We start from the raw sequence: 72,089 nt of genomic DNA on the forward strand, positions 1-72,089 counted from the left end.
GTGGCTTGAGCTCGAAAAAGTGTTCAGTCATGTGCCCCAAGCCTGGCTGCTTGGAGAGTTTTACCTCCTGATGCTCCCAATGGATGTGCTTCAACTTTGTTGATACTAATGGTGTGCTTGTGCTTGCAGACCCATACAAAAAAGAGGCTGCTTTACATAATCCAGCCACGGTAGCATCACCCCTTCGTGTGACCTGTCTGAAACGTCACTTAGGCCCACCGTGCAGTGCTATAACTCAGAAGTTAACCAAACTCGAAGTCAGTATAAAATCAGTTTCAGACGAACTAGGGAGGCTGTGGCCTAAACACCTAGGTCTTGTTTGGAGACTAATGGAGAGCTTTTGGAGAGTTTAAGTGCCGCTCTTAAAAAATTGTTCTCAGCTACTTCCAGAGTGTTTTAGATTACCATAGCCCCACAGTTCTGTTCCGTAGGTTGCAGCTGTATGGCTAGGGCCTTCCAAAATCCAGGAAGAAGGGAGATTGAATGAAGGGAAGTTTTATTCACAAATTTTAAAATAGTGGCTGCCCTACGGTTAAGTATGAGGGTGGTTTTGTAACCTGGATAATCAAGGTATTGGCACTAGATAAACAAATGCCAAGATAACTAAATAAATAAGTCATCCATAGGTATGCCTTACTCCTTACAAGGTAGGGGGCATAATATGGAAGAGTGGAACATATGTGGCAGTCGAAATAGCATGCTCGCCTAATGATTAGCCCCAAAACGACACTGTTACTGGTCAGGCTTTAGCTGGCACTTAGGAAAAGCCAATGTTTAGATTCTACACTTTGAGCTACAACATTTTACCTGTACCAGCTACAATGTCCATTCAAAAACTTATTTTTATATGTAATAAAAACTCAATCTAATGGTCACGTTGGATTTTTATTAAAGATCTGGGAAATTACATTTTTAGAATGTTATCCTTATCATTATCTGCCTGAAGCAGCAGGAGGCTAATCTGGTTTCGTTTTCCAGGAACTGCCCTGCCTTGTGCTTCATCTGAATGAGGTGTGAAATTCTTTCAGGGAGCTACACAATGGTTTGAACCAGAGGGGCAGCGATGACACCATGACACCTCTGGGCTCAGTAGAATATGCAGGGGACTGTAGGGAATCCTACCCAGTGGGTCTGTTTGAGTCACATGTAACACTTTGGCGCACTTCAAAGGGAGAGAACAGGATGCCACAACAAATATTCTCTTAGTTTGTTGTGGGTACAGGGACTGCGTATAACTGGATGTTAGTACTTGATGTGGAAGTACACTGGAGACTACCCAAGTGAACTCCTCTACATCCCCACAACCCTCAGACACCAAGTTTAGTGTGGCCGAAGAGGACTTTCGCCTTCTTGAAAATGTTCTGGGTCATGGCATTTTGGTCTGTTTGCATGAAGTCAAACATGATCTGTTTACAAATTAGGTAGTGTTGGCCCATGGAAACGTTTACTCTATTGGTTAGGGAGTGCCCAGGAGTCGCACATCCACAGGCTAGTGAATTCTACAAAGCTGGACCCTCATTGAGTCTTCCTCAGGATACTTTCTGGACCTGCAAAAGAGCAGAAGAGGACTGGACTGACTTTTTTTAACCTGTAAGGTGCTCTGAAGGCCTGGATCTTCTATCCCTTGTATGAAGGACAAAGAAGCAGACTTCCAAGGTCAGTCACAGAACTCCTCTGTGGGTGGAGGGACACAAAAAACTGCAAGGAACCTTTTCTCTTCAATTCCCAGCTAACCAGAGGCAAGTGGAACGTTGACTGGAATTGGCTGGTGGGTTTTGCCTGGCATCCTGAAAGTTTCTAGGTGTGCCTACATCCCTGAGGTTCTGAGGGGCTTAGAATTGTGCTTCTTTGGTTGCTTGGGCATCAGGAAAATATTTGCAAATTTTGTAAAACTTTTGCTCCTGAGCTCCAGAGCCAAGGGGTCCTACCATCAAAAACAGGCAGTTTTACAACGTTGGATTGAATTTTGGGTTCGTCCCCATGAAAGGCTCATGCGTCTATTAAAAAAAAGACTGTCATTTTCTGTTATGGGGGCATAGAAGCTTTTTCAAGCAAAAACCTTTAAAGCTTCAGCGCCTTAAAGGGATCCACCTGCGGCAGGTATCTCACCGACAGTTCCAAGGCACCAGCTTCAATATCAGATTTGTCCTGAGGGGAGACAACTATTTCTTTTAAAAAATGGCAGTTTCCCTTTTTGGATTTGAAAGCTTTTTGATCTTTTTGACTTCCAGACTTTAACAGTTACCAGTCCATGTGGTGTATCTGACCTACGTTCCATTGGGGTTCAGCATCAAATCATACCTAGGTCCCGGTATATTGCTTCTATAGACTATCATTGGCACTTTATATGTGTTGCCGATGTTTTCGCTTAAGTATTTAAACATTCCAGTTCCACTTACTGGATTTTTGTCGTTTTGGTCCAATTTTACTGATAATATTTTTCTCTTTATTTTCAAATTGATTGTGGAATTTTATTGTGTTATGTGTGACTTTTTCTACTGTGTTTGCACTGCCTCTAAATTTTGCACATGACCTTTAATTTGAGCCTGTTTTGTGTATTTTTTGCCAGGGATAGAGCACAGGTTTATTTTATTTATTTTGAGTGACTTCTAGCAGGTGATGACTTTATCCTCTGAGGTGGACACTTGTTCAACCCAAATAGGGATTACTTTCCTTCAGTTGCCATTTCTCCATCTGAGTGAGAAGGCCAGTTTATGTCCTTATATTAGGGTCCATTGTACCTTTGTTACACAACTGAATTGAATCTGGCTGTAACAGATACCTTTTTACTAGCCTTGAGCTATAACCGGCCCGCACATCTAGCTCACCATGACATTGAGCAACTGACATCTGCACTAAGTTTCAGCTTCACACACTCAGTCTCCTGGTTCAACATATTGGAATCACTGTAAACTGTAAATTACTCAAGTCATACTGTTAATCCTGAGCTGCCTTTAGTCCACCATCCATACTGACCAAACTACCCCATGCTAGTCATCCTTACTTAAGTATCTTGTCTCCCTCCTATTACTCACAGATGCTGACTTTGAAATGTATTGAGGGTTTCAGACTTCTTCTCTAAGACTTTTGAATTAACATATTTGGATAAGATTGATGTACAGTGAATCTGACAATTAGGCTAACATAAGGCAAATGAGTTAGAGACAACATTTAAGTGGATAAGCTAATATTTCTTTGAAGGCCTGTGTTAATGGAGAAATAGTTCTGGTGTTTTAAGGTTGCTAAGCACAACAAGTCTCATGTCTAAAAATAATTCCTAGATCATGAATCTTACGGAAAGATGACACCAGATGCATAACATGGTTATAACTTTTTATCTAACTTTTAATTCACTGTTATTTGGACAAATAAACTTTTTGGGTGGTATTAACATGTCTGGCACATTGTCAGCACTACTTCTAGTATGCAAAGGATGTGTCCAACACTTCCTATCACCGGGGGCTGGGAATCAGTTAATATCCACTCAAAATCATCACTTTGGGCTGTAGGGGAAGAGATTCCCTTTCAGCCTGGGGATTTTGTTTGTTTCAATGTTGATCAGCATTCCTATCACAATGACATCATGAACTGAAATTGAAAGTAACCACAGCCTTTCAGCTGCTTTTCAGTCACTGATTACAATTGGGAGAGGTACCAGTCAAAAGGGGAGTCTCTCTACTTTCCAATAGGTACTCTCTGAAGTTGATTCTTGTTGAGGAATCACTGCAACAGGACGATGCCTGAGTAGAGATTCACCTACTACATCCCAGACCTCTTCATGAGCGGGAGTGGTATACGGCTAGGTAAATTACACCTGACTGCTGGAATCCCAAAAGCCTTTTCGCCCCCTGGGATAGGCAGATTGGGGGATGTAATCCTAATGTGCCCATCCAGTGGTACTGACCACACACCTCTAACCCAGAGGCCCACATAGTCTTTCTTCCCCAGAGAGAGAGAGAGATTGGATTGTTCACTCTCACCAGACAGGAGGGAAGAAGGGCACAAAACACCACGAGTCACCAGGGACTACTTTCTGTTCTAATATGTATGAGGTCGGGCATCCTGATTTGGTATCAGGTAACACCCCTCCACGACAATGGCCCACACAATCTTTTTACCCCCCTTGGGAAGCCTATTCTGGGAATTTATCCCAAATATGCCCATCCAATATGGGACAGTTAGCACCACTAAACACAAAGATTACTTTTGATGTGCGGATGCACCCCTTCGTCCTCAGGGCCCACAAAGTCTTTCGGCACCCCTGACATGCAGGTTGGGAAGATTAGCCCCAACTTGTCCGTAAAAGGGGGCAGAAAACACCAGCACACCTAAGGGATTTTCTTTTATTATGTAAAGCGTGTGGGGCTGGCCCATTTTGACATTAGGCTGCACACACCATTTCAGGAGCCCACATAGTTCTTTCTGCCCCCTGCCCACCTGAGAGGAAGTTTGAACTGCACTCATAGGGGGACAACAAGTACAATAGACACCCAGTACTATTGATTTTTATTTTGTATGAGTGGGGAATGGTCTATAATGGTATCAGGAGACACACCCCAGGGGTGTATATATAATATAAATATATATATATATACACACACACATATATACTATATATATATATATATATATATACATACACACACATACATGTATAAACACACCCATCTATATATACATTTATATACATATGTATGCATACGTATACACATATATACATACACACACACATGTATACCCTTCCGATGTAGTCTTGTATCTATATATTTATTACTTTACCTTGACTGTAGAAGAGAAAAAAGCTTTCTCTCCAATGCACTACTCTCTCTTACTATATACCTCTCTCAATGTATCTTATACCTCCAAACAACCCTTTCTGTATTGTTCTCTCACGTATCCCTCCTTCGAATCATCCCAAACCTCAGTTTACTACTACAATCACCATAATCCCTTTATAGAGACTCTTCCCTCCTCCATCTCTCCTTTTACTCATCCCAAACCTCATCTTATTGCTATTCCTTTCGGTTTCTGGAGTAGCATGCTACCTGCTGAAAAGCCCTTCAATATGTACCATGTATCAAATATTTGTATCTATCTTCCTACCACAGCCCATAGCATAAGGCAGCGGTCATTTTACTGGGGCATAAATTCAGTGCCACTCCAAAAAATGTTTTCCCAATAACATGGTAGAAGACGCTTGACTGAACCAGTGATTGCATGTACCTATATATATAATAGGTTGTATTTACAGGTGTTCCATAGTAATCAAGATATTTATTGAAAGTTGTGGTATTCGTTCATCAGCATATACCAACATTGGTATATTTACTTACCCTTTTGAAATCGAGTACAATTTATTAGGGTACCAAAAGTGTCTATGTACATTTTTATGTTGAAACCGCAACTCCTCAACTTTGTGAAAGACCTTTGAAGCTGTTGCATCTTACTTAAGAGAGATATTTAGTACCTCCATGAGTTACTGAAGCTTTGTGACATACTTGTTAAGCAGTTGCTTTTGACTTGGGATGCACATCTTATAATGTTTAGAAGAGCTGCATTATTGTTAAAGACTTCACACAATATTTTAATTTAAAAGGACATCTAGTAATTACTTGAGGCAACTGTAACTATGTGAAAGGCTAGACTGATTGACTCTGCCAATGCTTGTTAATGTATGGTGTAGGTGCCTTCTGCTACTGGTATCAGGCTGCACTCATTCTCCTCAAAGGCACCAACAGTCATTCTGATCCATTGATGAACAAATTAGTGGCTTTATCCTAATAGAGATATTCAGGTGGCAGAAAGACCATTAAAGGCCAGACAATATTTTTAGGGGCAGGGCTATCCTCCCTGCATGCACAATTTCTTCCGTGACTAAAAATCCTGTACTGATTTCAAGGCACATCCCACCACCCTTAGGTTACAGTCAGTTTTTGTGCCCCTTGTGTGTGGCAGATTGGGAGTCAAGTCTGACATATGGCTTCACATTTTCTAGCAAAGATGACATCAGTTTTTCGGGGGCAAAAAGATATACCGAGGCAATCCCTCGAGTATACTTATGTAAGTCCAAATCCACCATTTTTGCCATGGTTCCACTGTACGAATCACGTGTCTAATCACGATGCGAAATTCACTCAATATTAGTTTTACCCTCCTTTAGACAACACGCGATGATGTTCCTCGCACTGTTATGAGATACCTACCATGATCCAAGTAACCCTTATCTCATGGTAATTATAACACCACCTTTTCAACCATATTGTACGGACTCCATGATTAGATCTTCCATGACCCAAGTCTGTTTCATCCCTCCTTTAGGTAATGCGCCCCCACCACCGTCCTGATGAAGACCCCCTAGCAAGGCAGTACCAATTGCCTGCATTAACTCGTGGGTCGAATCGTCGACCGCCTTTCTTATTTCAGCTTCCGTCCATATATGCCATTAGCTGCATTTTTTTGTTTGAAGCATGATGTTCGTATAATACTTTCGAACTGTGGGTCCATGTTTTGTGAATTTAATTAGTATATTGTATAATAAGGTCGATTGACCGTTGTTTATGTCACTTTTCCAAACTACCTTACACTCTCTCCTACACCTTCACTCCCCCTCCCCCCTTCCTTTCTGGGGCACGCGATACGTTGTAATTTTACTTACCAAATGGTTGTGTGACTCAATGTACTTACACATTGTGATTAAACAACAATGTTGTCATCAGTCTAAGACTTATGCTCATAATTATTATATGTATATATCCTTTTTAATTGTGTTCTGGGACCCCCCTTTTCTCATATGATAGGCAAATGGGCAGATGTAAATGATAGAAATGGTGGGGGAGAGTGAGGAATCCTTGCAATACGTCATAATGAACAAATGATTCAGTGGATGAGAATGAAGAGAGCAAAATGGACTGATTCAATATTTAAAAAAGAGATAAACCACTTGAGCACTGTTTTACCCAGATTCCTCTAGTGCAGTTCTGCACAAAGATTCTGTCAGACTTAGCCCTCTTTCAGGGTCATCCCCAAACGTTTTGCCCTTACCCCTCCTTTTTTATTTGTTATTGTTGGCATTAGGACTTTGTGCACTTTACCACTGCTAACCAGTGCTAAAGTGCTTGTGCTCTCTCCCTAAATCATGGTACCCGATTGACATTTAATTTACGTATAGGTCTCTAGTATATCATACTACATGGTACTTTAAACATTTTCACAGGCCTGCCACAGCAGGGTTAGTACAGTTTTAAACTGCCATTTTAACCTGGCAAAATAAACCTTTTGCCAAGCCAACACCGTCCTTTTCAATATATAAATGTTACCCCTAATATAGACCCTAAAGGTCCACAGGTTGGGGTGTGTTGTATTTAAAAAGTAGGACATGAGAGATTACGTTGTTCATATTCTGGTAGTGAAAATAATTTTTGACGACTGTACGCCTATCCCTCCAATTGTATAACATTTATATTAAATACGTGGTAACTTGTGATTGGGAGCAGGTAGAAACGTCTTGTTTCGACTTAATTGAAAAATAATTTTTAATGCTAAAGTCATATTTTAGTCGCAATTCTGAAAGTGCCACTTTTAGAAAGTTGCCATTTGACTGTCTTAACCATTTGTGCCTCTGCCAGTGTTCAGCTCACATGACTGTGTATGGCTCAGCTGGTGGGCTTTGTGTATTTCCCCCATACAGTTGAGACAAAAGTGGGCTGGGTGTTGGCAGGATGGGCCATCCTGCCATGATGGGTAGGAGAAGATATGTTCCCTGCTCCACCGACATTTCAAAGGCCTTGCCTCCAGCACACACAAAGGAACCTGGCAATAGTCTTTTGCAACCTCAGATTTCTTGGAGCCTTGACAGGGGAAGGGAATAATTTTCCAGAACCAGAGGCGGGGTAGTTGAAGGAATCCCCTCACTTCAAAGGCTGGTACCAGGTGTAAATGTTAGACCTCCTGAACTACTCATCCTCTCACTCCTGGACCTGCGGAAGACTTCAGAACTACCTGGACCCCCAGAAGACTGCCCTGCTGCTACCAGAGGATTGTCCTGATTGAAGGTGGACTAGACCCTCTCCTTGATCCCAGAATCACGATACGTGACTACAGGGCTAGTGGGCTAGTCTCCTGTGTGAATTTCAGGGACATAACAAGCTCCAGAGATCTTGAAATCTGCACCTGGCCTCTGCTGGAGTGAGTCCCAACAGGCAAAGTGGCGCCCCAATGCCCTAAACCCCTGGGAGACATATTAGAAGTGCTGCTCCTGCCTAACCCTAAAACTTGATACGTCGAAATTCTTCCACCAAAAAGTGCCATGAGAACTAATAGAAGACTAGGACCTACCTGCCAGCAGTTCTGCCCAAGACACATTGCTGGTCGTCCTTACCTTGCGGAGCTCCCACTATGTTCTCTGCAGTAAAAAATCCTGTTCAGATTCATTCCTTGGCAAAAGAATCCGGCATCTCGGAGCACTTGTCAGCTACAGCCTGCAGCTTTGTCTCACTGGAGATTTTTGACATCCAAAAAAGTGACAAAGTAACAAGTTAAAATCTTCATAGTGACTATGTTCAGCGGCTTCCCAATTCTCCTTGGACACTGTCTGCTGCCTTGACCCGCTGAACTCTACCTTCTCAGGAACTTTTCTTCAAAATGTCTTTTAAGTCTGAGGGTAAGCCAAGACAGACCCCAATTCACTTTGTGTATCCAATCTGCTCTCCATTGCGGTTGGTCTTAACTTTTGACTTTGCCCCGGTCTCACATGACCAGATGCCAGAGGTTGGTGCTTACATCTTTTAGGCGCTATTTCGCACGTAAAATTAAAAATTCATATCTCCAGTTCTACTATTTGTATTTAATTTGTTTTTTCATTACATTTTACTTTATTTTTCTGAAGTGGTTTGGGATTTTTCTTGTGTTGTGTTGTACTTTATTAATGTTTGTGTGCTGCTGAAATGCTTTACACAGATCCTCTACGTTAAGCCTGACTGCTTGTGTTCCAAGCTAACAGAGTGTTAAGCATGGTTTAATAAAGTGACTTTAATGCTTCACCCTATCAAGGATTGAGTTTGTTGCTTGATTAGGGGTTTCACTCTCTTCAACTAAAATCCCAGTTTCCTACAGATTCCATGATCCACTGTGTTGAAAGAGGTGAATAAGTTAAGAAGAATGACACCTGCCATATCTCCTGTTTCCACAATGTTTCAACAGTGTTTCTGACTTCATCTACAGTCAAGAAAAGGGTGGACTCCTTACTCTTACCAGGACAAAATCCCAATTGACAGATATATAGTCCCTCTGACTGGTGCAAAAAAACAGAGTTGTTTAGCTGGCAGGTTATCAAAGATGTTACTGAAATCTGTTGGTAGTAGCATAATTGGTATATGACTGTTGACCTCTAGAGGATCAAGATTAGACTTTTTCAGAAGTGGCACTATATTCCCTATCTTCCATTCGTAAGGCACTGACCTTGGATAAATATTAGCATTAAAGATGTCACATAAGAATAAGCTAGTGCAAATGCTATACATTTTTAAGAAATTAGCAGGGCATGGATCTTCTTCCAAACCCAATTTGTATAAAATGCCTTTAAAGATAACTTCAAACAAGACCTGATTAAAAGTGCATGAAACCAGATTTAGAGAGAAAGATGGGGAGCATTCATTGGAACACGATGCAACATGAAAGATGGTAGAAATACTGTCATAAATAATTCTAATATTGGAGACAAAGTGATTGGCCAAGTGATTACAGAAGACTTGATTTGCCAAAATGCAGTTAGCAATGTAGAAAAAGTTGATAAAGGATGTAAAAGTTGCAAACAGCTGTATGGAAGTATTTCATATGTTCACGTCACCCCCATCCTGATGGTACTCCATTGATGTCCTTTGACGGCCCACACCTTCTGTAAAAACACTACATTATTTACAACTCCATCACAACCAGCACCCCTGCTTAAATGTATACAAGCTCACCATCTCTGGTGGATCTTGGCACACCCACAGCCAGGATACCATCGACTGCAGATTAAGAAGTGTAAAAAATGAAAACAACATGACATCAGGTCTTTTTCATTTAAGCACACCGGATCGGGAACAGCATCCCTGTATTCAATTCATTAGGACAGCTACATTGCTACTTCAGTTAAAGAAAGAGTGGAAGACTCATCACAATGCATTAACCACTCATAACCCAGCTTTTCCTCCTCTTACTCGTTAACTTTATACTTGCCTTTGCCCGTCTATGGGCTAGGTTGACGCTATAGAAATACCATATACATACATGAATACATTTCTAGCAGCTTGAGAGCTTTCAGAGAGGCAATGACATTTTGCACAGAAAAGCGCATTTTTACAGCCTATATTAAACTTTGAAGCTGCTCTAGCAGAGTCAGGTTCTAAGATCTCCTCCAAAATCGTTTAGCTTGTCTGGTGCCCAGCTTCTAAATTCTTACTGATTCTCTAAACCAAGCATTCCAAAGTTTACTGGGGTGCAGAGCAACGTTTACGTGAGGACGTTATTAAGAAGTGTAGTTTCCAAGATACCAGAGACAAACCCAAATGTTTGTTGGCATCCTTGGAGTGATTAATGGATTTCAAGCAAGATATTAAATCATTCCTTAAACAAGTAGATTTTTTTCCTCATCTAGGAGCGGGATGAACAAGAGCGGTTTAAAAAAAATCCCTTCACATCTCAACCCGTAATTGAATCAAATAAAGAGACAAGGCAAGAGTAGTACAACTATTTGACAATATTTGTTGTGCTTTGACCAGTTTGATTTAAGGTATGATGATCACTAAGGGAATCAAGGTGGTGTGGCTTCCCTAAATTGCTACACGTTTTCCTGCTCAGAATGCTACACAAAGGTCAACAACATGCCAAAAACACCAATTCCCTCTGTTTCCAAGAGGGCTGTTTGTAATGGTTGAGGCGCCAGTGGTCGGCTGGTGTGCAATGAAATTTACCAACCATTTATGAAAACCACAGAACCAGGGGGAATCCAAGGTGGTGTGACTTTCGGACATAACTCATCATTTTGTTATCCAGAATGTCTACAAATTTTCAAACTACACTTAATTGCCCCAACTTTGCTCTAAATTTCGAAGGGCAATGACTTCAATATTTGGGGCAGGGTCAGCTGCCTGCTAGAGAACCCTACCAACAAGGCATTTTAGAAAGCTACAGACTCAGGAAAATTCAGGGCGGTGCAGCTTTCACAGATCCGACAATAGACCAGTACCCAGAATACCCTGCAAATGTCATAATTCTTTATGTGACACAAAACTCCAATGACAGAGGTCCATCATCTGCATTCCCACACTTCATTTGATGACAATGGGGCCCCACGGGCGTGGGAGGGCCTATCCCATGTGACAGAATGGACCAAAACTAAGACCATGTGAACATCACATTGACACTACATTGACTTCACATGATCACACTTTTGGCTCATTCCTGCATGTACAATAGATTTATACACTTGTGGGTTATCATTTTCATCAGGAGCCAGGTATGAATGCCGGATGGTAGGATATTTTCAATTCGGTTGGCAATTCGGTTCTGTCACATCATAGGAGGAAATTGAGTTTTGTTATACACACTTTGATATTTGCAAGGAATTCTGGGTAGGATAGAATGGTGGAATCCATGCAAGCCACACCACGCTTGATTCTGTGGGATTTTACATTTAAAACATGTCTAGGATTTGTAGGATTCCCTAGTATAGCTCATATCCTGGTCCCAAATTCTGCAGCCTCCCATCTCTGAAATTATGGCATATGGTTGATGTTTGAAGGAAATTCATGGCATGAAAACATGAAAGTTTTCTTGCAAGCCACACCATCCTGAATTTCCATGTATATTTTATTTCACATAACTCCATGGTTGGTAGGCTTTCTCAAATTGTCAGCTGACCTATTGCCAAGATACTGCTGCCATCCCCAAATGAAAACTGAAAGGAAATGCAGGTTATAGGCATAGTATTGATTTTTCCTTTTTTTATTGAGAATTGATTGACACAATACAAGAATTAACTTCATGATTCAAGAAATAAATATCATCCAACATTAAAAAATAAAATCCTTAAAACAAATTGCAGCCTATAAATAAGAGAGACATCATATATACACAATCATATAGATGCGAATTATACAATGGATAAAAGGTGAGAAAAAAAACATGATATACATCATTATATAGTTCAGCTTTATATTGTAAGCTGTAGCAGCCTGGAGACCCTCCATTTATTCACGGGTGCCCAGATCTTTAGACCCATCTCCCGTGCTTTCCTACCCTTGAGCTCATATAGGGCCGCCTCTAGATTATGTCTTCCTAAAAATCTGGCTAGCCATATCTAGAAGGACGGTGTAACCATATCTTTCCAGGCTGCTGAGATAAGGATTCAGAGAACTGCTACGGAGATAAAAACCAAAGCCTCCCTCACTCCTTTCAGGCCCAGCTTGCTTTCACAGCCTACAATCATCAGTGCTGGGGATAGACTTATCTTAATGTCTAGCAGCCCCTCCCAGAACACCGTGATCTCTCTTTTGATCATTCTGAGTTTTTCACACTGGTAGAACATATGTATAAGATCAGCTGGGCCTTCTGAGCACCTGGGACATCTATCATCCTCCCTCTTCCCCCATTCGAATAGTTTGGAAGGTGTATAGTATACATTAAAAAGTGTTTTAAAATGATGCGCTTTTAAGTTAGATGAGCGCAAGAATCTTTTATCCAGCTGTAACACTCTATTCAAGTCTACATCACGATCTTCCAATTTTATGGCCCATGAAGCCTTGTTTTTATCCACATCATCCTGAATTTCCTCCATTAATATTTTATATATGCCTTTGATTCTGCGCCCTCCTCCCATCAGATAGTCAAGTATACTACACCTTTTCCCTAACGCAATAAGTGGCCTCTTAGATTTTATAGTTTGGGTAACTTGAGCATACTTAAAACCTTGATTACCTAGTAGGGGATACCTCTGTTGAAGATCTTCTAGGGGTCTAATCTCTTCCCTGACCATAATATCCCCCACTGTCAGAATGCCCTGTCGTACCCAGTGTCTCCACGTACCGTCACTACATAGTTTTGGGAACAACTCCGAATTCCACAGGGGTGTATGATGGTTATATCTAGGGATTCCCAGACATTTCTGCACTGCCGTCCAGACCCCCCAGATACTTTCTATTGTCTTGTGTCTCATTTTCTTATAGCAGCGCCGCTCCATCCTTCTCAATAATACACCAATTGCCTCCCTCCCTAGTATTAATTCATATATTGACAGGGAGTTGTCATTTCTATAAGAGGCATTTGGTTCATTCACGGCAGGGTCGAATAGGACTGCCATTTGAGTTAATAAACAAGTCAAATGATAAAACCTTATGTTGGGTAGCCCCCAGCCCCCTCTTTCTTGCGGCAATTACATACATTTCAGGGATCTTCTGACCTTACTGTAATGCCATAAAAAAATCTTAAATGTAGCTTCTATTAGTTTAATACGTTTTTCATCTATTAGGAAGGGGATAGCCCAAAACAAGTATAAAATCTTAGGAAACATTGTCATTTTGAGGACGTTAGCACGCCCTACAGTTTAGAGATGTAATGTATCTATTATTTTCAAATCTACCTCCATTGATTTTAATATTGGGGTAAAATTGTCCCTGATGATATAATCGGGTAAAGCATTAATCCTTACTCCTAGATACACAGCCGAGTCAACAAACCTTGGATCCGATTTAGTTATATTCTGGGAGCAGAGCACTTGAGTCTTCTCTACATTAAGACGATAGCCCGAATACCTCCCAAATGACTTGGTGATATCAACCAGGGCCCGCAGAGCTGCATCTGGTTCCACAGACATAACTGCCAGATCATCGGTGTATGCCAAAATTTTAGTTTCAAAGCCCTTTGTAGTTACAGGTTTTATTGTTAAGTTATCCATTATCCGTTGTATCAAGGGATCTATATAGAGCTCAAAAACAAAATGGGTGAGCAGGGGCACCCCTGCCGTGCCCCTCTTGTTATAAAGATCTTATCCGAACTTTCACCCATCATTTGAATCTTAGCGGCTGGGTCTAACTACATCGCTTGGATAGCTTTCCGAATTCTTGGTCCAAACCCTCTTTCCCTTAACACTCCCCACAGATAATCCCACCTAACACGGTGAAATGCTTTTTTCGCATCAAGGAGGATCATTGCCATCCCCCCTCCCCCGCAGCATGGATATCAAAAAGAGTAATTGCACGTCTAATATGGTCCGTAGTACCCCGGCTAGGGATGAAGCTATGCTGCCAGGGGGAGACCAGACTCCCAATGATCCTCCCCAATTGGACTGCCAGAATTTTTGCATAGATTTTATTGTCTGTGTTTATAAGGGAAATAGGTCTATAGGAGCCAGGATTTTCTTTTGGCTTCCCCTTCTCAAGAAACACTACTATATTCTTATTTTTCATGATTCCGGTATTTTACCCGTATTTATTATCCCATTAAATAAATCAAGGAGCAATGGGGCTATTTTTTCTGATACCTTTTTATATACTTCTATGGGTATGCAATCTGGGCCCGCTGCCTTACCTAGTGCTAGATCTTGTATAGCCCCTAGTAGTTCAACCATAGTGATATCCTTCTCCAAGATTTCCCTTTCCTCCTGACCAAGTTTAATTCCTGACTCCCCCAGCTCCCCAATTGGTATCTCTACAGTTAATTCCTCCTGGTATAGTGTTTGATAATACCTTTTAAAAACATTCAGAATTTCTGGAGGTTAAACATAGTCCTGGCCCTGCTCTACAATACGGGTTATAGCATTTTTAGAGGTAGCCTGTCTAATACGGAGTGCAAGTGCCCTTCCTGCCTGTTCACCTGTCTCGTAAAGCATACCTTTCTGCACTTGATATTCGGAGGCTGCTTTTTTTGCCATTTGTTTATGCAGTTCAGCTTTGATAGAGCTGACTCTTGCTTGACTTTTGGTCCCATCTCTACCCCACAATATATCTGTCCCATGTTGCTCCTCTGCTTCTACCAATTTGTTTACTAATTGTTCCCTCTCTAACCGAATCTTTTTCCACGATGGGGCTGCGTAACTAATGGTCTCCCCCCTTAATGCTGCTTTATAACTATCCCAAACAGTATTTTGTGATGCGCTAAACCTGTTTGCGTCGAAATACCCCTAAGACCAGATTTTAATATGCTCCACATAGGCAACATCTGCTATTAGGTTTCAGTCGAAGGTCCAGGGCCTATACTTCTTAACCAGCCTAGGTAAATCCAGAATCAAGGTTAATGGATTGTGATCCGAAATTATTTTTGGTAATTTCTGAATCTTTACCGTGCTGAGTTCTGTAGTGGAAACCATAAAATAGTCCACTTTAGTATACTTCTGGTATGGACATGAAAAATATGTGAACCCCGGGTTTCCCGGTTCCTTGTTCCCCCACACATCAATTAATCCATGTGACAGCAACATGGAGCTAACAGCCCGGAAGACCTTGGGTTTGCGACCAGCATATGGAATTTCTCCCCCAAAATCTGCTGCAATATTCAGGTCCCCACAGACCACAATAGGTGCAGGCCACCCGGCCAATTCCTTTTTAATGTGTTAGAAACCTCTGGGTCATCCTGGTTTGATCCATATATTCCACATATGGTGAGACCTATATTCATTTCACACAATGCCCATCTGCCCATGGCGTCTTCCCTAAAGCGCTTTGCCCCACCAAGACCAACCTTTCCTATGATAGACACCCCCCTTACTGTTGAGGTCTGGGAGGAACAGGATAGGATCTCATATCCCCTTATATTCAACAGATACTTTTTCCCCCATGGTAGATGCGTCTCTTGCAGACACAAGATGTCCATCTGTTCAGACTTTACAAATTCAGCCAGTCTTACCCTTTTTTCCCATCATTTAGGCCCCCAACCTTCAGAGAACAGATTCTAAGTTTGAACATATTTCTGTTTATATTCTACCTTCTTTTTAGACCACATAGATTGACTAATGAAAACGTATTTGTTACATAAGTCATATTTCACATGTCGGATTAAATTTACATTTGTGTCAAGAATTCTCTTTTTAGCATTTTTCCCCACCACCTCAACCCCCCAGCTCCCCCCACTCACCCCCCTACCCTTCCCTCCCCCCTTCCCCCTCCCCCCTCCACCCCCATCTCCCCCCTGAACCCTGCACCCTCCCTCGTGAAGTGCTCAGACCTATGTCTGTGCATGTGATGATTTGCAGTGGAAACAGTGATGACTAACTTAAGAACTACTTCAAAACGACTTAATACCCCTTATTAAATTTATTGCATTTAACTAACCATGCTCCTGCCATAATAGGGTGTACATATTAATTCACTAACTACCAAGAGAGTCCAGATATTCTTGCGCTTTTACTTCTAATGCGAAATATTGTGTCCGCCCTTCATTGATTATCTTCAGTTGCGCTGGATTTATAAGGTAAGCCTGCATTTTTTTCTTCTGGAAAGGCTTGATCATTTGTCTTAACCTCCAGTGCCTCTCAACTGTCAAATGGCAATAGTCTGGGTGGACAAAAATGAAACTCCTTTGCAGGACCTCTTTGCGTCCGGTCTTGCTTTTTCAGCAATGGCCTGCCTCAAAATAAAATTGCCCAGGAAGAGTAAGATCGCCCTTGGTTTGTCCCCTTCCTTTGCATTGCGGAAGATTTTGAAGGGAGTCCGGTGCGCCCTCTGGATTTCTCCAGACCAATTCAAACTAGATAGCTCCGGGAACGCCAACTCAAAGAGCTTGATGACATAGGCTCTAACATCCGTCCCTTCTGATCCCTCGGGTATTCCCAAGACCCTCAAATTATTTCTCCTAAGCTTGTTCTCCATGTCCTCTAGCTTCCATTGGATATCAGTAACTTGGGCGCTATGGAACTCAACCTTACTGGTAGCCACGGCAACCTCCGCCTCTGCTGAGACTACCCTTTCCTCGAGGTTTGATACTCTGTCCCCCACGTTGACACAAGCTTTAGATAATTTCCTGACCACGCCCTGCATCTTCCTCATTGCAGCTTGAGATTTGCGGCTGTCCTGCCGTGTTTCTTCCCTGTGCGCAAGGATTTCTTGATGAATAACTTCCAGTAGCGAAATTTGGGTCGTTTCCAGACTAGGGCTGCCCTGGAGTGGCATTGCGGAGGAATGATCCCAACTTAAATCCCTTTGGGGCTGGTCACGTGTTTTTGATAGGGTGGTAGGTTTAATCGCCGTTGCTGGGAATTCATGCTCAGGGTCACTCTCGGACTCCATGTTACTATCCCCCATATAAGAGCTTCGTTAGTCTTCCTCTTCTGACCATCCCGCCCCTTCTGATACTGAGTAGAAACACTCGCTAGGGACCTTCTCCTTATCTTTCTCTGAATCCATATTAGTCTTGCTACACTCTGCTTCCGAGGCGCCTGAGTTTACAGTCCCAACCCTTGTGTCGTCATTGATCCCTATGGGGGCTTTGAGAGCCTACTGAGCCTGCTGATCCTTGGTAGATATCACAGCCAGACCACTCTGATCTTGAGTACTAGCTCCGTCTCCCTCCTTGCGCATAGATACATTGTTAATAGATTGTACCCCACTGTCTGGCCCCGTCAGGGTATGCATTGTGGCGGTACTTGCCATTGCAGGGGTTTTAGCTAGGGCACATCCAGTATCTTCCCCCAGGGGGGCGCTTACGTATCACCAGTACCCCCTTTCTGCCCTCTGACTGAATCTCCAGCCTCCTGAGAGTCAGCATTGTCCCCCACATTCCTAGCCTCTGTTGTCTTTGACTCCTTCTCCTTACTGCCTCTGATGAGCAACTCAGCAATTGAAGCTGTAGCCTGCCGGGACCTGACCGATGGCTGTTTGCTTCTCTTGGTTGAGTCCACCCGGGGCGTCTGCACCTTCTGAGATACTTCTCCTTCTTCCAGTGCTGCTCCATCATTCCCAACCTTCTTTTTGGCCATTGTAGCCTTAGTGTTGCCGGTTATTTTTGGTGCCATGACCCCCCATGCCACTTCTCTCTCTGCAGGCACCGCCAACTCCACGGTCACCGCGAGCTCCGTGACCTCCGCTCTCCCCGGCTTGCTCCCAGCCAGCTTCGTTCCCTCCGACCACCTGTACTCACGCGGGTCTGGCGGCAGGAATAGAGGACAGCCCTAACACACACTGCCGCCTCACTGAAGCCGCTCGCCGACCCCCACCAGGACAGCCGACAGGTAAGGGCTGCAAGCATCAAGGTTTTCGCCGAATCACTAGCAGAATCAGGTAGTTATTGTATGGCTATGTAGTTGGGGTTAGAATGCTACACCGTGTCCTCACTGCATCGCTGCGACCAGCCACAACTATGCGGCCGCCATCTTGCCTCCTAGTTCTAGTATTGATGTTTCCATAGCATTCTGGTTAAGAACATATTTTAATATTTCTGCAGATTCTTTATAGTTTTTCCTTGTTCCAGCAAATGGCCCACCCACATGTGGTGCCCTGTTTCCTATAAATTCGGAAACGTTCTCTCACATGAATATGTGGAGAGTTTGTGTTTATAGTTTACCGGGTGTCCAATTGTCAGAAACATACTGGCTGTCAGGGTTTGCTTGCTACAGGCTGATTTTAGCCCAAAATACTGCAGCCACCCAAATCCCAAGAATCAATGTAATTTCAAAGCAACATTTGTGATGTTTCCATGGTTAGTTTCTGGTCCTTTCTTGCTCTGGGTGATCAACCTACCCAAACAACTGGGCTACAGTTTTTTTCTGGAATAGTGCAAGACCGGTGGGTTTAGGACATTTGTTGTTCCTTGCAGATTTTGGAACTTTCCCCACAGAGACATGGCACAATCCAGTGTTTTCACACAAAAATGATGACTGTCGGACATTCTGGGTAAGAAAATGTAGTATTCACACAACCCATGACACAGACTATAGTTTTGTTTTAAAACATTTCATGGGTTAGTAGGTTTTCCTTAGTGCTGGCTGACTGTGCTGAAATACTGCAGCAACTCACATTCCAAGACGCAATATATATACTCCAAGCCAATTTCTTGACATTTTCAGTATGAGTTTTGGGCCTTTCCTGTCCATGATGAAAGGCCCTCGACAAAATTGGATTACCATTTTATTTAGTAGTAGTGTGACAATGCTAAATTGTGGGACTTTTGTCATTATTCGTAGATTCCAAAACGTACCCTCACAGCAATGTGAGGAACACACTGGGACTTATTTACAAGACCCTGCGCCGCCAGTGCATTGCTTTTAATATGGGAACAAGAGATGTACCAGTGGCACAAGGGGCTTGTAAATAAGCCCCCTAAAGTTTGATGTTTGCAGGGCATTCTAGGTAAAATAAATTGGTGGGACCCACGCAAGCCAGCCCACTATCCACAGACCTGAGTCTCTATTTTTCGGAATTGTCTGGGGTTGGTAGCGTTACTCTGGTGCAGGTAGAACGTTGGCCCCAATATTGCAGGTACCCACAACCACAAATTCCTATACTATTCAAATATAATTTCCTTTATTCACATGGTCACATTTGTGAGCAGTGTCATAGGCCCTCTCACACATTGCGGATAACAACATCACGATAATATTGCCATATGGGTAACCCAAAATTTGGAGTAGGACAAATAACCTGTATCACTAAATTCATATAATTTGATACACTTCAAACATTCAATGTTTTTCTTCATATCCATTTTTTATTTCTAAAATATTTCTTGGGAAGTGATGCATGGTTGGTACACAATGAAAAATCATTGTAAGCTATAGCTCAATTGATAGCTCTGCCCATCAACAGTTTCTTGAAAACCAATTATAACTGCATTTCTGTTTCCAGGAGAGCCTAATGAATGTAACAGTATATTACTTTCTTAGATCGTCCTTCAGTGTAAAAACATACAGATGAAAACTGTGCTTCAAGGCACTCAATTTATTTTGCTTAGGGTGTGCGCACCAATTTATTTTGCTTAAGGTGTCCGCACTCAATTAGTTTGTCATGGCGTGCATGGCACACTCTAATCATTTCAGTTGCTTCCCATGCTGACTGACTTTTGAGGATGCAATCTATTTTTGATTCTGGATTATTTGTCGATGCTACAGTCAGTAGTAGATGGACTGAAAATGTTCTTGGCATACCCAAACTTTAACTCTTTCCCTTTGCCTAAGCTTTGCCCTAAATGGACATGCCCTCGATACATAAATCTTCTTTTCCCTTGACTAGAGTAGGTTAGTTCTGATAATTGGAGAATCATCCTACTATCTCATGAGTAGCAGGACTTTGTTACTCCGTAAGTGGACTTAGAACTATTCTTGCACAAATGCTATGAGTACCTTTATTAAAATTGCAATATTACTAACTGAAATGCTAAAGAGATTGCTTATCTTAATGAATTTTGAGTCACTAATGCAATAATTTACGAAATCCAAATTGATTGAGACTCTCATTGTGTCAAATGTTTCTCCGTTGAACTGTGCATCAGGAGGCACTTTGCCTACACTGAGCAGTTAATGTATATGTCTGGGAACTTCTAGAATCACCCCTCCTATCTTTGAAATAAAGACCCATTAAGAAGACCTATACCTCTGGGTTATGGTCTCGGAGGTTAGAGGGACAGAGTCACAAGTAGGGCCCTGTGTGGTTAGGGTAGAGTGAGAACATTCATACATGCTTCCGTTGTGAGAGGTGTAAATAGTATATATAAGAAGAAAAACATCTCCATTAAATCTGGTAGCTGTATGATGGTTATGACTACAGAAGTGAATTCTAGAATACCAGAATTACTTTAGGCCCAAGTTGAAATAGCCCAAGAGTTCTTGTTTCGGCAAGAAGAAGGATTGGTGAAAGGCGGATGGAAAATTGCTCTGGATAAAGTTGACTCATAGTAGAAAAAAGAGAGGTGTGATTATCATAAGTGATGCATGTTTTGATTGTTTTGCTTAAGATTGTGGGTTTTGTTGAAATAGCTGTGTGTTGAGCAGAGTGAAGTGATTAAAGTCCCCATGGTTAAAGTCCATGTATGATTGTACTGCTTTTGTGCAGAGTTGAAGTTGTAAATTGTTCCATCATGGCCTAAGATATTGAGATATTACCTATGGGTGTCCTCAGTGTAGAAGACACTGCGTAAGTTGTCTGCTGGTTTAGGGTGTAGCTTGTGAGACGTCGTTGAGTGCACTTGATAAGGGTTCTCTGGTATGTTAGAGGTGGATGATTGGTGTGGTTGATTTTCAAGTGCACAGAGATTAACAATACCAAATAAGGGTGGAATCCCAAAGGTCGAGATTTCATTGCAGTAAATGAGTAGGACAATTTTGATTACCTAGTGAGAGTGAATATCCTTTAGTGCAGCAGACAGTTTTATATGTTGCTTGAATTGTATTGTTATTTCGTGTTGAAGAAAACACCAAAGTGAGAAATTGTGTAGGAGGGTGAATTGTTGCGAGGAGCAAGATTGATATCAAAAAGTGTTGTGCTATGATTGTTCGGTTGGTGTGATCCCACATTAGGATTGGTTCTCTATGTCATACGTTTTCACGCTGCTATTAGTTGGTATTGCTGAATATAATTAATGGTAGGAGAATTTTCTTGGGTTTATAGAAATCAATTGAAAACATAGAAAATGAAAATAAAGTTCTTTCAGACTTTACAAAAATTAGTCAAAATAGAAGATAGTCTTTGCTAAAAATGAAAGGTAGAAGTACTACCTGAGGGTGCGCCAGGATACATTGTAATGTTGGACAAAGGATTACATCCATGTCTAGGCCTCGAGTACTGGGACTGATTGACTGACAAGGATGAGGTTTTACAGTTCCCTCGGTATGGAACATTCAATTTCAGAATTTTAGAACATTTAAGGCATAGGATATATGAGATGAAAGATCCTTCCTGGCCTACAATACTCAAAGCCTTAAATACTTGGGAACAAAAAGATAGAGGAAAATATCAAGGACGGTGCAAGTGGACAGAGGATCATTAATCTGAAGCTAGATAGGATGCTCAACAGAAATTATGGAGAGCAGATATTATAGACGGTACACAAGTATATCTAGTGAAAGAGAAAAGAGAACATTGAACATTTGAACACAGACAAGACAGGTCAACAGAAAGAAGGTGAAGAGAGTGATATAGATGATGACCTTTTAAATGAATTGTTATTGAATCGCCCACCTCCTCATACTGAAGCTGCAGGTAGAGATACGGTACCAACGAATATGTCTGTAAGACCAAATGCTCCAATAATGCCTGAGATACAGGGAGAAAATGTACCTTCTGTAATCAGAAGAACTGAAATACCACCATCTGTTAATTTAATTGATTCAGACTCACCAGATACCTTGTCTGTTCCTGTAACCATAGGACCTGTTGTACCCATTTACAAATCTAGACTGCAGATGAATAATGTTCATAATTTGACTGCATCTACTGGAAGAAACACAGTGTGTGGAAATATACTGCATTTGATGACAAATCCCTTTACTCCCACACTATGGCCCAGATGCTTACTGACAATATTGCAAATACAAATGTTGCACAGGGTCAAACTTTTACTGAGCTAATGCAGAGTAAGATTTATACAGTCTCAAATTATTTTTTCACTTCAAATCCGATGGAACTAATTAACCTGGGTCATGATGCTAATGACATGATATTACAAATGACTTGCCCAACTTCAGAATCCTCTTTTTAAAATGTCCTGCATAGGACAAGTGCAAATATTGAGATTGAGTCTCAGAATGTGAGTAAGACAGGAGAGCTGGTGGAGATAACTCCTCAGGAGTTTGAACAATGGCTCAAAGAACATGTTATTGCAAATAGCCACCATCAAGTCTCATTTCCTGTTTCAGTTCCAAGCCCAGTTATTTCTTCAGAGTCATTTGCAGGTCCCAGTACTACCTTAGCTTCAGCATCAGAGAAAAAAATATATTTGGACATAAACAGATTAAAAGTGGAGTCAGAAGAATTAATCCAAGGGACACTTAATTCTTCAATTTTAGAGGCCTGCAAAGAAGAGGAGCTACTGTACAAAGACATTACGAGAAGAGCAAGATCATCACATATAAGAATGATGGAATTGGTACAAATATTCAATATAGACATGCAAACTTTGAAATGCTTGCAGAGGTCATACAGGAGATACTTCACTGACAAAGATATTGAAAATATGAGGGCACAAGGAAAGAAACAACAAATAAAGGAATTCTTGAGTTTAATTTGAAAATAGGAGGATCGAGAAAAGTGGTGAAGGCAGGTGGTCAAAGAAAAAGAAAGTCAGGAAAGTACGCAAGCAGGCATCTCTATTTGGGTTAGAAGGTTCTAAGGGGAGGTACAAATGCTCCTTATGAGAGAAGTGCCAGGAGGAGGTTATGTTCATGTGGTATTGAATAGACAAGATATTTTGTCTTTTACAAATGAGTTCGCAAGACTCAGGGAAATGCCCATGGAATGGTACAGGCAAGTAGAACGATTATTAAAGATTACAAAGTTCATGTGGCTTGATTTGAATACCCTGTTTGAAATTGTGGCTCCTGCAGTTTTGTGGTTAGAGTGTAAAATTACTATGAAATGGCCAGAGTGGGAGCCTCCAAGAGATTCCAAAACATGAGCCCTTCTCCAGAAGTGTTAAGAAAGTACCAGCAGGTGATAATGTATTTGAAAACAGGTTTCTCCCAAAGAGATTGATTGGTTACAAATCAACAGAATGATCTAGGAATTGAAGGAGTCAGTGCATGCTTTTGATGTACCAAAAATTCTATAATAGGGCCATACTCACCAATAGCCCATAAACCTTATTTACAAGTAATAAGTCAGTCGGCAATGGAGAAGGTTCAATCGTTTATTTTGCAAAATAGTCCCTACGCAGGGGAGTCTCAGTCTACACGACCCTAGGAGGTGCGCAGAGAAGACTGTCTGAATACAAGCAATACAAAGCTTATATACGTTTCACACACAGTACGATATCACCTAACATGGAAAAATACTACTTGTCAGAGAGCCAGCAGGAAGACCCATATAAGGCACAATAGATTGCTAGTAGCTGAGCCTAAGCTATTCCGGGGGCAGGTCAGTAAGGTGCCTCCCTTTTCTATCTGGAAACGGGGATTGACAGGGACGGTGCATGCAAGAATGTGCGCATCCTACAAGAAGAGCAGATGTGACCTTGGGTTTCTCTGAGCTACAAACTAACGATCTATGCTCAGCCTGAGCTACCATCTCAGGTTCCTATACAGAGGTACATCATGTGTTTTCACAGAAGACTAAATGGACACGGGGAAACAAAACTAAGATGGCGTTGGTTATACCAATAGGCCCGATTGTGCATAAAAATGAATATCTTCCACGACTATATATCTGGGGTTACCTACAACACTACAATAATATGAATATATTGTATACATTAGGCCAACGCCACATATATCGAATTTATATCTCATCAGACCGCCCTTTTGGCGTGATGTAGACAATATAACTTAACTAATCCAAGAATACACCTTCATCAATTTGCATGAGTTCCGAGACCTCCTTCTGGGTCATCAGTTTGTCAACCTTGGCCTGTTGGGAAACAGTCAAAGCTGAAGTCAGTCTAGCAGCACAAAAGGAGCAGCAAGCTGGTCCACAATGGAGACATAGACAGCAGGTAAATACTAAACCAAAAACTCCAGCAAGGATCATAAAGATCTTTCAACCCCAAGTGGACAAGAGGCCCCAGCACCATCCAGTAGGGGACCAAGTACCGGTGTCAACATGCACCTCGGCAGCTAACCGATGCAATTTCTGAATGGCCAGATATATAGTGGGAGCAGAATCTGGTATGTAAACACAGCAAGAGCTGCCGATCACGTGGCATGCTCCTCCTCTATCTGCTAGGATGACGTCAAGAACCATCCGGTTCTGAAGCGAAACAAGCCTTGTAGCCTGAAGCTCAACGGTGAGGTTTGTCAATATCCCGGTAGTGGTCTGAACTACATTCTCTACTACTCTGGCCAGATGTCTAACATCTCGGCTAGTACATATGGGACCCCATATAGGAAAGAGACCCTTTGCAATGTCTACAAACTGCTGCAATGCGGTATCTGTCTGATCTGTATCTTCGGTGTTGAAACTTCGAATACTTCTATTTGAGTCTACCTTTCTCCTAACTAGTTGGTGTGTTTTATGGTAGTTGGAGGGAGCTATGTATACCGGGGGGTAGAGGAAAGAAAGGTAACATCTTCCCATCGTCCTGCCCAACCTCGCGGAAGCCAAGTGTAAGCATTTTCACCACACACAAAATATACATTAGGTGGGGTTATCAGAGGCGGGGTACTATTGGTGTCCAATGTATAAGTATAGTTATATCTACTATTTCCTACTCTAACATGACCCTGTCCCTGAATACAGAAAGAAGAGGTACTATAGCTTTATCATCAGTGACATTCCATTCTTGAAAATGCTGAAAATACAAAGTAGAATTAAACTGTTCGAAATTCTGCATTTCTTCTTTTAACCAAGTGACATTTTCATGGGTGGTGTATACATTCATACATGCATTTGGGTCTAAAGATCCTTCACCCTCATTTTCTAATTCATCAAACCCTTGATGTTTTTCAAATATTTCAGAATCGCTTCGTAGTCCTGTTCAGTATATTTTTTAGGCTCAGCTTTATAATGTAAATACATAAGGGATAATAACTGAAACCAGGCTTCACAGCTAGCTAAATGTGATAAAGGCAGTGAAATAAACAAATTATGTTGGTGCATTACGGAGGGAAGTAGACCACAAACCCAACAATTAGTCTTATTAGTGGTACTGTGGGCCTGATGCAGCAGTTCGATGAAAACATTCTTTGCATATGTTTCTCGATGTCTCTCCTTATGAGGGGGCAAGGAATAGAAAAAGTGCTCAGTTGGAGCTGGGGTTGTTCCTAACATTTTGTGCACGGGGTATTGAAATTCTAAGTGCACAAACGCACTCATCATAATATTAAAAATTGCAATAATGAATACAACGAAGGCCACCTTCACTCTGGTAGGCCATCCAGAAAACATTGGCACATTTTCAAAATGGCGTTGAGGGGCAAGGGGCCGTTCATCTTCAATGGCAAATCGGGCAAATGGATACATCCTCTCTAAAAGTCCAAAACTAAACTTGGGTTACACAAAAACGCGCGCACTGCCAGAAGGTTCTTCTTCCCACTGAGGGATCTTCTCCTTGTATCCATTAGAGCCTCACAGGCAGACTCCTACCGTTCATCAAAAAGAGAACCAAAATGAATTTCCAGTGGTGCAACAGCGGCCCTTAACACAGTCTTTCTTTCTGAACAGAGCAACAAGTAAAGTTCCAAGCTCTCAACGCGTTCAGTCCAGTGTTTTGCTCAGTACCTCAGAAAACTAATTGTAACCCCTCAACTCAAGTCTTTCTCTAACTCCTGTCATCCGAGGCTGAGGTACTGTGTTGTTTTCGGGGCTGCAAGTTGTATCTGAGGTGGCCAGGTTGCTCCTGGTCTTGAAATAACCCAAAAGCAGGGGCATTTGGTGCAACAAGATCCTGAGATGTTTCAGAAACAACAGCTTCCTCTTGTACAGCTGTCGCACTCTCGTGTGATGGCAACACTTCACTCTGTTGCCCTACTTCATGGGCATCTGAAAATGGCACAAAGCTAGGCCTCCACTCTCCTTCCTGCGTTAGAACTCCTTCTCGGTTCTGCTGATCAAAAGGGAGAGGAAGGGGAAGCCGCTTCAGGTGGGAAACATGTATCCAATGCTTCTTCCCATCCACCTTAACTGCTGTTCTGGTGACAAGTAGAATCTGATGGGGTTTGCTCCACCTCGGCTCCAAACTTGATTTCCGCTGGTAGTTCCGCACCAAGACCCACTGTCCCGGTTCCAAGCGATGTCCAGGACCTTCTGGCAGTGGCTGCAGCACAGCAGATACCTGTTGGTGAATAGAACGCAAATCTTTAGTCAAAGCGTACAGATAATCTGTCATCAGAGGGTAATCAATGTCTCGAAAAGATCGGGGTCTCGGGACTCCCCACACATTTGCAGGTCGCCCACAAAACAACTTTATAAGGAGACAATCCTGCTCGTGAATGAGGTGTGACTCTTAGTGACATTAGGGCCAGAGGGAGTGCGTCAGGCCAGCTCAGACCTGTAGTTTCACAGATCTTGGCCATTTTCAATTTCAATGTGCCGTTGTACTTTTCAACTAAGCCTGCAGATTGTGGATGTCCAGCTGCATGACATTTTTTTGTAATCTGCAGTCCCTTACAGATATTCTGCACAAGTTGTGCATTGAAATGTACCCCGTTGTCTGACCAAATGACCCGGGCTAAACAGAATCTAGGCAAGTATTCTTTAATAAGGGCTATAGCAGTGGCAACAGCAGTGTTCTCTTTGGTGGGGTAGGCTTCGACCCATTTACTAAAAGCACATACCACCACTAATACGTATTTCAAATTGTTCACTCGGTCAAGCTGGATATAATCTATCTTTATCACTTCAAAAGGCAAGGTAGGTGGGGCAAAATTTCCACTCAGGACCGATTCCTTTCCCCTAGAGTTATGTTGTAGACATACCATACAATATTTCACCACATGAGCTGCAGTTTTGGAGATATTTAGGTTGTTCCATACCGGGTCTAGTACAGCACAAATACCTTTTGCGCCAATATGGGCAGGGCCATGGGCCATCATTACTACGGCATAAACCAAAGCATTAGGTAATAACCATCGCTGCTTTTCAGTTAAATCAATCCAACAGTTGTTTTTGTCCAATTTCCCTACCTCATGTTCCCATTTTAGTAACTCATCTGGGGTAGCCTCTTTCTGTAATTCTTTTACACTCTCAATGGTATTGTCAAACATGGATGTCTCTGCCAACCATCTTTCCGATGCACTAGGAAACATAGCTATCATTTTCGTCTGTGCAGTATCTTTGGCTACCTGATCAGCAAAAGCATTTCCTTTTCCAGTGGAGTCAATAATCTTTTTATGAGCACTGCATTTGATGATGGCTACTTTCTCAGGCAGTGTCAAAGCAAAGAACAATCTCTGAATTAAAGTGCTATGCTGTATTTTCTGTCCATGTGAGGTGAGAAATCCTCTCTCCCTCCACAGCCTCCCAAAACTATGGGCCACGCCAAAGGCGTATTGACTGTCCGTAAAAATGTTCACCTTCAACCCTTTGCTCAATTCACATGCTCTACACAGGGCTATTAGTTCAGCTGCCTGGGCTGAGTGATGAGAAATCTGTGCGGTCTCCACCACAGTTCGAAGGGTAGTAACAGCATAAGCAGCTGTTGTGGTGCCATCTGGTAGCTTGAAACAAGAGCCACCCACATACAACTCCCCTTGGGGGTCAGATAAAGGGGTGTCTGTGAGGTCTACACGTCCCTTCGTTTCTTCTTCTGTTCTAAATATACAGTCATGGACATCGTCCTTTTCATCATTAGAAGGGAGGGGTAGTAACGTGGCTGGGTTCAGAGTGGCACATCTTTTAATAGTAATGTGGGGTGCAAATAAAGTCAAATCATATCCTGTCAATCTTGCACTCGTAAGGTGCTGAGTTTTTGTTTGATTCAAAAGTATATCCCCAGCATGCGGTACCATTACTGTGAGGTCAGTATTCAAGACTATCACTTCTGACTGTCGAATGGCCACCGCTACAGCAGCAGTAGCCCTTAGACAACTTGGAAGGGCTCTGGCGACGTTATCCAACACCGCTGAAAAGTATGCACAGGGTCGTTGCTTACCACCAAAACCCTGTGTTAACACTGAAAGCGAACAACCGTCCACCTCGTGCACATAGAGTACAAAAGGCGTATGGTGGTCTGGAGTACCCAAGACGGGTGCAGAACAAAGAGCAGTTTTTAAAGAGTCAAAAGCATCCTGAAACTCATCCGTCCAGGGCAGGGGTTCATGCACGTCTTTAGTAGTCAAATGCAACAAGGGTTTAGCGAAAAGTGAAAAATTAGGAATCCACTTGCGACCGTAAGAGGTTATGCCAAGAAAAGCACGAACATTATGTTGAGTACGAGGCACAGACATATTAGTAATCACTGATATTCGTTCCGGAGTTAGTCTTCTCCCCGCTTTCGACAGTAAGTGGCCGAGGTAGGTCACTTCCTGTCGACAATACTGAAATTTGGACAGGGAGACTTTATTTCCATTAGCTGCCAAATGAGTCAATAATTTAACAGTGGCTTCTTTACAGCCCTCCTGTGTGTCGGAGTGCCACCAAAATATCATCCACGTACTGGATGAGAACATTTCCAGGGGCTAAGACTAGTTCATCGAGAACTGCTTTTCAGGGCTTAGCTGTAAATACTGGGACTCTCAGTATACCTTGAGGAGCACGACAAAATCTAAAACTGCAGCTAGATAATGAGAATCCACAGATATGTCTGCTCTCAGGGTCAATTGGAATGCTAAAGAAAGCATTCTTCAAATCTATTACTGAAAAATATTGAGCTGAAGGGGGAATCATAGTCAAGCTAGCAGTTATATTGGGAACTACTGGATATTGAGGAACTACTATCTTATTGACCTCTCGAGGTCAATTACAAATCGATATGTGTTCTTATAATCGGGAGCACCATCTATTGGGGCCTTCTTCAAAATCGGTAAAATGGGGCTGTTACACACATTTGCAGCCGTTTCCTCAACTACTCCCTTTTTAATGAGGTCCCGGATAATGTGCAACAGGGCCTGCTCACCCTCCGGTGAAATTTTATACTGAGGAATGCGGGGCAACTGGACGTTGGGCTTCAGGTTAATTGACACGGGGGCTATTTTTAACAATCCTACATCAGTATCACCTGTTGCCCAAAGTGATCGGGAAATGGTAGAATATTTAGGGGGAAGGTGTTCATTCTTAGCAAAACATTGCGATGTACTTGTAGGTGGTCGTTGCATACTTAAATAAACATCATCAGGAGAACAATAAATTTGTGCATTCAACTTTTTCAATATGTCCAACCCCAACAGATTTTCCCCACAATTAGAAGTGAGAAAGAAAGGAGAGTCTACAGTGATCGGACCAATAGTGAAAGGTAAAGGTTTAGAAATGGGGCTTACCACGGGGATTCCTTAGAACCCTACTGACACATTAGTTTGACCAGACAGAGCAGCCCCTGGCATCAGTGTATGGGCAACAGAACTATTCATTGCTCCAGTATCCACTAGAAACTTTTCTGACATCCCCAGCAATTGTCCTTGTACATAAGGTCCTTCCTGATCAACTGGTACTGCTATATGGCCCCCGCTCTGTCCTTGGCTGTCTCATGCATATCCATTCCCGTCATACCCACCATCCTGATAATCCTCATGGTAGTACTGTCTGCTCTGAGGATCATCAAAATAGTTTTTTGTGAATAACCATCTGACATTACCTCACGTCGCATACTATTTTGATCAATATTTCCTCAACCTCTGCCCCTTCCCCTCCTGGGACCACCTTTTCCTTGAAGCAAAGGGCAGTCAGCCCTCCAGTGCTCTTCCTGCTTACAATAGGAACACTGATTTATCCCAATATTTGGGGGTCCTCCTCCTCCTCCTCCTCTTCCACCCATTGCTCTTCTTGGAAATGAACCTCGTCCTCCTCTGCCATTATTCTGTCCTCTTCTAACCTGCTGTAATAAGACTCTTGTCTTCAAATCCTTAACCTTTTTCTCCGATTTGTCCTTGCTCTCATTCTCTTGGTGCTCATAGTATTGAGCCATACTAAGAATCACCGACGGGGCAGCTGTGGTCCATGTACTCTCTGCAGCTTGGAGTCAGGACATCACTTTAGGGAGTAAATTGGTAACAAATCTATTTACTAATAGTCGAACTCCACCTTCCGTTGATAAGTCCTGACCGCTAAAATCTATAAATACTTTCTCAAAACGTGTGAAGAAATCTGAAACACTTTCATCCTTCTTCTGTCTACAAGCCGTTAATTTATCCCAGTCAACCTCCCTTGGGGGAAGGAGAGCCTGCATATAAGTGTTAATTCGGCCCGGCACAGCCAAAACCTCATCTCTGGGTTTTTCTCCTGGTTTACGCTCCTTGTCCCATGTTTTGATCTGATCCCAGGTCCCTCCTAATTCTGGGGTGTGATCAGTATCATGTATCTGTCTCCAAATATCCACCGGGATCAGGAGGCCGAAGAACAGTTCAATGTCGGCTAATGTCATAACAGCAGAATTGGGCGACAAAAAGGTTTGGGTCCTGTATCCGACTGGCTTGGACCACTCCAATATACTAAACAGAACAAATAGCCAGACAGATTTACTTTTTAGACTTTGGATCACACCCAGCCTATCAATTCTGGGGGATCAACTATTTTATTCTAGTATTTTTATCTATTTTTTAGAAAAACATTTTTTCATTAAGTTTTTGGATGTCGTCAAAAAGATACAGTCATCAAACATTAAAGAATACATACAAACAGAAAAATGTGCAATAAATATACAAGTGTTCAATATATACACAATCAATACTGTAATTTAGAAAAACACCAACAGCAATTTAATAAGATGCCTAACAATTATTTAACGCAAGGAACCAGTCCTTTGTATTAAGTACAAGAAGCCAGACGGACAACACAGTTCGTAGGTACTGCCTGCCTGTCTTACTAAGCCAGGGATTAGATAATAAGTTCTAGAGTTGCACTCCTAGGGATGGAATGAATGGTAATATTTTGATGCCCCTAGTAACACCCTTCTTCTTTATCCCGGGCTTGGAGTCAACGCGTTTCGAACCCCAGTGTAGTTATGGGTTCTCCTCAGGACACGGACTGGAGGGAGCCAATACTGTAAATGATAATAATGGTGGAAGTTGGTGTAAGTATTGTATTATTTAATACAATTTTTTATTGGCCGACATTGATTTCACCACCAACTATTCAACTAATGGATCATTGACCTTAGAAGGGAAATAAAATAATGGCCCAAGTTAGATAAATGTCCAAGTCCTGATTCCTGACTCCAATGCTCAGAACCTGAAGACTGGCAAAGCAGTACTGGAAGGTGTTGCAAGAAGTGGTGTGAGTATCAATAGGGCTGTGAAATGTTGTTAATGTGCTAGGATGTATTTTTGAAGTGTTGAAAATATTAAGGGTTTTTTACTGTTGGAGAAATTTTGCTCATTTTGAATTGATGGTGTTATTGATTATATTGGTAATTTCATAGGACATAATTTTGTGGTTATTGATTACATGTTTCAACTCTTCATGTTAAGTAAGTGTCTTGTTCTATGTTGTCTGGAAACACAGGTATGCACACCTGTGGCAGAATCCCAGGAAGGAATAGCGGGTGGTAAATGGAAGCCACACTGCACTGAGGTTACTCGTCTGTTGGAATAACACTGAGAAGCTAGGTAGGGCTGGCAGTGTTAAATTAGGGACTATTTTCTGTGTGAGTGATTGATAGCAAAGAGTTCACTGCTAGAATTTGGTATGATATCACCTAGAAAGGGTCACACTGAAGTAGTAGCAGGTTCATCTGAGCTTGAGTCACAGCAAAGAGTTCGCTGGAGAAACTTTGGTCTGATATCACCTAGAAAGGGTCACACCGAAGGAGTAGCAGGTTTTTCTGAGCTTGATTGACAGTAAAAGGGTTCGCTGGTAAAACTTTGGCCTAATATATATCCTGAAGGATAATTCCAAAGGAGTAGCAGGTTCTTCTGAGCTTGAGTGAAAGGTAAGCGGAAGGGATTTACCTGTAGTGTTTGAAGAGTAAACGGAATGTCTTACTTTGTGAAGGGTAAGCAGAATGTGTTACTCGCAGTGAATATAAATCTGTCCTTTATTTAGTGGAACAGGCAGAATAGCGAATGTATTTATGTTGTTACTAACAGAGTTATTGATTAAGAGAAATTTGAATTAAGATTTTGTGGAGGGTCAGTGGTCGGAGTAAAACCAACTGAAATTGAGACTGACAGCTTTGGAAAAAAGAAATTGCATTGAACTATTGCAAAAATGAAATTGTTTGAAGGTTTAAAGAAGCTGTTAGGAGGTAAAGTGAAACATTCGTTTTTTATTGGTGATGCTCCTGAAGGAACACCTGTGCATTTTATGTCTACCAATTTGGGACAAAATATACGTATGTGGGTTCCCCAATGGTGCAAGATTACTGAAAAAGAGGGTGCTTTGAGCTTTCCAAAAGATGGTACTTTTGAATTGCAAATTATTGACAAATTAAGGGAAGTGTTATGTGAAATAAAGACACCATCTAAAGCTGCACACTTTGAGGCCTTAAGCATATGGGAAAAGGTAGCTAGAGAGAAAGCGAGTGAGGATAAAAAGGTAAAGCACCAGATACAGGAGAAGGGAATAAGTGATGATAAAGAGCTTCAAATAAATAATGATTCCGGGGATGAAATAATGGATGCATTGGTAACTGAGTGTCCACCACTTTATGTGGTTCCCATTAAAAATACTGAAAATAGTACACCAGTAAGTAGTACAGGGGCTACTGCTTCTGTTGAACAGAGAGAAATACAGATTGAGAAAACTATGCAAACATTTCAGATAGACCCATTACCTGTTGATTCAGCACTGACAGTGATACCTCCAGGTGTTACTGCTTCAAATGTGCCTGATTCAGTCCAAGAATTGCTAACTGCAGATGCACAGATAATGCATAGAAAAACTATGACTGTCCCACTTAAAATGGTCCCTACTGAAAAGGTTCAAAGAGCTGCAGAAAGAGTGACTATGGCAGAGTGGATTTCAGAAACTCAGAATACACAGATTATTGAATAGAAATTACCCCAAGCACTAAAAGGTGAGGGGAAAATGGTATTTACAACATCTGCAGCCCAGGATAAAAAAAAATATTTGAAAATTTGGATTTCTCAAACCTGCTTTGAGGAAGCGGCAGTGATTAAAAAGATAGAAAACATGGGAGAACATATTAACACAGGCCCTGAAAAAGAGAGACAGCTTAGTGTTTTAAATTCAACATGTGAACATGAAGAAATTAACAATCCCTGCTGTTTAGATAATGAAAATGTGAACCAGTGTCAGGAAAAATAATTAATTTCCCCGAGTAAGGAAACAGCTGTATGTACATTAACTAGGAAAACAGCCGGCATCTGCTATGGTCTACTCAGATCATGCAGAAAGGTGCTCCCCCTACTACCACTCCAGTCCCGTCTCCTGCTAATTCAAGGCTTAGTGCTATCCAGGCTAGACTATAGCAACGCTATTTACCTCGGGGCGCCGGAAGCCACCTTCCAAATACTGCAAAAAACCCAAAATGCCGCAGCTCGCCATCTCACAAACACCCCAGCAAGAATATCAGCCAAACCTGCTCTGAGAAAACTTCACTGGCTCCCCGTGAGGGAAAGAGTCGCCTTCAAGGCCCTCTGCCTGGCCCACAAGGTCCTGCACAACGCCTGTCCCCCCATTCTGAGTACTTGGATCACTCCATATAGACCACCGAGAGCGCTCCGGTCTGAACAGGGAAACCTTATCGTTGTCCCTAGGGTGAAGAAAGCCCGCATCGGCGGCCACCGATTTTCGGTAAACACGGCCAGAAAATGGAACGCTCTCCCCCCGAGCCTCAGAGCTGAACCAAACCTCCTACGATTTAGGAAGTCCCTCAAAACCCTCCTTTTTCCCTGATTCATTTGCAGCTTCCCTGTGCCCCCCCTTAGGAGTTTGAGGTTTCAGCGCTGGGATACTCGAGGGTGACTACGCGCTCTATAAAAACCTATAATAATAATAATAATAAAATAATAATAATAACTACACATAATGGCCTGACAGATTTGGCTAAAAAATATGAAACTGATGGTTCAGGAAGTTTTCCTTTTCAGAAAAGTTTTAGGGTACATATGGATGATGAGGCAAATGAGAAAATGTGTTCTTCAGGAATGCAATTGCACATTGCAGAAATAATATATATTTTTAAATGCAATGAGTTTGAGAAATTAGGAGACAAATGGGCAAGAAAACATGAGAAGAAAAAGAAACCACCAGACCTAGCAAGGAAAATGGATAAGGAAAAGAAGCCACCATTGAGAGAAATGATGGGAGAAGTGCATTTTCATATGCCACAGAATAAAAGTGAACTTGCAGCATTTCTGAACATAATCCCACAATTGAGAGACAGCAATTATGCTGTGGTACCCACAAGTTGATGGATTTGTTGGGATTTTAAAAGAGCTGTGCATTATTTTGGAAATGTTCTTTTACATTGCCATGCAAACAGAATTGTGGCTTGAATCTAAAGTTGTGCAGAGGCCAGGTGTAGAGACAGTGAAAAGGGTTTGCATGAATGCACCATCATTCTCTGTTGTTATGGAGGAAAGTATAGCAGTGATTATTTTCCTGAAGGGTGGAGTGCCAGCAGAGGATGTTGATTGGTAACAGATTAAAAGAACACAGGATGGAAGTAAAGGTGTTTGGGTTTGTGCAAATTCAGGTATGGATGTTGTACTGCTGGAAAATGTGTCCTTTTGCCATCTGTATAACAGATTTGAGCATTGGAAGAAGAAATATAAATTTAAACATGATGCACAAAAACATGGAGAACTGCAGATGCAAAATATGCCAGTTAAGCAAATGCAAATGTCAGTTCAGAAACAGGTGCCAATGGCTGGAATTTTTCAAGCACAGGTGGTCCCACAAAATATTGAAAATGCTAACATTAATTTAAATAAGTTGCCCAGAGCAAATGGGAATTATTTCCAGAAACAAAATCATAACCCAGTTCAGCAGGTTGCTGTGTTTGAAAATGAGAGTTTTAACCCTCACAAGTCCGAATTTACCAAGTCCATTGTGAAGGCAGTGGAAAATCCAAATTTAGTTGCAGGAGTTTTAAACAAAGAAATTACAAACAAAGTTTGAGAAAGATTTGCACCACAATTAGGCCCCAAACTGTTGTCTGTGATTCAGGCATAGCAGAAATACAATTGTTTTGCAAATTAAGCAGCACACATTACTGTACACCAGTTAATGTCCATTTTCAGATTCCTGATGAGGATGTATATTTTAAAATGGCCAAACAAGAGACAGCTGTAGCATTATGTTCAGAAAAGACAGTTGAGAAATTACCTTCTGCTTTTGAAAAAATAATAAACACAGAAATAAGAGAGTTCACAGAGAAGGATGCCAGATTAATAAAATGTACAGAACATGTCTTATTAAAATTAGAACCAGATGACATGTATTCAGGAATACCATCAGTTGCAGCAATTTTACCAATAAAAGGATTTTTGATGGAATTGATTGGAAACTTGTGTAACTTTCTGATCACAGGTTCACAGAAAATAAATGAAAAGAACAGAATAGTGCAGGAGATTAAAAGCATATTTTTTCCATGTTGTCCTCTGGTACCGAATCCAGCCAATATATTTTTTCACATTCCATGTGCTGAAGAATGGCTTACTTTTATTGATTTTTGCAAAGTTCATGTCACAGTGCCATTGGATGAGAATAGTCAGGAATACTGTCAAAAAGAAGATGAATACCTGGGACACAAAATTGGAAAGGTAGGTAGAAAGTTGTCACCAGAGAGGGTGGAAATAATTCACCAGATGAATCCACCTCAAATTCAGAAAGAAGTCAGGACATTTATGGGAATAGTTAGCTGCTGTAGAGAGTGGTTACTAAACCTTTCCCTAGTGGCTAAGCTTTTACTGAGGCTGACACAAAAGGATGTGTCTGATCCGCTTCCATTGGACAACAACTGCACAAAAGCATTCCTAGAGTTGAAAGAGAAAAAATTTCACGCCCCAGCACTAGGAATTATAGTTTTTTTGAAAGAAAACACACTAATTTGCAGTGAGAGGGAGGGCTGCGCTCTCTCATTGCCTATTGAAAAAGATGAATTTTTTCAAGGGTCTTTGATGTATTACCCAATGACCTTTGGCCCTAACTTCACAGAAATGTCAGCAAATGTATTGGATTGTGATGAAACTGAATATGAGGGTCTAAATATCATAAAAATATGCATAAAGCCAAATTCAGACTTTAAGGATGAACGTCCGAGTCAGCCCAACAATGTCCATTTTGTAGATGGCCCATGTTTGAAAGGTAAACAATTGGCAATAAACAACCTAGGCAATCATAACTAGAATTTAATGATAAACACGGAAATATTAAAAGAAAGAGAGCTACCAGTAAAATCAGATTCTGATATTTATTAACACGTATATTAAAAAAAGGAACATGAATTGCATATACATAAAAAAATTAATCAAAAAAATATTTAATCACTATACATAAAACAATATTTTAAAAAAATACAGTACAACACACAAAAAACTAATCAGGAAAATAATCCATAAATAGGGACTGTCAAAATATTTCCGACGCGCGTTTCGGCGACCAGCACCTTCTTCTGGAATCTTGGATTCTTTTAAGAATATATATATAGTTACATCCATGAATGTAACTATCTGACTACACACAGATATATATCATTTCAAATATTCTTGCGATAATAAAAATTATACACATAAATATATGCACAAGTTAATGAGTAATAGTCCTCTATTAGTCCTCTCATTTCCAACTGCAAATGGATTTATATTCGTACAGACTTATATAAATCAAAATAAAGCAATTTTATTTTAAATAAATGCCTTTTTATCACGACAGATAGTCCTATTTTCTAGTTCCGTCAGCCTAATTTAGCTGAGACATGATTCTTTCGTGCACTTTCTATTTTGTAATTCAGCACGCTTTAACATAAAATATAACAGTCTGTCTTTTTCATTTTTTGATTTTTTAAAATTGTGTCCGAGTCAATTCGTAAATAACGATACTGAATACGCTGTACATATGATAGAATAGTACGTCCTTTATTTTTAGTCATCATTGGCGACTTTATTTACATCGTAAGGAGGATGGAACAGTCCGTTCTTTATTTTTAGTCATCAGTGTCGATCTTAGTCGCATCGTTGATGACGACACACTACACTTACAGCTGAAACGGATAATCTGATTAAGCGCTACGATATAAGCGCGACTTTTCTGAAGTCTGCGACATCTTGTATCCCACTTACCGATTGCAGTCGTCAGAACTTTGCTTCTCGCCGTCGGACCGTCTGAGCTCTTCAAAACAATGCTAGGAGGTAAGAGCAAACTGCCGCCTTCAATCTCATCAACTGACTACGCTAGGCAATTGAGACCAAACACCCCGTTTATTTTTAAAGCCGGCTAGAACTAATATAATTGTCCACATCTTTGGCAGGTACCTAAAAAAAGAAGAATTTTCCCCACATCAGGAGGAATCTTCCTAGACCAGAGGGTACATTTATACCCATACAGGTAGATTAATACCTCAATTCCTTGTAATCACCAAGGTATCCGTTTTACGATGTTAGTAATGTAATTTATCTTTATTTTTGGTTTCATTTAGTGGATCATTAGCCTTTCATCCAGTGAAACATAAGTATTTCGATAACACAGACGGCGAGCGGACGGCGAGAAGTTTAAGCCTGTCTCATCTATTATATCAGGTACAGGTTTCCGTAGGAATATGTATAAAAAGATTGAAATCTAATAATCTAAGGGAATACTAACACGAATATTTACCCCTTCCCCCCTTTTTTCGGTTATTTCAGACCCGGACTTTTTTTCAAAAATCACAGATCCATATATTACCCGGTGTATAAGTCAGACTCTATGCCATGGTAACTACATGCTTAGATTCTTTTTACTCCTTAGCAGTCAACTATTAGTATATAAATAATGATATACTGCTACCAGAGTAAAGAATGTTTCTTTACTCGACATCCCCATCAGGTAAACAGGAAGGGATTCTCCTCTCTCCTTAGCAGTCGACTCGTAATATATAAACAATAATATACCGCTGCTACAGTAAAGAACGATTCCTCGCTCTACATCCCTATCAAATAAATGAGAATGGAATCAGAGAGATAAATGAAGATAGTTAGCAATGTTTTGCATATGTGAATAAGGAACAACTGTCATCTTCCGTATAGAAGAGTTTTTGACTGGTTAATACTAACAATGGCTGCCCATTAAGAACTTGAAAATCTCAATTATTTAGATGAGAATGGACTTCAAGAGATATATAAGGACAGTAAATGTCATTTTCCACACTAAAAAAGTTTTGTGACAGGCTAGTGGTTAACACCAAGAATGACTGACCATTAAGAACTAGAAATTCCTAATTATCACTTGTCTCCCACAGTTTTGAGACCTGACTAGCTGTTCATCATGTGGATGTTTCTTGTTAATTAGAAGAATATCAAGAAGAAAGAAAGAATTGGAGCCTTTCATGCTCCTTTCTTAAACATATCATTTTTATATGTAAGTATATAGATAAAATCTTTTTCCTCGAACCCTATATATCAAAAAGAATTAAATGGCGCCCCCTCCAAATAAACATAACGTCCCCTTCTACTATCGGCCGCCCCCTTCTTCCCCCCCCTTCCCTATCACCTCCCTTCTTTCCTGATACCCTCCATTTTCATTGTGTATAGTTTGATAGATCAAAATAGAAACTATACAAGAAGGGAATCAATATGTTATTACTTATTCCACCCCCCTTCTTTTGTCTCATCTTGGGGATGTACAAGGAATTGAAATGAAATGTTTACTATTGAAACTGGTTTAGAAAATAAGAGATTTAAATTAAGCTACCTGTTAATAGATTTGTTTTTTAAGATAGCAATAATACTTTTTAAGAATTGTGTATAATGGTTTTGATCTCTGTATATTTTTTTCACAAATTCATTTATAGAAAACACGTGGCTCCTCCAGAAGGCACTGGTCGCCGAAACGGGCGTCCAGAATTATTTTGCCACTCCCTATTTATGAATTATTTTCTTGATTAGTTAATAATTGTGTGTTGTACTGTATTTTTTTAAAATATTGTTTTATGTATAGTGATTAAATATTTTTTTGATGAATTTTTTTATGTATATGCAATTCATGTTCCTTTTTTTAATATACGTGTTAATAAATGTCAGAATCTGATTTTACTGGTAGCTCTCTTTCTTTTAATATTTCTGTGTTTATCATTAAATTCTAGTTATGATTGCCTAGGTTGTTTATTGCCAATTGTTTATCCATTCCTGACCTAGGAATCACAAACTCTATGTAATTAGGGAGTCCTTGATAACTATACGTCCATGTTTGAAAGGTGACACATTAAAAGCAGCACATGCTGTGCTCCTTATGTATTATGTTGTCAAAGCTTCATGGCTTTCAGTAGTAACACCAGTCCAAAATTCGAAATTAATTGCCCTTACCATAACATGCAGTATATCTGCTCAAATGAGAGTCACTGTTGTCATAGGAGAGAGAAATGCTAATTCAGTTGCACACATTTGTGTTCTGTTAGCATGTACATTCTATGGAATCTTCACAGGTCAATTAAAAGAGGCTCAAGAAAATATTTCAGAAGCAGAACATCAGGGTTGTATCAGAACTGTTTTTGAGAAAAGTGACAACTGCATAGTGGCAAAAGTGTTATTGCAAAGACTGATGCCCAGGTATAGATTGCCAGTTTCTCTGAAATCAGATCATAATGTGGTCTCAAAGATAATGAGTGCAGAACAACAGATTGGACAAGGAATTAATTGTAGCTATCTGCCTGAAGTGTCAAGCATAATAAAGCAACACAATGGCAGCACAGAGTTACCTTTTGCAAAAGACTGTGTTTCAGCAACACCAAAGTGGCTTGAAATTACATATGCAAATGCACTTGTGGAAAACACTGATAAGAACACTAGCCATTGCTGTGTAGGTCTGGTTAATGTACAGTGTGCAGTTTCTCACCAGATTGCAGCTGCTACACAAGATCTGCATAATGGATGGTGCAACAACTTTGATCTGAGAGATGCTGTGGTGAAACATCTGAATCTGATCAAAGTGAAAATAAGAATGAAAGGCCTTGGTTGGAAATGTGCAAAGGATTGGTGGTGCTCTGTCAGAGTTTCTCAGCACCTACGTAGTCTAATTGCATAGAAAAAGGACAGAATACCACACTGTATGAGCCATTCTGATGGCAAGCTGATGACAAAGAGCAAAGAAATGCTGAAACTGTCCTGTTGAATTCTCCTTTTATTATTTTAGTTACTTATTTTAAAGAAGATTAACTGTTCCAAGAAGCTACTTACAGAACTCTGCACTAAAACAATTGAGCTTAGCTATATATGATCTGATTACAGATAAGACTTGTGTTTGCTTTAGAAATAGAAGTAAAATTGTTATATGCTCAGCTTTTGCAATAAAAAAAAATCACTTTTGAAATTAAATATGTGTGATGAATTATAAATCATTTTATTATGATTTGAATCATCAGAAGGGTTGATTGATGGAGCAGATTTCATCTGCAGTCAGGCATTGTTTTATTTTTTGTGCTTCAGACAGACTGCATTTAAATTGCCACGCACATTTTGGTGCAAGTTAAAAACATGGCACATGAAAAACATGAAAGTGAGGCCTATTCAGTCTGAAATGCTTTTGCTGAATTAACATGTGTTTTGTTTGCAATGTAGAGAAAAGTGGCCTTTTTAGCTTGGAAGATTAATAGGATGTGTTTCTCTCTTCCCAGCTCATCCCTTGTAATCTAAATCCACTATTTCTGTCTTAAAAGACTTTGACTTGTTGCATATTTAGATAAACATTTTCAATTAATAACACCTCTTGTTATAATGTGTGTGAATTAATAATGCACCAAACACTACACAGGGGGCTAAATGCTTTGTTGCATGAAAAGCTATCTAAAACATTAAAGCATGTTGCTATGTGCGCTGTATTAACTGTGTGTGCTTTTAAAATTTACACTAAATGCATGAAAATGCTTTGTTGAACATTGCACATTTATTTTGCATGTTGTTATAAATAATAGAAAAGCTGCTTTTCACTAATAGCTTGGCTAGGTAAACATTTATAAGGGGTATTAGTATGAGGGAGGGAAACATAATTGGCTGATTTACATGAAATTAATATTCTCTTTGTGTTTGTTTTATTTTTGGGCCTACCATTAAATGGCTGCCTGTGAATCCAGTAAGGCTATGGCTTGCATTAAAAGAGAAGAGAGCATGCCCAGACACCAGCTTGACTCAAACTGCGGAAGGAGTCAAGGACACTTTGAACTGGACATTCTTGTGATTGTGCCAATGTACCAGTTAGTTCAAATATCTGTCCTACTGCGCTGTGAAAGGAAGGAAGAGAATTAGAATGAAACATTTTTCCTAGTAAATGTTTCAAACGTATATAAATGTACTTATTCATGTATGCTTCTTTTGCTAAAACTGGTATAGTCAGGATTTTAGATTGAGTCAGGGTAGTGAGAACTCTTGCCATCATGACTGAACAATTACATACAGGTTTTCCTGAAGATGCAACATTTTTGTGTAGACTGCCAAGAATTAGAGTATAAATAATGACCTCTCTGGAGGGGGGTTGGCTTTCTTATCTCAGCTGCTCATTTTGGCTTAGGCTTTGCTTCATTCTATGGGTTAGGTACGAGATTGTCACGGGTGCAGCCTTGGGCGTCCGAGGAGAGTCAGGTGGGGGTTCCCTGGTGATTTTTTCCAAAGTCCAGGCACGTCATATTTTGGCACGGCAGGCCACATTCCTTTGAGGCTTGTGAAGGGTGGGCTGTCTCACTCCTTGTTTGCTTTTTAGACACACAGATGCATAGAGCAGCAACAGATAGAAAGGCTTTTTTGATTTAGATGCTAAACTTTAGGTTTATGCTTTGACTAATTAATTAGGTCTAAAAAGATGTATTTGTCTTATGCACTTATTTCTCTTAATGGGAGATTTTTGAAAACTATTTGATTTTTGATTAGCCTTGCAAGACTATTTTTCTTAGAAACTCTTTAAGAAATTAGACTGATTTTTTGCGCCACATTTCCTTTTCTAAGTGTGATGCTTATATGCAGACTGTAATATGTTCTGTATTAATGCTATTTTTCCTGTTTTCCAAATTCTGTAACCTGATTCATATTTTACTAATGAATAAAGGGTCAGAGAAAAACTTAACTTTTGACTAGAAAATAAAACCCTTTAAATACTCAACAACTCTCTTTATTGGCCTAAATTAATAATTGCATTTTTGACTGTTCATCTTTATTTAAAGTCTCCTGAAGGTAATACATGGTGTGAAGGGCCCAACAACTTTTTCAGCGGTAAATTAGAGGTAGTATGAGGGTTTTACATTGAGAAATTACCAGAAGAAATTACCGCTCCATCACAACCACTCGTCCAGAACTCCTCCCTGTCCCTCTACTCCTGTTTACAGGCGGGGACGACCCTATCGCGGAGTCCCGGCGGAGTCACCAACTGATGTACCAAAAATTGTATAATAGGGTCAAACTCACCAATAGCCCATGAACCTTATTTACAAGTCATAAGTAAGTCAGAAATGGAGAAGGTTCAATCGTTTATTTTGCAAAATAGTCCCTACGCAGGGGAGTCTCAGTCTACACGACCCTAGGAGGTGCGCAGAGAAGACTGTCTGAATACAAGCAATACAAAGCTTATATACGTTTCACACACAGTACGATATCACCTAACATGGAAAAATACTACTTGTCAGAGAGCCAGCAGGAAGACCCATATAAGGCACAATAGATTGCTAGTAGCTGAGCCTAAGCTATTCCGGGGGCAGGTCAGTAAGGTGCCTCCCTTTTCTATCTGGAAACGGGGATTGACAGGGACGGGGCCTGCAAAAATGTGCGCATCCTACAAGAAGAGCAGATGTGACCTTGGGTTTCTCTGAGCTACAAACTAACGATCTATGCTCAGCCTGAGCTACCATCTTAGGTTTCTATACAGAGGTACATCACGTGTTTTCACAGAAGACTAAATGGACACGGGGAAATGAAACTAAGATGGGGTCGGTTATAACAATAGGCCCGATCATGCATAAAAATGAATATCTTCCACGACTATAGATCTGGGGTTACCTACAACACTACAATAATATGATTATATTGGATACATTAGGCCAACGCCACATATATCGAATTTATATCTCATCACTTTCTATGAGAGATTGGTACAGATTTTTAAACAATATAGTGGTTCAGAGACTATTGTAGAGATGTAGGGCATTTAGTTTACACACATTTCTGTGAGGATTCAGCAACAGACTTTTTGTTGGCAGGGCAAATCAGTGGATGAAAATTTGCAGATTGTTAAATATTTTGCAGATGACATACAGATGAGACAAATGAAGCTTAAGGAGAAGCTAATGAAGGCTCAGATAAAATTGATGCCGAAATGTCCGAATACAATGGGATTTGAAAATGTGGGACAAGTGCAGAGAAACTATAATTCAGCAGCAATGATGCTGCAAGAGGTTAGCGGATTTCAGCAGCAAATGTTTGTGCCCCAAGGTAGGGGACATGGTGGTCCTATAGAACAGAGAACAGGTATTGAAGTGTAACTGCTGAAAAAGACATATCCATGTCACACATATGGAAATTTTGGACATTGGAGACAAAAGTGGAAGGATGTGGTGAATAACATGGGGAACCAAATACAGAATGTATATAATGGACAGTCTCTAGTGAATAACATGGGTCAAGCACAGCATGTGGAAGGACATATAGTACAAATCCTAATGGAACCCAATGAATGCAAACACCAAAGTTTCAATGCCCAAACAGAATGTCCAAGTACAAAGGTACAATATGAATCCAAATTCTTTTCAGAATCGGAATGTGGCACAGCAATATTTAATTGATTTAAATGACAGTGACAGGACCCGTTAGCATGACAGTGCCTGAGGGAGGAGGAGGACTGCAAGCTTGGCACAGCTCTAGAGGTAGAAGAGAGTGGTGCCAATGCAAATAGAGAAGTGGATTGGAATCCTTTCTTATTCCTTGTTGACCCTGGTACTACCAGCTTTACTGTAAGAACAGCAGAGGTCCCTAACTTACCCTTCTTGGCAGAAAAAATCCAAGTATTCGGAGTAACAAATAAAAAGATTTCCATCTCAATTTCAGAAACAGTTAGAGGTAAAATAGGATTGTTTAAAGATTAACATTGTTTTGTGGTATGTGATAACAGTACAATGAACCTATTGTGATGAGAATTGCTGTGTACATTGAATTGCTCAATCTATTGCACTCCTCAAAGAATGGAGTTCCCTACTAGTGTTGAGGATATGGTTTTCAAACTCACTCAACAGAGGTCAGATATTGGGATATATAATCTTAGAACGCGTGAGGTTTTACCCAGTGAACTGAGAAATACAATCTTGCCTGTAGTTTGGTATTTTACGGGTAAAGATATTGGATTGGTCAAAAACATTGATCCAGTTAAATTTTCAATCAAACCAAATGTTGGATTTCAGAGAATTCTACAATATAAGTTGTCACCAGAAACAATTGTTGGAATTACTCTTGTAATTGACTCAATGATCGAACAGGGAATACTGAAAGACATAATGGGGAGTCTATGTACCTCACAGATTATGGCGTACAGAAGCCAAATGACAAGTTTCGAACTGTGCAATATTTGCTCATAGTTAATGCTGTTGTAATTCCTTGCTGACCCATGGTACCAAATCCAGCAGTGATTTTATTTCTAATTCCATAGGAAGCAGAGTGGAGTTCGGTGATTGCTTTGTGCCAGGCATTCTTCTCAATCCCATCACACGAGGATAGTCAGTTTCTATTCACTTTTCCATTCTGCAGTAGTGCTTTGGCATGGTGCAGAGTCCCACAAGGGTATCCAGAGAGTCCATCCATATTTAACCAGGTCCTTAAAAAAAATCTTGAGATTCTGGAAAAGCCAAATCATTCTGTGTTAGTTCAATACATAGATGATTTGTTAGTGGCATCTACCACAAAAGAAGCATGCAGAATTGACACTATTGCCTTGATTAATCATTTAGCAGAAAATGGTTTATCTACAAAATTGCAGTTTTGTAAAATTGAAGTTTTCTATTTGAGACACTATATCGAGAAAGGATGAGGAAAGTGTTTTTTGTTGTTGTTTTTTTTATCCTCATTTGCCCGACACACGTCCCTTAGATCTGGAAGGAACCGACCAAAACATCTCACTGCCTCTAGGAGCAAGGCCCTGAAGATTGAGCCGCTTCAGAAGAAGACAGAGAATTTTATGAGTTGATAGGAACAACCATACATCTTATGACGATGTCTCAAAGCAACTTCGTGCCAAAATATTCAGTATATATATGTCGAAATCTGGGTGGACCACCATACTGAACTATTGAGTGAGTGGGCTTAATCATCGGATATTGGGGGAAAACCCCCCCCCCCCCCAAAAAACCCCCCAAAAAGGACCTCATTTCCACTCTGTCAAAAGCTTCCAAAATGTGAGATTCTGGACTCTGCATGATCTTTTCAGATCTACCTTTGAGGTTTCATATAATGAGTTTAGCCATGCTGAATGGGTAGGAGGGGTGGTGTCTACCCAATGCATGCATATCTGCCGTCTTGCCAGCAGAATGGCGTAAAACAGAAAGGATCGTGCTGTCCCAGTTATGTTCTGGTCTACACCAAGGATGACAAGTGATACAGATAAGGAGATATCGGATTTGATAATTGAGTCCAAAGTAACTTTAATCTCTGCCCAAAAAGTAGCTAACTGGGGGCAATCCCAAAACATATGGATGTCAGATGCTGAGGGCAGTTGGCATTTGTTACAACATTTCCCCTCTTGAAATTTGGATAGACGTAAGGGAGTGAGATATGCCCGATGTAGGGTGAACAGATGGTTTCGTCTAAGCCAAGCAGGTTTTACCACTTTATATAAAAGGGTGAAACATTCTGTTCAACTGTCCTCTTCTATTGCCGCAATTTCTCTCCTCCATAGCTGTTTTGGTAGGTGAAAATCCCCGTCTATCTCATCCTGTATAGACCAATACCAACAAGCCACCTCTTTGCCTCCTATCTGTTTTTCGATTAGCTGTTGTTCTAGAGGACTAGTTCTCCCGATATTAGGGACTTTCCTGATTAATTCTCTGGCCCAGCTGCCAATTTGTAAGTATTTGAATCTTGACAATGTCAACCCTACTTTTTCCCTAAGGTCTTCCCATGATATCAGGATACCTCCTCCAAGTAAGTCACCCCATCTAGAAAGCCCAGCTGGTATTAGGGGAGTGGCCAGAGAATCCGGCAGGCATGGTGGAAGCCCGGGAGAGTCCCAAATTGGTGCATGATTAGAATAATACGCCAGCCCCACTCTACGCTTAATTTGTACCCATGTCTTCAATTGCGTTAATAAAGTCTTCAACCTCACCTTCTTGAAAAACTTTTGTTCTCCGAATTGGAAAAGAAACCCATCCAATGGGTGGTTTGCCCCTACCAACATAGCTTTATATAACTTCCCATTTGAGGAGAGGTCTGGTGTCTTCAGAAGCATTCTTGAATGAGAAAGCTGAAACGCCCAGGAATAATACTGTAGATCTGGAAGGGCCAATCCACCTTTTTCCCTCCTCCTCCTCAATTTTTTCCAAGCCAACCTCGTGGCTTTGTAACCCCATATGAAAGAGTTTATTTCTTGTTGGCACTTAAGAAGTTGTTTAGAATCAAATGCAATTGGAATTGTGTTAAAGATAAAGGTCAATTTCGGAAGGATGGACATTTTTACAATGTTGACCCTCCCATAAATTGATAGTCTAAGACCTACCTAGGATCTTAAAAGGGCCCTACACTCTTTGGCGACCAGGTCTAAGTTTGATTTTGCTAATGCGTCAATATCTTGTGTAATTTTGACTCCAAGATAACGTATTGAGCAAGTTGAAGGCGTCACCCCCACACCCGGATTGGCAATATTCCATGTCATCAGCTCGGTCTTATCGGCGTTGATGTCGTAGCCAGAATTATCTCCAAATTCTTTGGCTTTTTCGACCACTATGGGGAAAGCATTTGCTGGATCGCTGGTGTATATTACAATATCGTCGGCATATAACCCGAGTTTCTTTTCCCACCCGCCGAATTTAAATGAAGAAATTCTTGAGTCGTCCCTAAAAGATTGTGCAAGTGGCTCAATGTATAAATTAAATAGTAAAGGGGATAAGGGGCACCCCTGTCTTGTCCCCCTAGTAATCAGGAAGGGCTGAGTGCACACACCATTCACCATGATACTTGCACTAGGGTTTTGATATAGGAGTCCAATTGATCTCCGAAAATTTGGACCAAATGCGAATTTCTTCATAGTTTCGGCTAAATACGCTCAATTTACACGATCAAACGCTTTGGTGGCGTCAAGGGTCATAATGGCCAAAGGAAGGGAAAACGTAGAGGCAATATCCACTGCCCCAATCAGGTCGTATGTAAGGTCCGAGAGTTGTCTACCCTTTATAAAACCCTTTTGGTCAGTGTGAATAATTGACCCAACCTCACGTCCAAGTCTATTTGCCAGCACAGCCGCAAAGATCTTATAGTCACTATTTAGAAGTGAAATTGGCCTATATGAGCCAGATTTTGCTGGATCTTTCCCAGGTTTCGGAATCAGGACAATAATCGCCTCTCCCCAAGATTTGGGGGGAGCCACGCCATTTATTAGAATGTCATTAAAAAGTCTTGTTAACACCAAAACTATTTCCGGAGCTACGACCCGTAATAGTTCACCGGGAAGGCCATCCGGGCCAGTTGCCTTGCCCCTCTTCACCTTATTGATGCTTTCCCTCACTTCTTCCTCTGAAATGGGCCTATCAAGATGATCTCTTTGTTCAGAGCTGAGAGTGGGAAGAGTAATCTTTTCCAACCATCTAAAATTTGAGATGGGGTCCTCCAATATTTCTTCCTTGTATATTTCCTGAAAAAACTCCAGAAATGCTTCCCCAATATCTTTAACAGATGATCTTTCACTTGCCTCACCATCTACCTTAATATGTTTTATATATTTTTTTGGTGGGAAGGCCGGTTAGGGCAGGTCGCGTCTCTTCTATGGAGCTCCAGTCAGCCCTGTGAAAACGCGGTGAATTTCGGCATGTAATCAGCGCGATTAGCATTTCCCCTGAAAGGACTGCCTTGGACCTTACTTCGCCGAAGCCATCCGTTTTATTTTGAAATGCGGTGAATATCAGCGCGTATTGGCGCGATTAGGCAGGAGTCACTCGGTGTAAAGCAGCGGAGCAGCGGAGACCCGTGAGAGGAGCTCCATGAGAGGCGGAGGCGGGGGCGGTCTCTAACGCTACCTGCCTACCTGCTACATTTTTCTGCTACCGGGCTGCCGGTTATTTGCGCTGTCGTTTCACTTTCTCGGTGCTTGCTTGCCTGCATAACACTTGATGTCAGTGTTCAGCTCGTGGTACTTCTGAAACAGGAGCCAAGCAGGCGTCGTTCTGAGTGAAATGGAGCAAGCGGATTAAGCAGCATTATAGCATTATAGTACTACGAGGCACAGGAGGTACAGTAGGTTGCTACCTTCAATTGTTTAGTTTCCTGACTTTTTTTTCACGGAGGAAAACACAGTTTGCTGGTGTGTGGATGTGTGGCGTCAAGATCCCGCCTTTTGCTACACTTTCCCGGTGGGCAGAGGCAGCCGTGGAGCTGCGAAGGAGCCGCAGAGCGGCTGCTAGAGGTGATCTCAGCAGCCTTTTTACATCAGTAAAGTGCCCTAATACTGATACAATTAAAGGAGCTCAACCAGATACCGTCAACGTGAGCAAAACCCAGAGGACTCGTCGCTTTAAACCTAAAACAAAGACAAAGAAAAGGACAGGGATGGAACCAGAGGAGGAAGGAGCAGGAAAATTATTCGTCTATGCACTACCATCAAGTAAGGAGGTTGGGAAGGGATGTGTGTACATTAAAGGGAGTAAGGTCGGTGAAGGGGGTCAGTCTTTAGAAAGAGTGGAAGGTAACACCCTCACTGATACCTTTTCTAAATTGGATCTCAGTCCTGGTAACGTTAAGGAGGGAGCTAAGGAGGGAACTAAGGTCGTCGCAGAAGAATCAGAATCCGGCTCTAAAGAGAGTATTCGGGGCCCTTCTATATTTGTGCTTTCCGGTGTACACATCGGTAAATCCGCCACTACAGCAACTGCGGCCATAACCCCCCGGTTCGCTGGGCAAGAAGGTCCCAAAGACTCAAAAATTGGCACTAAATTAAGATCTAAAAACACTAAAGATAGTGCAGCGAGGCTTACCCCCTCACTTAGATCTTATTTCAAGGTATTGCTCAAGTTCTAGAAATCCCCAGCGGTCCATTAGAGGACAATAATAAGATGGGCGATATAGATGACACCCAAGGTTCCGTCCCTGGGGAGGCGGTGGAAGTGGAGGGAGAAGTAGACTCAGGTGCTGCCCATAATACCCCGGAAGAAGCAGGGCTTCTAGCCGCTCAGGATAAGGATAAGACAGGTGAGACTTTTGAGGTGAAGGAGAAGATTTCACTAGAGGATTTACTTCATGAAATTAAAAACGGGTTCGCTGAATCAAAACATAACCAGCAAGAGATAAAAGCAGCGTTTCATGCCTTGGACAAGAGGGTAGATCTTCTCTCCGAGAGGACAGATACTCTTGAAAGCACAGTAACTGAGCTAAAAGCCAAGTTAGATTCTGCCAATGAAAAGATTTACTACTTAAGGCGAGATGGGAACGCAACAAAAGAGAGAGTGGAATCCTTGGAAAATTACTCAAGGAGAAACAACATTAGAATTCTAAAAGTTCCAGAGGGAAAAGAGGGGAGTGAAATGAAAAAATTTGTAGCTGCCCTGCTTAAAGAGTCCTTAAATCTGGAGGAATACGCAGAAGAGCTAGAAAAGGATATTCAGCGAGCTCACAGAGATCCCTTCCGCTTAAAACAGGGGAGGTCTAAACCTAGGAAAATTCTAGTTAATTTTCTGACCTATTCTATAAAAGAGAAGATTTTGAATTTAGCTCTAAAGTCCACTGCTTTAAAAGCTTCAGATTTCTCCTATGTTGTCAGATCTGACCTATCGAAATCTACTCTTGATAGACAATGGGAGTTAGGCCAGAAAATGGAGAAGTTTAGGGCTCTGGGAGCAACTGTCCAAATGAGGTTCCCCGCTTTTTTGAGAGTCATGTATAATAACAAAATGCATAACATTCACTCTCCATTGGAGGCAGACGAACTATTGACATCTATTAATGATCATCAGCAGGGTAACATCTAACGATAGATCATAGGTTGAAACTAAGCATGGGCGAATTTTGCGAATCTCGCGTTCGCGAATTTTGCGGATTTGCGAACTCGCAATCCGCAAAATCCGCGAATTCCCGCGAATTTGAGGATTTTTTTTTTGTGTTCGCGCGTGTTTCTGCCAGTTCGCGAGGGTTTTTACAATTTCGCAATTTGCGAACTTACCTGTCGGGTCGCAAGTTTTGCGAACTTGTTGTTTCTACGTGTCCAGCCTGTTTGGGACACTCTTCTTCATCACTGCCACTCTCTGTCACCACTGCCACACTCTGACTACTCATGCCACCCTCTGGCCCACCCATGCCACCCTCTGTTTCATCACCACACCCTCTGGTTGTCCAGTGTACATTATTTTCGGCAAAGCAAAGCACACCTTCCCTGCCTCAAGTGACCTGAATTAATTTGGGGCTGATTAATGTGTCACAGAATATTTTTTTAGCTGGCACCTGCTTCCTTAGTGCTTCCTGATTAGTGATCTTTTGCACTTGCTAAGTGCTTTCATTGTTGCAAAATTAGTTACAACACCTGCCCTGCCCCAACTGACAATAATGAATTAGGGGCTGATTAATGGATTTTAACTTCCAGCCTGGCTCCTGCTTGTCTCCCTTAGCTGTAATTCAGGACCTTTGTGGCATATGTGTAACTATTCTGAGGTTCAGAGCAGGGTCACATAATAGTTGCAACTGGCAACTGAACTCTGGAGGGGCCCCTCAGGAAGCACTACAGGAAATGGCTACTAATGATGAGCCTGAACTTTTGAACCTGGTAAGTAGTTTCAGTTTTGCTAAGATCGTATTTCTGCAATTTAGCACTTACTCGCGGGGTGCGAAGTTGTACTGGCAAGCCGCGAACTCACGTGAACAGTGCGAGCAAGCCATAAAATCCGCTGCTCGCGGATTTGCGGATTTTGCGGGAGATTCGCGGATCTCGCGGATTGCGAATTTACCGAAAATCCGCAAAATCCGCGAGCGAAACGGATTTTCCGCCCATGCTTAGTTGAAACCGACATGACACATTGAGTCACTGAGTCAAATATAATGACAAAAAAGAGGTGAAGGGTACAGGAGATATAAGGACGGAGTATGGGGAAAAAAAGAAAAAAGAAAAAAGAAAAAAAAGGAAAAAAAGGGGGAAAAAAGAAGTGGGAAACTTAAAAAAATAAAAATAAATAAAAAATAAAAAAAAATAAAGAAATAAATAATATGCACATAAATAAGGGTATTTTCATCGATATGTATATTTGAAGTTAAAATATATATATAACACCTAAATAGGGAAAACGGATCAGAACAATACCAGTTATGTGGAAAGGTGTGCGACAAACACCTAAACTTAAATATCTCTAGTATTATTACTTTATATAATTATGAAGACTTTTCCCTAGAAAGAATTAAGGCATGCCGGGTTATATTCAATCATGTAACTGACTTGGGCATATGGAACTCCATAGAGAGGCAAATCTGGCAGCAATAGCCAGATTAATTAAGGGAGGGTTTTCCAGGGTGGGGGTAGGGGGGGAGGGGTAAAACCATAAAATATCCTCAATGTTCAGACACAGTTTCAAAAACACTACTTCCATTAACTATACTTTTACTCATATTCCACTCAATCCTCACTGGGAGACGCAATACTCCATTGAGCTGGAGTAGGGAGAGGGGTTCGGACACTGGATGTTGGGATTAAAATTTCTGTCCTGGAGTGTCAATGGCCTGCGTGTTAAGAGTAGGAGATATAGAATAATGCAATATCTGAGGGACTCTCCGGCGCAGGCCATTGTCATCCAGGAAACACATCTTCTGAGAATGTCTGACATAATATCGACAGACAGAATATCTACATACAAAAATATCGACACAAAAATATCGAAATCGAAAATATCGGAGTCATATCTTCATAAAGGTAAGTACAAAAATATAGAAAAATTAATATCGTAGTACAAAAATATCGAAATTAAAAATATCGTTTTTTTAAATGTATTATTAATAATGTAAAAATAATTTTAAAATACATATAATTTTACAAATATTAAATAAAAATATTACAACATAATTAAAAAAATAAAACTAATACATATACATTTAAAATAAATTAAAAACTTAATAATTTAATGTAATTTTATTTTTTTTAATTTCATTTAATTGATTTAATTTGAATTTATTTTATTTTTACCTTGTACGACTGTACCCCAAAAACCCCAAACTGACCCTGAACCCTAAAAATACCCCTTTACCCAAAAACCCCAAACTGACCCTGAACCCTAAAAATACCCCTTTACCCAAAAACCCAAAACTGACCATGAACCCTAAAAATACCCCTTTACCCAAAAACTGAAAACTGACCCTGAACCCTAAAAATACCCCTTTACCCAAAAACTGAAAACTGACCCTGAACCCAAAAAATACCCCTTTACCCAAAAACTGAAAACTGACCCTGAACTCTAAAAATACCCCTTTACCCAAAAACTGCAAAACTGACCCTGAACCCAAAAAATACCCCTTTACCCAAAAACTGAAAACTGACCCTGAACCCTAAAAATACCCCTTTACCCAAAAACTGAAAACTGACCCTGAACCCTAAAAATACTCCTTTACCCAAAATTAATTAATATTATTTAATTACCAATTAATTATTAATTAACAATAACAATAAAGTAAATATATTAGCACATTAGCTGTAATTAATTAAATGTAATAATTAATATTATTTTTTCCCAATTAATGAATTAACAATAACAAAAAATTATATATATAAAAAATTACTCTAATTAATATAATTAACTAATTAATATTAATTAATTACCAATTAATTATTAAATAAAAATATGTTCAAAATTATATTAATTAATTAACTAATTATTATTAATTAATTACCAATTAATTATTATTAAAAATATTTACAAACATATATTAATTAATTATTATTAAATTACTTCCCACCCTATTCCCCTATAAATCCACAACCCGCTCTGATACTAAAACGCAAAATGTAAACAAATTTACAAATTTTCAAACATACATTACAAAACATGTTTAACAAACATATAAACAACATAATAAAAGACATAACACTAAATGTTTTTTCGATATTAGTAAAATTCGATATTAGTAACATACATACCTTAAAAAAACGATATTCTGTCTGTCGATATTTTGGACATCAATATTCTGTACTGTCAAAATTAAAACATCGATATTATTGTATATTGATATTTTAATTTCAATATTTTGTCTGCCTACCATCTTCTCCAGCACGAAGTGAAGGAAATGTTGAGTAAAATCAGATGGATAGATTGTTATATTTGCACTAACCATAATGCGAATATTCGAGGTATATTAATCATCTTCAAAAAGCAAATTAAAGCCCAGATTCTTGCATATGAGGAGGACCTAAGTGGGAGATGGCTATACGCCAGAGTCAGTCTAGATAATAGTACATACGTTTCGTTTCTTAAACTTTATTCGATTGTTTTAAAAACATCATAAAAGTATACAAAATAAAACAATGCACATACAAAGATAGAACTCCAGGGAAAGTACATATCTTACGGTTGGGCAAGAAGGTTTAACATAATATGTAAAAAGTCTTGTACTTAAATTAGGGAAAAACCATACTTTGTCTTACTGTGATAGCTTTTAAAATAAAAGTAGCAGTAAAAAAACATAAATCTGGGCTCGCAAGTGAAAATAATAACTTCATTGCATTTCCTGCGGTATACGTGGAATATTTCAAAAACATAGGTTTAAGATAAAAAACGCGCTGAGCTTTGTACAAAGGGCAGAGTAGGAGAAAGTGCAGTGTGCTTTGTTTGGTTATACCGTCACACGGACAGGGGGTAACAGAATAGCATTTCATTGTGGGAAAAGCAACCAAATTATGTACAATGCCAAGTCGCAGTCTTGAAAGTACAAATTGATGAGACCGTCTACTAATAGCATTAAGATACATAGGTATACCAGAGACATCGTCTTTAAGGGAATAATAAAAAACATGAGTAGAATACTCTTTTGTTGCATTTTTCCTCAAATCAGTTTTGACCCGCAAAAATTCATTTTTGACCTCCTGTTTGGTCAGAGAATTAATAGATACAGGATCTTTACTCACATCCATATCAAACAGGTCCTTAACAGTTGTAATTACATAATTTAGCCAAGGAATGTTAGAGACTTTATCTAACAGTAGACAATCCTTAATAATATCTTTAGTAAAGGCAGTTTCAAACTTGGTAAAAATGGATTTCCAGACCAACAGTGGCCTCAGCTCGATTAGGTCAGCTAAATAGTCCAAATCTAATTCCATGTGCGTTAAGACAGTAGATGCCGAGGGTGGGAGACAAAGCAACCGTTTGAGGAACATATTTTCCGTAATTTGCAGGACCTTTACATTACAGTGTCCCCAAACCCCGGAACCATACAATGCTATCGATGTACATCTATGTTTGTATATATTCAACATATCTATGATACGGCGGCTTCCCACTTTTGAGGCAAAGCGAAAGACGCCTAGGGAGGCTTTCCCCATTCTTGCTTTCACATTAGTTTGTTCTGGGACCCAGGAACCTCTATTATTAAAAGTAACGCCCAGATAACAAAAATTATCAACAGTCTCAATGCGGTTTTCCTTAAAATAAAAAGGTTTAAGATGTTTTACCTTTTTGCCACACACCATAACAAAAGTTTTGGAATTGTTAATTTTAAGATTCTTCCCCTGGATAAAATCATAAAAACCATTCATCAATTTTTGAAGACCTATAGGGGTTCTAGACAGTAAAACAGTGTCGTCGGCATAGAGTAATACCGGTATAGGAAGACCTCCTGCCTGAGGAGCATCAGCTTGGATTTTCTTTAAATCTTGCTCAACTGAATTAATAAAGAGCGAGAAAAGCAACTGGGCCAAAACACATCCCTGTCGGATGCCAGATCTTACCTTGATCTTTCTTGTACACTCCCCCGCTGGTCCATAACAAATTTGGGCCGATAAATTGGAATAGAGTCTAGCTAAGAAGTGAATAATAGCAGGAGGAGCACCCATACCCAATAAGGTTGACCACAACAAAGTGTGGTCAACCAGATCGAAGGCGCTAGAAAGATCCGCAAAACACAGATACAAAGATCCTGGTTTGGCCTTGGTGTATTTGCTAATTAAAAGATTCAGGTTAATACATTGTTCTATAGTACCAAGGCCTTTTCTAAAGCCACATTGGGATGGGGCGAGAATATTATTGTCTATAGCCCATTCTTCCAATCGTGATAGTAAGACCCTACTCAGAATTTTTAGTGAGGAGTCCAGAAGGGAGATAGGGCGGTAGTTCTTGGCCTCTCCTCTATCCTCCTTCTAATAGTACATACAATTTGGTTGGATATTGCGGTCCCGATCAGGATGACCCCTCATATTTGATCAAAATCCAGAACCAGGTATTATAAACACAAGGTCCGATAATTTGGATGGGAGATTTTAACCTGGTACTTAACCCATACCTGGATAAATCCCCTAATTCAAGGGCATTAACTTTCAAAAAATCCAGGCAGGTATTGGGGGACGTTATGTCGACACTCGGATTGGCAGATCCATGGAGGGAGAGAGCTGGTAGGGTACTTGGTGTATCATACCACAACTACAAATACAATCATAAATCAAGGATTGATTACGCCTTGTTTAGTCATTCATTAAGAGACCACCTTAAGGACATAACGTATGTGCCTTTACACTTATCGGACCACTCCGCTATATCCTTTTGTTTGCAATCGGTCCAGCAACCTTCTCAGGCCCTGTGGTCATTTGACCGCACTATTCTTTTAGAAGAAGAAGAAACAGACCTTCTCATCCATGAAACAAAACTTTTCATGGATACAAATATTAATTCCACCCAGCTAAACACAGTATGGGAGGCATATAAAGCTTATTTGAGAGGCTATATAACCAATAGGGCCTCTTACTGAGGGAAAATCTACAGAGCTAAGATCAACAGTATTGAAAGGGACATTGCATTATTGGATCAACATATTGGCTCCGGAATCGGAACTAATATGGAACAAGAACAGCGTAAGGGTTTAAAAGAGAAGCTAGAAAACATACTTCAGTAAAGGGTCACCCTAAAATGGGAAGCAAGTAAACTTTCCAATTTTGAATACGGTGAGTCCGCAGGTAAGGTCCTCGCTTGGAAAATTAAATCGGACCAGGCAAAAAAATATATAAAGGATGAGGAAAGTGTTGCAGGAAAGAATTTCAGCAATTTTGAATATGAATCCTCCAGTCATGCAAGAGGGAGTGTGATTGTTTTTGGGCATGGTGGGATTTATCGTCAATGGATTTCAAATGTTTGTCTGATAGCTAAACCTTTACAGAAGTTGACACACAAGGATGTGTCAGATCTGGTACCTTTGGATGACAGCTGTATGTCAGCCTGCTCTGAGTTGCGAGAATGTTTTTGTAAGAACCCGCTTTGGGAATTCCTGACTATAACCAATGCTTTGTGTTGTTTTTGCAGTGAAAGAGAAGGTTGCACTCTTTCATTATTAACACAAATGCATGGAAGCTACCGTAGGCCAATTGCCTACTTCTCAGCAAATCTTGATCCTGTTGCGGCAACTTTATCTGGATGTTTGTTGGCAGTTGCATCAACTTGCGTGAGTCTTGAGCAGTGTGAAAGCATTGTAAGGGGTCATTCTTTGACAGTGTTTGTGCCTCATTCAGTCGAAATACTGCTGACTTGTACCCCAACACTGGGTGAAAATTGCAAAAAACACAGTTGATGGACAGAATATAGAACAATGTCATACATTCACCCCAGTACAAGAATCTGGGCCTAAATCCATCGTTTTTTTGCACTCCACACCACCCTGGGTTAGACACTGGCTATATGCAAATCAGCTCTGACCCTGTGCCCCATGGGAACAGTCCAGTCCGAACTACCAAGCCATGTCTTTTCCAGACCGGAATCAAGCATCCAAGGACCGGTTTCTGGCTATCAGCCTTCTTCAGCCTGGATAGCTTGACTCCAGTGGTGTGGAGAGCCTGGGACTCACGTCTGAGTATACCCAGCACACTCGGGGTGAAAATTGCATAAAACACAGTTGATGGACAGAATGTAGAACAATGTCATACATTCACCCCAGTACAAGGATCTGGGCCTAAATCCATCGTTTTTTTGCACTCCACACCACCCTGGGTTAGACACTGGCTATATGCAAATCAGCTCTGACCCTGTGCCCCATGGGAACAGTCCAGTCCGAACTACCAAGCCATGTCTTTCCCAGACCGGAATCAAGCATCCAAGGACCGGTTTCTGGCTATCAGCCTTCTTCAGCCTGGATAGCTTGACTCCAGTGGTGTGGAGAGCCTGGGACTCACGTCTGAGTATACCCAGCACACTCGAGGTGAAAATTGCAAAAAACACAGTTGATGGACAGAATGTAGAACAATGTCATACATTCACCCCAGTACAAGGATCTGGGCCTAAATCCATCGTTTTTTTTGCACTCCACACCACCCTGGGTTAGACACTGGCTATATGCAAATCAGCTCTGACCCTGTGCCCCATGGGAACAGTCCAGTCCGAACTACCAAGCCATGTCTTTCCCAGACCGGAATCAAGCATCCAAGGACCGGTTTCTGGCTATCAGCCTTCTTCAGCCTGGATAGCTTGACTCCAGTGGTGTGGAGAGCCTGGGACTCACGTCTGAGTATACCCAGCACACTCGGGGTGAAAATTGCAAAAAACACAGTTGATGGACAGAATGTAGAACAATGTCATACATTCCCCCCAGTACAAGGATCTGGGCCTAAATCCATCGTTTTTTTGCACTCCACACCACCCTGGGTTAGACACTGGCTATATGCAAATCAGCTCTGACCCAGTGCCCCATGGGAACAGTCCAGTCCGAACTACCAAGCCATGTCTTTCCCAGACCGGAATCAAGCATCCAAGGACCGGTTTCTGGCTATCAGCCTTCTTCAGCCTGGATAGCTTGACTCCAGTGGTGTGGAGAGCCTGGGACTCACGTCTGAGTATACCCAACACACTCGGGGTGAAAATTGCAAAAAACACAGTTGATGGACAGAATGTAGAACAATGTCATACATTCACCCCAGTACAAGGATCTGGGCCTAAATCCATCGTTTTTTGCACTCCACACCACCCTGGGTTAGACACTGGCTATATACAAATCAGCTCCGACCCTGTGCCCCATGGGAACAGTCCAGTCCGAACTACCAAGCCATGTCTTTCCTAGACCGGAATCAAGCATCCATCACCACCCCCTTTTGTACCGTTTTTGGCCGCCATAAGTGTGGCAGGGTATGCTCAGACGTGAGTCCCTTGCTGACTTTGCCACTGGATTCAAGCAAGCCGGGCTGAAGACGGCTGGAATACCAGAAACCGGTCCTCGGAAGCTTGTTTCCGGTCCAGGGAAGACATGGCTTTGCAGTTCGGGCTGGACTGTTCCCATGAGGCACAGGGTCAGACTGATTTGCATATAGCCATGTCTGAACTGGGGTGGCAGAGTGGCTAAAGAACGGTGATGGATTAAACCCAGATCTTTTGACTGGGTGTGAGTGTTTGATTGATTCAGATACTCCGTCCATCACCACCCCCTTTTTTACCGGGGTTGCACCCAAACACAGCATTTGACCAATAGCCGTTTGACAAGATATGACTAAATCTTTTTGGGAGCAGAAAACGTGGCTTTGAAAAGAAGTATGTTATTGAATCCAGCAACCATAATACCTTTGCCTAGAAATGAGAATGTAATGGATGCAGTTGAACATGACTGTCTCATGTGACTGAGTTGTGTACAGAGCCGCATTCTGATATTTCTGTTGTGCCTTTGCCTGATTCATACCATGTATCATTTGTTGCTTCAGAGACAATGATAAAAATCTGAATGTCGTGTATGCTGTGTGTAAGGTTGGAGGAATTGTGGAAGCATTGTGATTGCAAGGAATGATTTCAGGACAGGTGGCAGAGCTTATAGGTTAGACTAGAGCGTGCACCATTTCAGAACAGTTCCAAGTTACAATTTATACTAATAGCAGAAATGACTGTGGGATCGTACATGACTTTGGGCAGCTGTGGTCCCAGGGTGGGTTTATGACTTCCTCCGACCACTCTGGAGTCAGAACGAGGAACTCATTTTAATAATGAAGTCCTTAAAATGTTATGTGCAGCATTACAGGTTGAGCAGACGCTTCTTTGTAGTTACCGACCAGAAGCTCCAGGGCTGGTGGAACAGATGAATGGCATTTGAAATACAGGTTGACTAAAGTTTGTGCTTGAATATCTCTGAAATGGCCAGATGCATTGCCTCTTGTGTTGATGAGTATGGGGAGTACTCCAGATCAGAGAACAGGACTGAGGTGATCATGGGACGTGTGATACGATTGCCAGTTGTTTATGCAAATGCTCCAGTAACATTACTGATAACCATATACTGCGCTTCTGCAAAGGTCTTGCTGATGTGGTACATTCTGTTTCTCTGTTGGTTGAAGAGGCAGCTAAAGCAGTTGAAAAAGGAGCAGTGCTGTGTGACCTCTGTCTAACCCTTGGCGCAGTAGGCATAGTGGGGCTACGCGAAGCTACGCGAAGTGGGCAAGAAACTACGTTCACCTACGCACTTTGCATAACCCCACTATGCGCCACCCACCTCCCTCCCGCCCTCCCTAAATACTTAAATAACCTTCTTATAAAGAATAAAAACCACTTACCTTGTCCGCTGCGTCTCCGGGGCTCCCTCTCGTAAGCGCACCACCATCTTGGATAATAATGCGCATGCGCGGGCGGCAGCTCATGCTCATTAGTGTCCGAGACGGCAGCGCCAATACGAGAGGGAGCCCCGGGGACGCAGCCGACAAGGTAAGTGGTTTTTATTCTTTTTAAAAGTGTTATTTAAGTATTTAGGGAGGGCGGGAGGGAGGCGGTTGGCGGGCAACTTCGCTACGCCCGGCGTAGTGTTGCCTCGTACGCCTACTTTGCAAATGGCGAAGTAGGCAATACTACGCCCACTCCGTGGGCGTAGCGAAGTACTACACCCAAGGTTACCTCTGTCCTAGTGACTGTGTAATGGTGAAGAAACATGTTTGAAAAACATGTTTGGAACCTTGCTGGAAGGGGCCATATCAGGTGATCCTGATTACGAAAACAGCTGTGATGTGCGGAGGTCTCTCAAATTGAGTGAGTGTAGCATACACTCTCAAAGACTTATGCTGATCTACTGATATTGCTGGCATTATTTTCCCTTTCCAACAAAGTTTGGAGTCCAGCAAGACTCATGCCCAGTCCCCAGACAAATCTTAATTATCGCTACTAAAATATATAACATGCTATAAGGGCTATAGATAGGAAAATATAATCAGTAGAAGAATCACTGTTAACCACTGGGGAATGTGTAACAAAATCGGCAATTCTGACCTATGCCACCTCTAATGACCCAAAGGATCCCACAGAGAATTTCACAACTAGCGATGAAAGGATAATGGGTGTATTCAATTTATGTCTGAATCAATTTCTCCATCCGAATGTGTTATATTCTATGTTTCATGTTTTTAATATGTACTTCCCAGTTACATGTAACCTTGTTTAGATACTCGCTCACCGACGTCACTGCCTTTATGATGTCACTGCATCTGGTCAAAGGTGGAATGTTATGTTTCAATACTATGTGTCAACTGACTAGGAGAGAGATGTGACCTGCAGATGATGAGCTGTGTAGTTCTTTCAATAAATTAACTCAAGCTCAAACTTCACCCTGTTTCCTGAGATTACTACAAAATTTGGCGACGAGGACTCTACACAGCTGAACCCACGCTTCAAATATCTCTATTTCAAGAAGATTTTCCAGCTGCTGTCATATCCTCAACCATCAATTTCATCAACTCCACTTCTGGATTACTGCATCATCTTGGATCATTTGAGGACGTGCACATCCATTGGACATTTCAAGCTAAGTCACTTTATTACATTACTTATCAATTATTTATATACTCCTTCTGCTGTTGTTTCTTAGTTCAGTTCCTTTCGAAACCGGCATGACGAAAGAGTATTTATTCAAGTGGGCATTGACTTTGGCAAGCGTCTCAAGGGAGAGTTATTTGGTGATCCCCTAATCAGCGCAAGTGTGCCACGGATTTATCTTTCCTGACCGCTTGCGGATTTTTGTCCCATAATCTTGTTGTCATTTTTCATCAAAAAGACCACCTCTGATAAAATTTTACACGCGCTTTGCTTTAAAGACTTTAAAAAATGCTTACTTGACTGTTGTTACCTCACGCGCACCCAGTATCACTTGCGCATCGATCTACTACGTGAGAGTGACCGCGAGATTTGAATGCTGCAACTCTCGTGCATGCCCTCTGAGTTGCCAACAACAAGCGTAGATCCTGTGTTGCCAACCACGTACCTTGTTTGTTTTCAACGTTGTTCTGCAATTCTCACGCATGCTTTTTGTGCTGCCAACCAGTAGTGTCAGTCCCGAACTGCCAACCATGTACTTTATTCTATTATTGCTGGCAAACAACGACGTCACAATACCCATCTGGCAAGCACAGCATTTTTTTTTCTTCCAATTTTCGGAGGCAACGACGTCACAATGGTCATATATTAGCAGAAGCAACAGGACAACAAGACCAGGGTTTAGCACAACCAAAGCACTAGTTCAAATAAGAGTAGGGGCGGTGCAGCACACTTTCTGTGCCCGTTGTCCCTGGGCACAAACATGATACACAGGAATGAAGACAGAATGGAAGGCGCACTCAAAGAAATTACGTAGATACTTGTGTTCTTGATTTTTCTTTTCTTTATTTGGGTAATTATACCAAAGCGAACATGCACAGCCAACGCGTTTCGTTACGTGTTGTAACTTCGTCAGGGCTAGGTCTGTGATGTAGATATGCAAAGGTAGAGTAGACGTGGAATTGAACAGGCACCGTAAGGATGACGAAAGATCTAAAGAGAGGACTTAGTGAAGCCGATCTGGATGCCTGTTTCCAAAAAAAGTAAGAAATGGCCTGTCGCCGTAGTTGTGAATCGATAATGGTGTGTACAGAGATCTTATCACTGTAATACAGTTGAAAGTGGTTTCTGTACCGAGGGTTACTCCGCAACAAGTAAAAAGCTCCTGAATGATTGGGGAGGTTTGAGCTCAAAGACCGCGTCAGAAATCAAGACATCGGCCGAGTGGACATGGTATGCTCCGCAATAGGAGTTGACGGTCTTCCGGCACAATAACACGGATTCCGAACAGGATGTCACAATGGTCATCTGACAAGCAAGAAAAGTTTCTTCACGTTCCATTACTCCACAATTAGGTTTTATGACATAATAGTCTATAATTCTACAGCAAGTTCTCTACTTTGGCTCAATCAATTGCTTTGTTCAATTCTTCTTATTTTCTACCTATTATCATCAAACTGAAAGCATTCAGAGAATCTACGTGGACTACTGTGATCCACACACCCAATTTATTTTATTTTCATTGTACTGTGGAATTTTTGATTCTATCTTTGTTCAAGACTATCTAATGTGATTTGCACACTTTTTAATTACATTTGCGAATTAGTTGTTCACATAATTGCAATTAGATATATATACTGTTTGAACACATATATATTTTATATTTCAAACTTAGAGTTTATCAATGTGAATTCAGTTGTGGTTTTGTTCAATTTTAAGTTTTTCTGAGCTGTAAATCTATCTATTTATCAAACATGTCTTCTATGCCATCCATTAATGCTCCTCCTTCATTTCTGGAAACACCGGAAGATCCTCCTGTGAAGTGGGACATTTGGTTTGATGCATTTGAGACTTATCTTGGTGCTATTGAAGCTATCAGATATCGCCCAGAAAGAAAAAAAATTCTTCTATTACAATCTTTGGGATTTGAAGGGAGATTGATTTTCAAACGCTTACCTGATCTTCCTGAGAATGGTGATTTAATAGATGAATATCAAAGCACTGTTGTTAAACTTAAATTGCGTTTTGATAAACAACCCAATTTAATAGTCCTTAGGCATAAGTTCTTTAAGAGAAAACAGTCAGAGAATGAGGACGTCGATACTTATATCTCGGTTCTCAGGAGGTTAGCTTCTGTCTGTCTTTTTGAGAATTTTACAGAACAGCTTATTCGGGATCAATTTGTTGGTCATTGCAGAAACAAGTAGATTAGACAGAAACTACTTTCCATGGACAACCCTTTACTTGATGAAACCATCAAGGTAGCAAAGAGCATTGATACCTCACACATTTCTCTAAAAGAACTTGAGGACAAACCAGTCGAAAGTGTAAATTTTGTAGGTTCCTCGAAAAAATCAAAAAACAAAACTATGAGAAATGGGAACAATTTTTCTTCTAGATCCAAGAATGATAATTCCATACCCAGCAATGTTTGTTTACGATGTGGTAGTCCTACGCATGGTAAGGGGTCAAAATGTCCAGCTTTGAATTCTATGTGTAACTATTGCAAAAAAGTTGAACACTTTGCCTCAGTTTGTCTTAAAATGAAATTCCAGAAGAAGACTGTAGCCTGTGTCTTTGAATCGGACAATGATTCAGAAGGAGAAATTGTCTCCGTTGTCCAAGATCACACTGATTTTATTATGTTTTCAATACCCCTCACTGGAGACCCGTCATCTTGTATCGATCCTATATTTGAAATACTTGTTGGTGATTAAAAACTTAATCTATTTGTGGATTCTGGTGCCAGAATCACCATGAATACACAACAATTATTTCAAGAAATATGGGGTGAGAGGGAACTATTTCCTCCTGATAGATCACCACTTTCTTGCGAAGGAAGGAAAATTGAACTATTGGCATTTCTTGAGGATTTCCTACAATGTAAGGGCAGGAGAATCAGGGGGAAAGTCTATGTAGCGGTCAAAGGCCTAAATATACTAGGGTGGTTTTGCCTGGGGCTATTTGGCATGCAATTAAAACCTGGTGCCAAAGAACAAGTCATGCTAGTCACTTGTGAGGAGGAAAGTATCAAGTGGATCAATGAATTTCCATCTGTGTTCAATAATGAATTGGGAAAAATTGTTGGATTCAAACATAAAATCATTGTTAAAGATGGTGCAACCCCAATCAAACATAATCTCAGGAGTGTTCCTTTCAGCATTAGGGAAGACCTCAACAAAGAACTCTCCTCCTTATGTGAAATGGGAAATATAGAACCTACTGATTCTTTCCTATGGTTGTCTCCCCGTGTTGTTGCCCGCAGACGAGATGGCAAACTGAGAGTGCGGGTAGATCTCAGATCTCTGAACAAAGAGATCTGGGTTGATTCTCACCCGTTACCTAAGATTACAGACCTATTTACCAGCATCAAAGGCACTAAAATCATCTCAAAGTTAGACCTGGCTAGTGCCTATCATCAAATTGAACTTCATCGTGACTCACGCTCCTTGACGGCTTTTGTGTCTCCGCTTGGAACTTTCCGCTACAAGAGGATGCCGTTTGGATTAGCCTCTGCAGCGTCAGTGTTTCAGAGGGTTATGCAAAACATGTTGAGGAGTGTAGAGGGGGTTCTTGTGTTTCAAGATGATGTTCTGATCTAGGCTAAAGATGATGAGACACATGACAACATTATCAGAAAGGTCTTAGAATTGTTTAAAAAAATGGAGTTGTACTAAAGACTGAGAAATTTCAGTTTTTATGCAATGAAAAAGAGTATCTTGGTCATCTACTATCTCAAGAGGGGATCAAGCCCAGGCAAGGTTTGATAGATGCTATCATGAATGCTCCTGTACCTAAAGATAAAACTGGAGTTAAATCATTATTGGGATTGTTGGAATACTATTCAAGGTTTGTTCCCAGCTATGCATCTATGGTTAGACCTATTAGTAACCTTCTTAAGACTTCCAATAAATTTGCATGGTCTACAGAATGTGATCACGCTTTTGTGGAAGTCAAGGATGTGCTAAAGAAAAGTGATGCTCTTAAACCATTTGATCCAGACTTACTATGTTTCATAACTGTGGATGCCAGCAAAGTTGGTTTAGGAGCAATACTTACGCAACGGTCTAGTAATCAGGAAAACACAGTTGCAGTTGCAGTTGCATCTAGGGTTCTTAGGAGTGCTGAAACTCAATAATCTGTAATTGAGAAAGAATTAATAGCTTGCTTGTGGGCTATTGATAAGTATCGTCCATATGTTTGGGGACGACATTTTAATTTAGTTACAGATCACAAGCCTCTTGTTTCCATATTGTCTTCTGGTCCTAGCAAACTTTGCACACAAGAATAACCAGAATGGTCAGCAAGCTACTTCAATAGTAATTCGAAATAACACATATTGCTGGTGGTAAGAACACGAGGGCTGATTTTTTATCACGCTATCCTCAGAGTGGTGATCTTAGCGAAGGGATGAGTTTCCAGGATTTAAATGATGGTGATAATGAAGATTGTTTTGTGGCGTCTGTAGATATTCCAATCTTAGCTGTTGGGACAGAAGAAGATTGGAGGGCTGCTTTTATGGAAGACAAGGTTTTACAAGAAGTTTGTATGTTTCTCAGAAATGGTTGGCCGAAAGAGAAATCTTTATCTTTTTAACTACAGCCTTATTGGAAAATTGAATCCAAGATATCAATAGAGGATGGGTTTCTTATGAGATGTGATAAGTTAATTCCACCCCATTCCCTTGGATCTACTATTATCAAGGAATCTCATGAAGGACACTTAGGTATTTCCCTTACCATACGGCGATTCCGTCAGGATTTTTGGTGGCCCAGTATGGACAATGAGATCAGGACTACTGTTGAAAATTGTCCGGTGTGCTGTTCTTCAAAGAAAACATTCAAGGTTGTTGTTCCGCCTCTATACCCAATTCAGTGTCCATCTGGACCATGGGTCAAGGTAGGTATGGATATCATGGGTCCACTTGAGGTTTTACCATTAGGGATGAGGTTTATTTTTGTTCTAATGGACTACACATCCAAGTGGCCGGAAATTAAGGTGGTCAGAGAGGCTAGTTCCTCTAGTGTTATCAAATTTCTCAAGGAGGTGTTTTTAATGGAAGGGTTTCCTCAATTTCTTGTTTCAGACAATGGTACCCAGTTTTTGAGTGATAAATTTCAACTTTTTCTTAAATCCAGTGGTGTGAAGCATCTTAAAAGCTCCCTGTATTACCCAGAGACTAATGGTCTCGTGGAGAGAATGAACAGGGTCCTAGGTGAATGTATCAAGTGGGCTGTCAAAGGCAGGCATGAAGTTCTTGCATCTCTTGAGGCAATGTTATGGTTCTACAGAACTACACCTCATTCATCCACCAAGGTTTCTCCGTTTGAGGTTTGAGGGGGAAGAAAGGCTAATACTAGTTTTCGACCTGGATGGATGTGCAAATGGTTTGATTCTCTTGTTAACGTTGAATCACTTATGGAAACTGTTAAGACCAATTTTGATGACACACAAGAAAAAGAGAAAAAATGGTTTGACAAAAAAAGAGGTGTAAAAATTGTTTCTTTGGGTGTTGGTGGTTTTGTTCGAATCAAGAGTTCTGTGCATAAAAAAAAGGAAAATGTAAATTTGGTGAACCTATTAAGGTCATCAGAATTGGCGATAACGCTGTTCAAGTAGAAGGAGGGTGTTGGTGGAATTTTTCTAAAGTAGTTAAAGCTAAATCTTGTTCTTCCTCTAATAGTCATAGTTCAAGCAGACATTCTAGAATTTCCATCACTCCTCAAAGATTTCGAGATTAAAAGTAAAAGTATTTCCTTATGTATTTTTATGCTCTTTAATTTTGTTCTTTTGTTTATTGAAGGAGAAGATATGTTGCATTACTTTTTATTTTCTGTATGTTAAAGTTTTCAATTATTGTATTAGTTTGAAGAAAGGGAGGTATGTTATATTCTATTTTTCATGTTTTTAATATGTACTTCCCAGTTACATCTAACCTTGTTTAGATACTCGCTCACAGATGTCACTGCCTTTATGATGCCACTGCATCTGGTCAAAGGTGGAATGTTATGTTTCAATACTATGTGTCAACTAACCAGGAGAGAGATGTGACCTGCAGATGATGAGCTGTGTAGTTCTTTCAAAAAAATTTACTCATTCTAAAACTTCACCCTGTTTCCTGAGATTACTACAAAATCTAATTCACCACTGCCAATCAAACGGGTAAGAAAACCCCCTAACCATCATGTAAGCAACTGCCGTAGAAAGAGGACATCATAGAACAAGCAAGTAAATACCCAAAACAAGAGCCTCTATCAAACAGAAATAGCTGCAGTAGAAATCAATAAGGCCCCTAACAATCTAATCAGAAGTAAATTGAACAACTTAGGCAAAGCGCTCAAGCTTTTTGAGCAAAACGTTAACAACACACTGGGGGTTATACATTCTTACTTAATGAAAGTAGACACTAAAACTAACTCTTGTTTGGACCTGCTGAATTCACTTGTAAATGAGCAAATATCAAATGTAACACACACTATGACCTGCCCGCATCCTAAAGAGGACCTGATTAAGACTGTAATTAATAGCACAACTTCCGTCATCCCCAATATGTACTCCTTTACCCATACAAGTATCCATGCAAGTATCCAAAATGGCAGAACGAGTGATGGGGAGATCTTAATCCAAGATGTGCCCGGTCCCGGGGTGGAGGGCAGCAGACGTCTGGGTGCTGTCGAAGTAACCTCATCTACAGATGATTGTTCTCAAGAACTTATGGAACAAACAGCTGACCACTTCAATCTCCCCCAGGCTGCCTCCACAGATGTGATAGTCATGGTTAATGCTCTCCCTCTACCTGTAAATAGCGAGGAGAACAGGATTGCTTTAAGAAATGAGTCCTTAAATCTGCTGGGTGTAATATCGGGCTAAACAGATCAGCTATTTAATGATATGAAGATGGTAAGCAGAGTTAAATGGGTGGGGAAAGGCCAGAAAACTCTGTGTGATGACTGCATAGTCCTGTTCTCTTAAAACTCAAGGTTGGTGGAGACTGTTTTGTGCAGGACTTGGGCCTTCAACATTTCCACAAGCTCTGTTTCCATCCTTCCCTGGGTTACTTTTACCAACATGCAAAACCGACTGATGGGTATAGACCATGGACTACATTTAACCCGGGACCCACACAGAGCTTAAACTTTATGGTTCCAACTTATAACCTCTTTCAAAGTCTGTCAATTCTGGGTGGGCTGGTTTGACTCAACAGGGAGGCTTCTACAGATAGTGGGGAATACCCAATGAACACCTCCCAGTAGAGAGGGAATTACATTGATGCACAAAGGCAATCCCGACCCATCAAGTTAAATACGTAATACGTCAGTTGCTTGTGTAATAATCATAACTCCAACCCCACACAAATCACCTATTGGAGCACATGGACGCAAGCAAAAGCAAGTACACAATAATTAGATGGGGCGGTGATTTTATCTTACGTTTGTGCAATGTAAGGTTTTTTTTGTTGCAGATTTATATAGCGCAAACTCGACCCGAAGGTATTGGAGGGCTTTACATGAGCACCGGTTACATTACACATGTACACATTCATTTTTAATTTTTTTTGAGGTAGGCACAGTCAGGAAAAATATGTGGCCTGACTAACAGACTAACGCAGAAGATGATGATCAGTTCCATTTTAACCATAATACTAATGTGGACAAAATAAAATAATAATTATTTATAATTGACCTGCCTCTTGCAAACAAGATCTCCTTCCATTATGCTCTATGCCAGTGCACTTTTAATGGGAGAAATACACATAGCATTATTAACCATGTTTTACTATCCAAAAGGACTGCTGCCCAAGCATTTCATTTTCACACCCACTTGATTTCATTAAGTGACCATTTTCCTTTGAGCATTCAATTATTGTCATCAATTATTCTTTAAGCAGCTGCATAACAAAACTATCCCACAAGGAGATGAAATTGAGTTAGTAAGTCTTAATGGGTATGCTCTGCGTTGGAAACAGATTGTCCCGGAGGGATTTCTTAAGCAATTGATAGTTAGCAAAAGAGAGGCTTGCCAGACCTGTCTAGATGACTCAATCACACCTAATGATATTATAAAGGCTTTTTCATCAATCACACATGAGGTGAAGGAGAGCCTTTCTGTTGCTAAAAAAAAAGCAAGACAGGATGGGAAAAGATGGTTTGATAAATCATGTACTAGGGCCCATAAACAGCTAAAGGAGGCTTTACATAAACCCCCCAGATGCTACACAGAGGTTCAGACTTGTAGAACTGACTATAAGAAGGCGGGGAAACTAAGGAAGTCACAGTTAAGGGAGATGGCCTGGGAATCTTGATACAAAGCAAGTGTTAGTAATGACAATAGAGCCTTTTGGTGAGTAATTAACTCCTTACCACTGATAGCAGACAAGATCCCCAGGATTGAGATGGTTATAACTAAGGAAGACGGAATTAAGCACTTTGCTAGTATTCATTCTCTACCTACTGCAGTGCCTGCACTAGAGCAGGGACACAGCTATTTTTAAACTGTAGATTCCTTTCATACTACCTCCATTTCTTCCTTTTAGCTTGGAGTAAGTTAATGATGCAATACAGGCAAGTAAAGGAAGCAAAGCCCCTTGTCCTGAGGCAATCCCCGTAGATTTGTATAAAACCAACATCGCCTTATGGGGGGCCCTATTGCCCTTAGTACATAGGGCAAGCTGCACAGCTGTTTTTTTTTTATTGACATGGGCCAAATCAACAATTTCCCCTAGCTACAAAAAGGGAGATCATTCAAACCCAGCTTGTTATACGCCAATTTCTCTGCTAGATTTCCTGGTGAAGATCGCAGGTCACATTATTCTGAATAGACTGCAAGCTTGGGCGGAATCACATAATATCTTGTCAGAGCTACAATACGGTTTCGGTCCTGGGATTCGAACAATAGAGCAGATCCTTAATTTAAGATTGTTAATTGGAAATTACATCAAAATTGAAGAGGGGAATATCTATCTAGCCTTTGTGGACCTCTCTTTGGCCTTTGACTGCGTTATACACGCTAAACTGTAGTCAATTACGAAAGACCTGGGGGTGGAGACACCGATTATTAGCTTTCTGAGCGACTTGTACTCGGGATGCAACGTCAGATACTGCACTAGTAAAGAATGTACTGAAGCCTTCAGTGTAGAGAGGGGGTGAGGCAGGGCTGTGTCCTTGCCCCTTTTCTGTTTTTACTACATGTAAACAGAATGGGTGTGGCATTTGCTGCATCCTCTAAAGATCGTCCACAAGTAGGTACCCGCCCTGTACCGGCCCTCCTTTAAGCTGACAATGCTTTCCTCATGGCACATATTGCTCTAGCCCTCCAGACCCTGCTTATAAACTTTTTTGATTACATGCTGGGCCTTGCTCTCTTAGTCAACCAATCAAAAACATTTGTCATGAAATGTGGGCTGAACACTGCAATTTGTCGAGATTTAAAGATAAATGGTACCAAAATTGGCTTTACAAATACTTTCTCCTATCTGGGGATTTTGTTTGATAAAGAGGGCTCATGGAACAAGGCTATTGCCAATAGGAAGCTACAATTTAGTAAAAACCTTCATGGCTCTTAGAGGCTTTGCCAGACGGTTGGGTTCTAATCCACCAGAGATGATGATGTTGATCTACAAAGCCAAATGTCTCAGTGTAGCACTTTATGGGGCAGGCGTGTTGGGACACAAGAAATTATGTGATATACAATTCGTAGAGAATTCGTTTTTTAGGTATCTTCTTGCCACCCCTAATGGTTTGTCAGTACATGTATGCCTTGCTGAACTTGGAGCCCCATTCCGCATAGGCCTAATAATGCTACAACCCATTTTACTCTGGTATAAAGTATGGACCTCTAAACACAAGGATCAAAATTGTGCTATGATCAGGGACTGCCTGAACTCAAGCTTATATCAGTGCATGCTGTGGCTTGCTTACATCCAGTGTTTCTGCTATGACCTTGGTCACCCTGATTATTTTGAGAAGCCTGAAACACTAGACCTTATTAGTAAAGAAACTTGAAAAAGATGAAGCAATGACAAACCTTGAGAATCTTAGACTGATTATTGACATTTCAAAGCCCAGTGTTTCGAGAAATCAAATGATCTTAACCACTTTGGATATGTAACCCTATCTTAAAGCTGTGTTTAATGA

The sequence above is a fragment of the Lissotriton vulgaris genome, chromosome 8 (assembly GCF_964263255.1).
Source record: "Lissotriton vulgaris chromosome 8, aLisVul1.2, whole genome shotgun sequence".
Taxonomy (NCBI): domain Eukaryota; kingdom Metazoa; phylum Chordata; class Amphibia; order Caudata; family Salamandridae; genus Lissotriton; species Lissotriton vulgaris.